At 41.8% G+C, this 72,089-nt stretch overlaps 3 protein-coding genes across 8 annotated transcripts in view; 2 read left to right on the top strand and 1 right to left on the bottom strand.

The window, feature by feature from the left end:
* Positions 1-13,262, top strand: part of LOC143301177 (uncharacterized) — a 25,090-nt gene extending 11,828 nt beyond the window's left edge. Inside the window, exons 2-3 of one of the 2 annotated variants that reach the window (XM_076615275.1) lie at positions 4,890-5,835; positions 7,786-13,262. In XM_076615275.1, coding sequence (XP_076471390.1) covers positions 5,085-5,835; positions 7,786-10,397 — 3,363 coding nt within the window. In that variant the 5' untranslated portion in view covers positions 4,890-5,084 and the 3' untranslated portion in view covers positions 10,398-13,262. Of the gene's footprint in view, positions 1-4,889; positions 5,845-7,785 lie in introns of both variants that reach the window. The other variant, XM_076615274.1, reaches the window with a different exon arrangement.
* Positions 13,263-24,769: 11,507 nt separating this feature from the next.
* LOC143301284 (uncharacterized) lies at positions 24,770-66,935 on the top strand. Of its 2 annotated transcripts, XM_076615467.1 has the most exons (14): positions 24,770-24,997; positions 44,887-44,972; positions 45,475-45,542; positions 46,425-46,553; positions 49,177-49,270; positions 49,850-49,964; positions 51,825-51,863; positions 58,687-58,764; positions 60,449-60,519; positions 61,598-61,641; positions 62,495-62,564; positions 64,593-64,688; positions 65,118-65,212; positions 66,572-66,935. In XM_076615467.1, exons 1-14 carry the CDS (start codon positions 24,900-24,902, stop codon positions 66,611-66,613), a joined length of 1,125 nt encoding a protein of 374 aa, XP_076471582.1. In that variant the 5' UTR covers positions 24,770-24,899; the 3' UTR covers positions 66,614-66,935. The 2 variants fall into 2 exon arrangements, with proteins under 2 accessions (XP_076471582.1, XP_076471584.1); XM_076615469.1 differs by lacking the exon at positions 51,825-51,863.
* Positions 27,186-42,410, bottom strand: LOC143301285 (uncharacterized protein F35H12.5-like). Of its 4 annotated transcripts, none has more exons than XM_076615473.1 (8): positions 42,296-42,410; positions 38,775-39,161; positions 37,394-37,502; positions 34,767-34,883; positions 33,256-33,362; positions 30,877-30,950; positions 29,076-29,271; positions 27,186-27,638 (listed from the first exon to the last, which is right to left on the bottom strand). In XM_076615473.1, exons 2-8 carry the CDS (start codon positions 39,133-39,135, stop codon positions 27,496-27,498), a joined length of 1,107 nt encoding a protein of 368 aa, XP_076471588.1. In that variant the 5' UTR covers positions 39,136-39,161; positions 42,296-42,410; the 3' UTR covers positions 27,186-27,495. The 4 variants fall into 4 exon arrangements, with proteins under 4 accessions (XP_076471588.1, XP_076471587.1, XP_076471585.1 ...); XM_076615472.1 differs by having other exon boundaries at positions 38,775-39,191; positions 42,296-42,362; XM_076615470.1 differs by having other exon boundaries at positions 38,775-39,191; positions 42,186-42,351.
* Positions 66,936-72,089: the final 5,154 nt, after the last annotated feature.

Genomic DNA, 72,089 nt, shown 5'->3' with positions numbered 1-72,089 from the left:
GTCCTGCCCCCTGTATGAGAAGATGCGGCAGCAGTCCTGGCCTGGGGGTGCTGACCTCAACACCAAGCTCTGGGGGACGGTAGCCGATCTTCACCGGACGTCCGAGTTTGTGGCATCCCTCAGACTTCGACCCTGACTGCGTAGCTGTCGAACGCAAAAGAAAGAAAGAAAGAGTAAATTTGAAATCAGTCTCAAGACATTTGTTTTTGTCGAGTGTTCCCTTAGCTTTGTCACACAGGCTGTGTGTGTGTGTGGACGACTGGAGTGATGAGTGTGCAGTGTTTGTGCATGGATTGTGGAGCGTGTACACTGTGGCAGTAAGTGTAATGGGGCGCAAGAAGAAAGACACTTTATGCTGACAGTTTAACGCTTCCACTTGCGTGATCCATGCAGACCAACGTGAAATGAACAGAACACTGGAAACCAGAAAACAGATCTGGAACAAAATAAACAAGTACATTTCAAATGGTCCCAGGAGCTTTGTTGTTTTTTGTTTGCTTTTTGTTTTTTTTGTTTTTTATTTTTTACTTATCACACATTACACACTAAGAGTGGGAAAAAAAAAGCTTTTGCCAATTGGAAACAATCCAGCAGACAACGAGTATTGTGATTATTATGAGTACTTTAGATGTTCTACATTACTGGCATCGAAGGAAAAGGAAGGACAAGTCTTAAAAAACTGTTGCATTAGGTTGGTGTCACCAAAAAGCTAGAGCATGAAAAAGGCACATACCCCCCGGCCCCACCCGCCCGGACCCCCCACCCACCATGCACCCCCCCCCCCCCCCGCTCCCCCTCCACTCCACACACCCCCCCGCACCCCCTCCACTCCACCCCCCTCCACACAGACACACAATTCCAATTCCCCCAGCCCACCCCCCATGCACATACACCCTCCTGGCCCCCTGTCGCACAACACACACACCCTCCCCCCTCCACCCCACCTCCCACCCCCCCTCACACACAAACACATAACACCTCCCCAAGACCCCCCCCCCTCCACCACCACCCCCCCCCTCCTCCCACCTGCTCCTCCCCACACCCGTCACATCATCTCAAGCGTCACAGGCTTTCCCACAGATAGAGAGACAGGCATACATGATTGACTGTGCAATCGACGGGCGCAATAGCCGAGTGGTTAAAGCGTTGGACTGTCAATCTGAGGGTCCCGGGTTTGAATCACGGTGACGGCGCCTGGTGGGTAAAGGGTGGAGATTTTTACGATCTCCCAGGTCAACATATGTGCAGACCTGCCAGTGCCTGAACCCCCTCCGTGTGTATGCGCAAGCATAAGATCAAATACGCACGTTAAAGATCCTGTAATCCATGTCAGCGTTCGGTGGGTTATGGAAACAAGAACATACCCAGCATGCACACCCCCGAAAACGGAGTATGGCTGCCTACATGGCGGGGTAAAAACGGTCATACACGTAAAAGCCCACTCGTGTGCATACGAGTGAACGCAGAAGAAGAAGAAGAAGACTGTGCAATCTGGATGCAGCAAGAACCATTGTTGGTGTAATGCTACCTTGCCGCTAATGGTTCCCTGGCTGATGGCACTAGAATGGCTAATGGCTCTGCCACAGTGGGTCGTCCTTTTGTACGGCGCCCTGTTTAGCTAAGAAGTGGAGAGGTGGGAGGAGCTGGTTCTGTCATCTCGTGCTGGTGGATCACTGTGGAGCTGTTGTGTGTACATGGTCTTGTGTGTGTGTGTGTGTGTGTGTGTGTGTGTGTGTGTGTGTGTCTGTCTGTGTCTGTCTGTCTGCGTGCCTGGTGGATCACTGTGGAGCTGTTGTGTGTACATGGTCTTGTGTGTGTGTGTGTGTGTGTGTGTGTGTGTGTGTGTGTGTGTGTGTGTGTGTGTGTGCTTGTGTGTCTGTCTGTCTGTGTGCCTGGTGGATCACTGTGGAGCTGTTGTGTGTACATGGTCTTTTTTTGTGTGTGTGTGTGTGTGTGTGTGTGTGTGTGTTTGTCTGTCTGTTTGTCTGTCTGTGTCTGAGAGAGATAATGATGTTTTATTCAAGAAAGGCCATGGCCCCCCATTTGAAGAGAGAGAGAGAGAGAGAGAGAGAGAGAGAGAGAGAGAGAGAGAGAGCAAATTATGCAAATACAAATTTTACGAATGGTTTAATCAGCATAGACCTTTGTCTCTTGTGGATTGTATACAGGCATCTTCAGTCCTATCATCATCAAAGTTTTAAAAAAGAAAAAAAAAAGAAAAAAAAAATCTGTCCTGAGCACATTTTCTCTTGTTTTTATATAGATACAAAGACAAGTTTCAGATAGTATTGGTATTTGTAGAGAACATCAGTAATCTAAAGGCACAATAATTCTTAGAAAGAGAGCGAGAGAGAGAGAGCAAGTGTATGGATATGGATGTCTGTGTATGCATGCTTACAGTTTGTTAGTGTGTCGCATTCTATCAGTATGTGCAAATGTGTATGTGTGTGTAAGCATGTGTGTTTCTTTTATTGATGTTGATCAGATGGATTTTAAACCCTCTGCATGACAGGCACAAGAGTCGAGTGGTTAAAGCATTGGACTTCCAACCTGAGGCTCGAGGGTTTGAATTCTAGTCACACGGTCTGGTTTGTTAAGGGTGGAGATTTTTCCAATCTCCCAGGTCAGCAGATCTGAAGACCTGTTTGTGCCTGAACCTCCTTTGAGTGTGTAATGCATGCAGAAGATAAAATCTGTTCATCAGTAATACAGTAATCCGTAACAGCATTTTAAGGAAACAAGAACATGCCAATCTTGTACACTGTCAAAAACGGACTATGGCTGCCTGCATGGTGGAGTAGAAACAGTCATACTCCATGTCAGGACCGACGTTAGGGAAACAAGAACATGTCAGTCTTGCACACCATCAAAAACAGACTATGGCTGCCTGCGTGATGGGGTAGAAACAGTCATACTCCGTGTCAGCGCCGACATTACGGAAACAAGAACATGTCAATCTTGCACACCGTCAAAAACGGACTATGGCTGCCTGCGTGATGGGGTAGAAACAGTCATACTCCATGTCAGCGCCATTGTTAGGGAAACAAGAACATGTCAGTCTTGCACACCATCAAAAACAGACTATGGCTGCCTGCGTGATGGGGTAGAAACAGTCATACTCCGTGTCAGCGCCAATGTTAGGGAAACAAGAACATGTCAAACTTGCACACTGTCAAAAACAGACTATGGCTGCCTGCGTGATGGGGTAGAAACAGTCATAATCCATGTCAGTGCCAATGTTAGGGAAACAAGCATATGTCAATCTTGCACACCGTCAGAAACGGACTATGGCTGCCTGCGTGATGGGGGTGGAAACATACATGTAAAAAGCCCTCTTGTACATGTAGGAGTGATGCGGGAGCTGCAGCCCACTAACATAGAAGGAGAAGAAGAAACCCTCTTTACCTGTTTCCCCACCCCTTCTTCTTCTTCTTCTGCGTTCACTCATATGCACACGAGTGGGCTTTTATGTGTATGGCTGTTTTTACCCCGCCATGTAGGCAGCCATACTCTGTTTTCGGGGGTGTGCATGCTGGGTATGTTCTTGTTTCCATAACCCACCGAACGCTGACATGGATTACAGGATCTTTAACGTGCGTATTTGATCTTCAGCTTGCATATCCACACGAAGGGGGTTCAGGCACTAGCAGGTCTGCACATATGTTGACCTGGGAGATCGTAAAAATCTCCACCCTTTACCCACCAGGCGCTGTCACCGTGATTCAAACCCGGGACCCCCAGATTGACAGTCCAACGCTTTAACCACTCGGCTATTGCGCCCGTCCCCCACCCCTTCATTCCGTACCAGTTCTGAAATACAGTTGACTGCTCACTTCATTTTCCACCAATGTAAGTCCCATAAGGGCTCATCGCTGAAGCCAGACCTGCGATAAAGTTGTTAAGATGTGGAGCAGTGGCCTCATGGGAATCAAGCGTCCATGGGTTTGATCCCCATATATATATAGAGAGGAGGATTTTTACTCCCCCCTCCACTAGACCTTGTTCTATTAGCAGGAAACTGGCTGCAGCTGTGAAGCTTTGTTACAGTGTGAAAAACGGTCCTTTTAACATGACCCCTGAAAGTCGACTGAAGTCACCTGTGGCGGTGAAAGAGTTAAAAAGGCAGAAGGAGGGAGAGGATTAGGCCCTGCCTTCATACGCCAGTTTCACTTTCTCAGGGAGGCGTCACTGCATTCAGACAAATCCATACACCCTACACCACATCTGCTAGGCCAGATGCCTGACAGCAGCGTGACCCAATGTGGTTGTCAGGCCTTGAGTGCGTGCTTTTGTGTTTGTGTACCTGTCAGAGTGGATTTTTTTTTTTTTTACATCCTTTTGCCAGGGGACAGCACTTTGGTTGCCATGGGTTCTTTTCCAGTGTGCCAAGTGCGTGCTGCACATAGGACCTCGGTTTATCGTCTCCTATGCCAGGCCCTGGAATTTGAAATCACTGCCCCCGATGGCCATAGAAGACTTTTTTTTTATTTTTGGCTGCCCCATCATCTGCGCCGTTTCAGTGGCATTACTCCCACGCCGCTCATTTAGATTCCCCCATACACAGCCACACCCGGGTTCGTCCGTCGCAGTTCCAGCGTTGGCAGTCCACAGGGAACCATCGATGTAAGGTCGCCTGGAGGCCACATACCAGAGGAGACCCTGCACTGCTGCTGAGTCACTTCAGTGGTGTTCAGTGGTGCCTGTTCTGTTTTAACGTACTTAGGACACCACCTACTAAGCCCCCTACTAATGACAATAATGGCTTAGTTGCGGAGCCAGACTGAGTGAGCGTCTCTCCCAAAGAAAGACTCTCTTTTTAGTGATACCTTTGCACACATTCTGCCTCCAAAGCACCTTTAAACAATGAGAAAATGTGGTTGTGTTTTCAGGTGGTGGTGAGCGAGAAGTGAAGTGTTCAGAGTCCTGCTGGCAGAAGGAGCCCTGATGACCGGATTTCTGACCTGAACGGAGAGACAACTCCACAGCACGAAAAAGCAACAACAACAACAACAACAACAAAAAAAAAAAAAAAAAAGGAAGGAAAACAGACTTGATTCCTGCGGAAACCTACCACAGCCAGTATCATGGCAGAGCTGAAGCTGACGGCAGTGCAGGGCTTGAGGACGCAGGAAGGGGACACCTGGGAAGGGTTTTACGGCGAAGAGGACGATCAAGAACAGAAAGAGGAAGCAGAAATCCAGCCAGGCGAGAACGAAAAAGAAAGCGAAGGTTACGGTGACGACGACTTCGAAGAGGAAGAGGAGGACGATAAAGGCAGGGATGATCGTCACACAGACCCAGGAGAAGACAACGCAGATGTTGTAGAAAACAACAACAACAACAACAACGACAACCCCACCGCTGAAGCAGCCGAAAAGGAAAGGGACAGCTCGCCAGAGGACAAACACTCCAAGAAGAGCAGAGCCAGGAAACCTAAATCCCACAAGCACCGCCCCTCCTCATCCAACCGTGCCAGATCTCACAAGCCCAGGAGGGAGGGAGGGGAGGAGGAGAGAAGCCCCACCACGGCTCAGAACTACAAACAGCGAGACAGCAACAGACAGCACTACCACGACGACGACGGCGACAACGGCGACAACAAACAGCGCGGACGAAGGCTTCAGCGGCGCAGACAGATGAAGAACGAGCACCTTCTGGAGCGAGTGGAGCAGGCGGGTCGGGAACGCCTGGAGCAGAAGTTTCTGGAACTTGAGGAGCTGATGGCTCGGCCCCTGGCCGACACCACCCGGGGTGGGCGCCTGTCCCGGCAGCGGGTGCAGAGAATGGTGGACCAAGGCCACCGGTACACGCAGAGCGCACACCAGGAGGGGCGTGGTGAGGGAGGTGGGGCCATGGGCTCCCTTTTTCTTTTAGGGGGGCGTGGGGGGGAGTCCTTGTTTTTTGTTTGTGTGTTATTGTTTGTTTAAAGTGTATCTTTAAAAAAACAACAACTTATTTTTATAGAAAGTGAGGGAGTCCTGTTTCGTTGTTTTTTTTTTGTGTGTGTGTCTTATTGTTTGTTTAGAGTGTATCTTAAAAAAAAAAAAGTCTATTTTCATAGAAAGGTGGGGAGTCTTGTTTCGGTTCTTTTTTGTGTGTGTGTTTCTTATTGTTCATTTAGAGTATCTTTTTAAAAAAAAATCTCTTTATTTATTTTCATAGAAAGGGGGGTGGGGGGTGGGGGGTCTTGTTTCGTTTTTTGTTTGTGTTTCTTTTTGTTCGTTTAGAGTGTATCTTTAAAAAAAAAAAAATCTCTTAATTTTACTCAGATAGGCAGTCTTTCATTTGCGTTTTTGTGTGGGTGTGCATGCGTTGAGGTATTTTTTCTGTTTTCATAAAAGAAAATTAATTAAATAACAAAATCCTTATTTCATGAAAATGGACTGTTGCAGTTGTCTGGTTTGATGATCTTGGATGTTGTTAGACGTGTACAGTCTAGTTTTTCTACACGCATATCTGATTTTGATTTTTTAATCTCTTTTGTTTTATATCATCAAAAGCGAGGAGTCATGTTCGTTTTTTTTGCATTTTTTCTGTGTTATGTTGGCTGAAATTTGGTGTTAATTGAGGTCAAACACACTTTATTTAGATTACACTTCATTATAAACAAAAAAAATCCTCATTAGTCCCACACAGAGAATGACAACTGTTAATCTTTTTGCATTTTTGTTCCTTATGCACGTTTAGTGTTCTAATGGTACACCCTTAAAGTTTTTCCCTTGAGTATTCTTATTGCTCATTAATGGTGCATCAAGACTTGGTCAGTTGGAAACAGGACCTAATGGTCTAGTCCTAACTTTACAATAATACAAATCCAGCTCTAACTGGTTAGACAGTTACAAGCCTTATGTTTGCAGTGTGATGCATCACAAGTGTTAGTATGTGCTGTGTGTTTGGGATAAGATTTATGTCACGTATTGGATGATGTGTGCTGCTCTTGATGGTTTCCATACCAATATAAATAGATGAAGATTTAGTAAATTTTATCAAAATGCCTGACTTTAATATCTTGTGAGCAGAGACTTAAATGCATTACAGTCACCTATTTTCCAAACACCAAATTGTCATTCAAACGCATGCATGACATCTGAATAAAATTGATAAGAAGGAAAATCTAGAAGACTAAGGTAAGATAAGGTAGTGAAGGAATGGCCTACTTGTGAAGATAGGTGGGTTTATTAAGGTCATTAGACAAGTCAAAGAGCTGAGTGCGAGACACTGACGAAGACTGAACAGGGAAAGGTAAGTTTGTTCCCATAATTGACTAAGGGTCTCAGAACAGACGAGAGTACATGAGACAGGAGTGCCGTTTTCTTCTCAACAGTGTGGAGTGTTTGAATCTGGGTTATGCCCGTAAAGACAAACGAGAGGGGGTCTGAAGCACGAATATCGTAAGAAAGATGCAAGATTAGGGGCAGTGTAGAGGTGAAGGCTGCCACAGAGATAGGAAGGGGCAGATTTGTGAATACATTTATAACATAGAGTGCTGATCTTATACTTTATTCTGTGTGGGACAGGGAGCCAATGGAATTGTTGCAAAATAGAAGTGATGTGCTCAGATCTTTTCTTTCTGAGGATGAGTCAGGCAGCAGAGTTTTGTATGCACTAAAGGGACTGAATGGATGAAGCAGGCAAACCAGACAATAGGGAGTTACAGTAGTCAAGGCGAGAGAGAATGAGAGAAATGACAAGTCTAGATGTTGCGTCAAAATGTTCCTGCCAGATTTCCTGATTAAACCCTTGACAGGGGTTGGCATCTCTGCACCCATGTGTTGTGTGTTGCAGGAGGGGGGGAGAACCAGGAAGCTTACTCCACCATCCGCGTGCTTCAGGCCACCAGACGCAGCGTCCACCTCAAGATCTCCTACTCCCCCAGGTCGTCCCACTCCCCTCACTCCCACCCTCCCCACAACAAACCCTCCACCCCCCAGCGCGGCAGTCAAGGCTCGGTGGACTCTCCCAACACCAGCAGCTCCGGGAGATCCCATTCCAGGAACAGCACGGGCCGCTCGCAGAGAGAGAACGGGTTTGGGGGGTACTCCAGCGAGGAGGGCGGGGAGTCAGGGAGGAGCGACGAAGACGATGGTCTTCGGAGGTCGGGCGTCCCCACAGACACGTTCCTCAAGCACACGGACAACCCCAAACTGCGAGAGTGGATCAGGCGCAAGGACGCCGAGCACAGGAGAGCCAGGAAGGCCGAGCGCCTCAAGAAGCGAGAGGAGCGCAACGACAAGATGGTGGAAGACGAGCTGAAGATCGCACGGCGGGAAAAGTCGTCGGAGCGCGTGAAGCAGTGGATGGAGGTGAAGCGCAAGGAGGCCCTGCTGCGGCAGAAAGCGGAGCGGCAGAGGAGGAGGAAACAGGAAGCGGAAGAGCAGCGGAGGAGAGCTGCAAGCCAGGAGAGCGGCGGCCTCCGAGGAACCCGCATCGACAGACCCCACACGGCGCCCACCAAGAAGAGCGGCTACGTTCTGATCAAGCGGCCAAACTCCGCCGCCAGACTGGATGACGGGGACGGTTCCAACTCCAAGCCGCCAGACACCAAGTTTGTCTACAAGCGCAGCGTGACCGGCCGCGTGCAGCTGATGAAGCTCCAGAACGATCGAAACGAACGGGCACGCAGCGCTGAGCGTCAGAGGTGTGATGAGCTGTCCACAGAGGAAAGGAAAGAGAAGGCGAAGACGTCGTATGATGCCTGGCTGCTGGCGAAGAAGAAGGAGGAAGTGGAGAACAGGAAGGCAGCCCGGAGACAGAAGGAAGCCAGGCAGGAGGAGGCAGACCCCGACATGGAACGCATCATCCCGGAGCTGGCCCGGCGCAGAATCGACCGGGTGAAGAACGGGAAGAAAACGTTGGACACGGGACTTGATCAGAGCTCAGTCAACAGCAGCGGAGGTGGTGGGGGAGGGCAGGATGGAGAAGAGGCTCAGGAGGGGGAGGAGGGCGGGGGTGAACCCAGGCGCTGTTCCTACCAGCTGGAGGTCAACGGTGTGGCAGCCACAGCCAGCCAGAGGCCCTCTTCTGCCCGCGTGGTGCAGACCCCCAAGCCCCGCAAAGCGGCCTCCCCACTGCCGCCTCGCCCCAAGTCGGCCAGCGCCACCTCCAGGCGGAAGGGGAGCGCCGCCAGAAAGACGCCGTCAGCCTCCTCCCCCTCCACCTTCACTCTCCCCTTCCCTGAGGACCTTGGCGTTCCCTACCACGTCAAGCGCATGCAGGAGAAGCTCTTCTCCGGGCAGCTCACCTCGCAGTCCGATGACGGAGAGCGCCCGGAGCCTCAGGGCTGTGCCGCCATCGAGTCTGCCGCCTGCCCGACCTTGAACTCCGGGTCAGAGGTCACCCCTCAGACCAGTCTGGTTCTGCTGCAGGAGATCGAGGCGGAGGCAGAACAGGAGGAGGCCACCCTGGTGGCAGTGCAGAGTGCACTGCAGAAGGCAGCAGGCGCTGGCCGTGGTAGCCCTCCTGAGGAAGGGGAAGAGCCAGAGGCAGGAGAAGCAGAGGCGGAAGAGGCGGCACAAGACTCGGATATGTCCACTGACGAACCCGGGGAAGAACCTGATGTTGGTGACGCTGCAGAACAAGCAGAAGAACAAGGAGAAGGAGAGCAGGGTGAAGATGGCACCGAAGACAAGGACGGAGTGGCCGACGGCTCTGAACAGCCGGCTGAAGAAGAAACTGAAACGGGCGATGGTGAGACAAACGAGGGAGAGTTGAACGAAGGAAATGCTGATGACGAGGGTGAGGGTGAAGATGATGGTCACAGTGAAGAGGAGGAAGAGGAGGACCAACCCCAAGGAGAGGAAGAAGGAGAGGAAGGACAAGCAGCTGAAGAAACACTGATGGGCAGCGAAGAAAACGCTGAAGACTTCATGGAAGAAGATGAACGTCAAGAGAGCACCACTGCAGAGCCCAGCTCCGTCACGGAAGAGGAGGGTGCCGTGGTAGCTCCTGCTGAGGAGACCGAAGACGAAGAGGCTTTAGAAACAGCCATGGATGACCAAGAAGAATCTGCAGAAGCAGCAGAAGAATCTGAAGAACCAGATGCAGGCCTGGAGGAAGCTGCAGAAGCAGATGAAGAACCTGCAGAACCAGATGCAGGCCTGGAGGAAGCTGCAGAAGCAGATGAAGAACCTGCAGAACCAGAGTCCACAGAAGCAGCTGAAGAATGTGCAGAAGCAGAGGCAGAGCAGGGTGAAGATGGGCCAGAGCCTGACCCCGCCACATCCACAGCAGAAGAGCCGGAGGTGCAGGATGTAGGGGAGGGGGCGTCGTGTGGACGGTCGGAGAAGCACGTGTCCTTTTCTGAAGAGCTGGCCGTGGTGTGCGAGTCTGACCCGGTGGACGCTCCTTCTCCCCTCTCCAGCGGTGAACAGGAAGAGGGGGCCATGGACGCAGAGTAGATGGCGGTGTTAGACATTGAATAGCGTTTGCTCACACACACACACACACACACACACAGAGTATTTATAGTAATTTCTTGTGCAAAATTGTACAATTAATTACAGTGCAGATTTATGTACTGTTGATTTTAATAGAAAATGTTACGTAATTTTCGCACACATACAAAATATATAGCAAGTCAGTGCGCAAAATTGTACAGTTAATTACAGCGCAGATTTATGAACTGTTGATGATGATAGAGAATGTTAAGTAATTTGTGCATACACATATAATGTATGTTAAATCAATGTGCAAAATTGTGTGAATAGATAAAATGCAGATTTTTTGTACTCTTCATCATGATCTGGATGGAAAAGGCTAGGGTAATAATTAGCTGTAGTGAATTTTTGTAAATCGTAATCAGTTGCATTTTGTTCTGTGATATTACTGAGAGGTGATGGGCTTTTCATCCTTTAAGAAACTGTGGGTTTACTTTCAAATGTTTCTTTCTTTTCTAACTGGTTATTGGAAATGTGGGTGAATTCGTGTCAGTTTTGATTGTTTTGAATGTTTCCTGTTTGCTGTTGATACGCTTGCAATGTGTATGTATGTTTCTGTGATAAATAGCAAATTTGTTACTGTGATAAATGGTCATTGTTAATGTGTTACCAGTTTCCCTGTCTCATTTGTGTGCATTCAGAGCAACTGCCCGGATTTCTGTTTGATTTCAGATCTGTCGATCAAATGTTGTGTATACATTTTTGGAGGTTGATTGTTCAAGAATTGAGAAAATAGTATTCATCGTGCTCAGTTCCTCTGGTCACTGTTTGGGGCTTAGTGCAGAGGATATGCTTGTATGATAGTATGTGCACGCATGAGCATACTTACATATATATATATATATATACACACAGATATATACACACATATATCGTACACATTGATATATTTTAATAGGACAAAATATCTTGAGGCATGTTCTTAATCCACTATGGTATATGTTTTCTGTCTTTTGTTTTTTTTTCCAGTAAGGAATGATTACCTCCTGTAACATGGTAAAACATCTTACTATTCCTTGTGAATAATAGTTCACTGTTAAGATATATTAGTGTGCATTCAGTTTCTTACAGGATATGATTTTAACAGTACAAAGATTAAGGCTGTCTATGTGTGTGTGTGTGTGTGTGTGTGTGTGTGTTGTGGGGGGTTGGAGGATGCAGTTGGTTGGATTCTTTGCATATGATCACATCAGTCTGTGGGTAGAAAAAAGGGGATAACGAGAACTGTTTTATTTCTTGGGGTTTTTGTTTGATGACGACTTTATTTTTCAATGGAAAGTGGTGATAACACATGCACACATGCCCTGAATGAGTAGACATGAAAATTTAAAAGCACAACAAAATGCTTTTTGTCTGCTTCCTTTTGATTTTGATTGATTGATGTTTAATGTCCATGTCCATATTTTTTCTTGTCCAGAATGACATATTCATGACTGGACATGAAATGGAATGGATTTTTTTCGTGGGGAAAGTCTGTATGTGTATATTGTATCCATGTGGTTTTGTTTGTTTGTTTTTGGTTGTGCTTTTTGGGGGGAGAGGGGGGAGGGGTTCATATGGTGTAGCATTTTCTGAAAAGGCATGAAATTGAATGCAAATTTTCATATTGATCATGAATTGAAATGGTTATAGATTGAATATGGTATGTAATGAGCGGTTTACAGTGTTTGTGTTTTTGTGTACAGTCACATGTTAGTGTGAATGGAAACTTTTTAGCGTGTGTGTAATTGCATAACGCAGTGACCGTCCCTTTCGTCAGTTTAAAATTTGGTATATGTCCACGTGTACTACATGAGTAGAACCAAACAGCATATTGTGATGGAGCATTTGTGAATCGCCTTGTTCACACTGACAGAAATTGTGATTTCTTTGTTTTTTTTCATCAAACCTTGCACATGCCTCCAGTTTATGCTATCAGGCATTTAAGAATTCATCCACAAGATGTCATGTTTTTTTTTTCACTGGCTGAAATGCAATATGAAATACAGTGTAAATAATTATATAAGTACAGTGTATATATAGTTACCTGAATACAGTGTGTACAGTTATGTTGCTATTATGATTTTTTTTCCCTGTTGCTTTTTCTTTCTTCTTAAAAAAAAAAAAACCCCACAAAAAACCCTTATTATTTCTTTTTTTTTTCTTCTTTTTTTTTTTACGAGGATTTATTTTTGTTGATTTGGTATGTCATATTCCATACTGGAATTCTTAACAGCCAGGTCTGATATATTGCTTACTTTTTATTATTCTTTCCCTTGAAAAAATAATTATTCTTGTGTTTTCCTTCTTCTTCTTCTGTGTTCGTGGGCTGCAACTCCCACGTTCACTCGCATGTACACGAGTGGGTTTTTACGTGTATGACCGTTTTTTTGTGTTTTCCTGTAAAAAACTCCATATTTTAAAAAATTCATTTGTATATTTTGTTATATATATTTTGATATGTCTTATTGCCACAACCAATATTACTGTGATAGTAGGTTTTGGCCCAGACCAACAACACCAACTTTTGTGTGTGTGTTTTTCTTCAGTATTTCATACAGGTTTCCTTGTGATACATTCCAGATAATTATTAGAAATTGTCAGTTTACCGTCCTGTCAGTTTTCGAGTTATGCATGCGTGTGAATGACTGGTGCGAAAGCGCTTTGATTTGTCTCTGCACAAGATTCAGCGCTATATAAATACCATTGTTGTTATTATTATTGTTGTTATTATTATTATAGTTCTTGCCTAAACCAATCTCTGGATACATTCTGTGATGTTTAATAAGAAGTATTTTGGTTTGATTCCTGAAATAAAGATTGTTGTACAACGTGGTTTTGAGCATTGTAAATATGATGATTACAACCATTGTGGATTATATATGCAGGACAGCTTTTATGTATATATAGGTTTTTTTGTTTTTTTTATAAATATTTGTTTGTCAGGTTCTATGTGTGTTTTTAAGGTTTTTATGTATGGTTAGCTTTTATGTATGGTCGTGTTGTCAGTGTTTATGAATGTAGGTCAGTTTTTATGTAGGTAGACCAGTTTTCGTCTTTTAAATCGCTTGATGTTATATTTTTGTTTGAAGCTGATGTGATAAACAACAAAAAGTATTTTGTTTTGACTAGGTGTATTTGGCAGGCCTGTAATTAAAATGTACATTTCGTTAAGCAGTCACACTGTTTGTTTGAGATATTGTCAGAACACAGTCGATGTACCTCTCCTGGATACATTGTTAAAAGACTGTCAGTCCCATTGAGATGATCTTTGCAGTTGCCACAGAGCTTTTCTTTTCTTTTTTTTTCTTTTTTTTTTTGTTGCCATGATCTTACCAGCACACTTACTAATCTGCCCATTACGCTGTCTGGCATCAAGGGCAGCAACTCTGATGCTGTTTCTGTAACAAAGATTTTTTTTCAGGACCAGATTTTTGGTCCTGTGCCCAACGCCCAGCCTTGAGGACATTCTTCTTCTCCTTCTTCATTCGTGAGCTGCAACTCCCACGTTCACTCATATGTACACGAGTGGGCTTTTACATGTTTGACCGTTTTTACCCTGCCACAAAGGCAGCCATACTCCGGTTTCGGGGGTGAACCCTGATGACCAGTGGATCACGCTTTGTCCAGCTTTCACCCTTTGACCTGTCGGGCTTTGGTGACCCTACCAGGGGGCTGTATTCAAGACAAAAATCATTTTGCGTGAAGGCAAGTTACCCTCGACAGGGTAGGGACCCGCGGTAGTTCACCTTGAAGGCCAGGGCCCGTATGCACGTCGATCCGGATAGAGGGCTATCCGCGAATAGCGCCTATTCGGGTGGATAGGCCGCAGATTTTGGTATGTACGTCAGAACGCATAAGCTATCCGACTGGGCTAAACGCGGATAAAGTTATCGGTGCCTCGGGGGTCAGATAGCGAGCCTAAACGCGGATAAATATGGCGGCATTGATGTTTTTCCAAGTGAGACAGCGACGGCAATTGCGAAGAAACCGCATCTTTCGTGACAGAAAGAACCCGTTTGACCTGTACGATGACCATGACCTGTTCCGAAAGTTCAGGTTTAGGCGGCAACATATTTGGGAGCTGACAAACGAGGTGCCTTCACCTTCTCGGCTATCTTTTTCCATGTATCTGTCTTCTGAGGGTTGGTTACACTCGGATTCAAACTGCTGAATAACAGCGCACGTTCCACCTGCATCTCTTCCAGAAATACTAGAATTTCATCAGCACTGAAATTTGGCTTCCTAGTGCGCTTTGAATTCTCCATGGCAAGTAATACAAACAATAAAAACTGGGACTGACGAAAACCGACGAAGCACGTACCAGCGGTAGTTCCACGAGGGAGGGTATGTCTAAACCGAAAGCAATGCCTGCTGCACCGCGGTTTTCCAAAGAATCTATAAATAGCGCGCCGTGTCCTGCCCCGTAAACGCGGAGAGCTATTCAATCGCGAATAGGGCGACGTACATACCAAAACCGGAGAGGGGCTAATCGCGTTTAAGCTCCGAATAGCTAACCGCGTTTAAGCCCTAAACGCGAATAAGCTAATCGGGTTTGACGTGCATACGGGCCCAGGTTATCTTCGTATTCAAGACAGACAAAGTCCACTCAGGCAGCGCGCCCGTGGTCTATAAATAAAAATCTCGGGGATTCCCTTCTGCGCATGCTCTTTTACTTTGCACCACGCCAGTGTGAAAAAAAAAAAAAAAAAGCTTCAGTGGCAAAACATCGATTGGAGTCAGCAACTTGTCAAATCTAGGGGCCACTTTCACATTCTGACACATTGTCCTCCCAGCTTTACAGCTAATTGCAAAAATGAACTAAAATAACAGAGTTCGGATTCAAATATTTATCTGGAATGAACAAATTTCAATGATCTGCAAACTTCGGGCATTCCAAATCTATCGTTTGCAAGCGCGCTCACTTCACAGCTAGCTACATATGTAATTCATGTGGAATATAAATGACGTCTGCCAGTCTCAGTACGTCAATTTTTACTGCCAAGTGAACAGAGGATAAAATCAAAATATCAGATTCCGTATTCAAGACACGGTTTCTCCGCAGAACGTCTGTTTTCCCTAACCACCGCAACAAAACGATTCGCCATATTTACCTCTGCTTCATGGGCAGTCACCCTTGACAGATAGTAAGGGTAGGCTTTCTTCGGGTTTGTAGAACGGCAGTTACGTATTTGTGTTCCTGAATACCGGATATTGCTAACTCTCGGGGCAGTTGGTCTTGCCTCAGGCAGATTACCCGCAGGCACACATTAAACCACAGGCACGATGGTTTCTTGAATACGGCCCCAGAATGATAAGCCCCCACCGTGAGGCCTGCAAGCCCCCACACCACGAGGAGTGGTGGCCTAGAGGTAACGCGTCCGCCTGGGAAGCGAGAGACTCTGAGCACGCTGGTTAGAATCCCGGCACAGTCGCCAGTATTTTCTCCCCCTCCACTAGACCTTGAGCGGTGGTCTGGACGCTAGTCTTTCGGATGAGACAATAAACTGAGGTTCTGTATTCAGCATGAATTTAGCACTTGCTAAAGAACCCACGGCAGCAAAGGGGGTTTCCCTGGTGAAATTCTGCAGAAAAATCCACTTTGATAGTAAAACAGACTAGCAGACAGGAAAAAAAAAGGGGGTGTGGGTGGCGATGGCATTACTGTGTAGGGGAGCACTTTCCCACTAGAGAGCAGCCGGAATTTCACACAGAAAAATCAAGACAAAACATTTCTGGTGATGAAATTCACTGAGTCCTGGACTGCTTTACTTTTCTCCTTGTGGTATTGAAAGTTTTTTTCGTTTAAAAAAAAAAAAAATAATAATAATAACAACAAAAATGCAACATGTAGATCCTGTATCAAGCTTCGTAGAAATACCCGTCCTGCTTGCTGACAGTATGATTATTTCCATTTCCCCCATTTTGTGGGTCAGGTTTTTTTTTTTTTTTTGTTTTTTTTCACTCAAGCCTTTGTCAGTGTCTGTGGCCATAGAATCTGTTACATTATGGGAGAATCCTGTTGAATTGCACTGGTCCTGTGTTGAACGCTGAAGAACAGCTTGATTTTTTTTTTTTATAAAGTTACTCTGGTGTTTGTAGTGCTGCATCCACAAATGGTAAATGTTCAGTGAACCAATCAAAATGTGGTCCTGTAGTGTAGTAGTAAATATGCTTACAGTTTTGTTGTTGTTTTGTTTTGCCTCTTCAATATTGCCTGCTGCTTTTTTTGCTTTTTTTTATCTGTGATTTATGTGTGAAAAGTTACTGACAGTAATACATTGATTATCTTTTCAGCATCATTCCAGGTCTACGAGGGATGAAAGCGTGGGTGTGTGGGTTCATTCAAATGCTTTATCTGTTAGTTGTTGGGAATGTAGCACTGTTTCAGGATGGGTGTGTATGTTACTTGTTGAAATGTCAACTGTTTTTTAATATTGGTTTGTTTGGGTTTTTTGTTCTTGTTTTTTTTTATGATTTTTTTTTTTCGGCCACATTTCTGTGCATGCGGATCTCTAAGCATTTGCCATTGTCTTGTTGAATTTTTGAGCAGTTGAACTTCTTTTCAAGTGCTAGACTCGCAAAATAATCCGTCCAAGATGCAAACAGTGTAAATATATATATGTGTGTGTGTGTGTGTGTTGGGGTTTTTTGTTGTTGTTGTTGGTTGTTTGTTTTTTGTGTGTTTTTTTAGTTGTTTTTTGCAGGTGTCCTTTTTTTCTTTTTTTCCCCCGCACCTCACAAGCTAAACTTAATTTTGGACCATACATCTACACAGCTGCTTCTTCTTCCCTTCAGTCCCCCCCCCCCCCCTGCCCCCACCCCCCACTCCCCCCCAACCTCCCACCCACCTCCCCTCCAAGGAACCCCCTCCTACTTGTTCAGCATGCCTTTTTACAATCCAGCTGAAGGTGAGCAATGGTGTTGGTGATAATTGTGTTACTTTATGTTTTGTGTTTATAGTGATATATACATGTTTCGTTTTTTTGTCCACAGTTTATCTGTAAGTGTCTAGTGTTTTACAGCACTGAACACTTTGGGTAGCAGGAGTCTCGTTGAACGGAATTGAACCAACTGTATGAAATGTTTATAACCTGTTTAATATAGAGTGCAGGTCTCAGCAGTTGCTTACGTTATTGCCTTTCTCCTAACACCAGTCAGACGCAAAGTTGTGTGTACAGACGCACAAGTGTCTGCACACACAGCACACACACACACACACACACACACACACACACACACACATGTGCATAGACACACACAAGATGTCAAGATCAAAGTAACCTGTGTCCTGTATTGGGGCATGGAGGATTTCAGAAAACAAAAACAAAAAAAAAGAAAAAAGAATGCGACCAGATTTATGAGTTGAGGTAAAGTTTGGGTGTTAACATTCGTTTATCTCCCTGAAACGCTTCTGTGGAAGCATTTACCAAGTCTTTGGACATAAACGCTTGTGTGGTAACACTATTTTACACAGATACAGGTTTTCACAAACTGTTCTTTGTTGTTTACGAAAGAATGTTACAAACTGTTCTTTGTTGTTTACGAAAGAATGTTCGTTAATCAGCTTTGCCCATATGTGGAATCTGGTTTTTGTGAATAATGACAGTATCGGTAATTGTTATTCAGGTTGACATGTGTGTGTGTGTGTGTGTGTGTGTGTGTGTGTGTGTGTGTGTGTGATTTATCTCTTCAGATATCGTAAGTGTTTTCACCAGACTTTGACAGTACCCATGTTTGTCTTCAAATTCCGTATGAAACACCCTGTGTGAACAGCTGTTTTGCATTGAAAGTTACCCTGCATACATCTATGTTTACATGTAAGCTGCTCTGCAAAGAATTATTTTCATATAAAAATGTCAGTTTCCCTGGCTGTACTTGCTTGAAGGTTACTCTCATGAACATTACCTTTATGAAAGTTTTTGTGCGCAACTGTTAATTGTAAAAAAAAAATGTTGAAAAATATGTTTGTGCCTCAATATATTTTTTGTTTCTTCTTCTTCTTAAACCCCCATGTTCACTCGTATGTACACAAGTCGGCTTTTACGTGTATGACAGTTTTTTACCCCGCCATGTGGGCAGCCATACTCCATTTTCAGGGGTGTGTATGCTGGGTATGTTGTTGTTTCCATAACCCACCGAACGCTGACATGGATTACATAATCTTTAGCGTGTGCATATTTAATCTTCTGCTTATTGCGTATACACACGAAGGGGGTTCAGGCACAAGCAGGTCTGCACATATGTTGACCTGGGAGACCGGAAAAATCTCCACCCTTTACCCACCAGGCGCCGTTACGTAGATTCAGACCTGGGACTCTCAGATTGAAGGTCCATCGCTTTAATCACAAGGCTATTGCGTTCGTCATTTTTATGTTTATAAGAATTGTGCACAGCAGACAGCTATTGTCACGTCATTCTGCAGGCGCAGGTATTTACCATTAACATGATCCCCAAACTTTGCTTCAAGGTTTTTCATTGTCTGTGGGCCACAGCTTCCATGCCGGTCTATGATCATTGTGCAGGTTTCATCAGGTGCTGTTCATCGTGGATGCCTTAATAGTGACCACCGTGTCTTTGTTGTGATGTTGAACTGTAAGAATATGGTACGGAAATTGCTGCACTGAAGTTGTACGTGTCCTTGCTGTGCATTTCACAGAAAAAAAAGAAAAAAAAACCTAAACAAAAACAAACAAAAAAACACCCAACAATGTCACTGAAGATTACTGTAAAGTTATGTTACAGCTCACACGACACCAGGATGATCTGTCAGATTTCTTCTGGGTTTGGAGAATGCATCTACCACTTGCACTCAGTATTATTTTTGGCCTCTTAAAAAAAAAAAAAAAAAAAAAAAAAAAAAAAAAATATATATATATATAAATAATTATATATATATACATAGGTAGTTGCTTAGGCTTTTTTGTTGTTGTTGTCTCTCTCCCTCTCTCTCTCTCTGTTGAAGCATGGTGTTGTGCATACATGGATCTGTACACACACTCTGACACCTTGAAACTGAAACTTGTTTCCATGGGTATTGCCAGCTTGGTATTTTCTTGTTTCTGTAGTCTGCCTAGCTGTGGAATGAATCAGTATTGGGGGATCTTTATTTTTAGTTGTTGTTTTTTTTGTTGTTTTTTTTATTATGGGGCCGTTAACATGTATGTTTGATCTTCTATATGTGTATGCACAAAGGGAGTTAAAGCTCTCGCAGGTCTGCACAAATGTTAACCTAGGCATCTGCTTGGCAGATGTGGTGTAGCGTATATGGATTTTTTTGTCCGAACGCAGTGACGCCTCCTTGAGCTACTGAAACTGAAACTGACCTGGGAGCTTTGTGGAAAATCACCATCTTTAACCCACCAGACGTTGATTTCAGAATTAAACCCAGGACCTTTGGACTGAAAGCCTGGTGCTGTGACCACTTGGCAGTTGAGCCTGTTTTCAGAGGGTTGAATATGTGTGACGGTAACTCGGCAAAACCATGCACACTTCTCATGTCTCCCTTCCCTTGTAAGACTGTGGTTTGTTTTCCTGCGTTGGAATCATTGGTAATAGTCATGATTAGGTCATGAGTGAACTGTCGCGCTTGGTATTGTTTGGAAGGGACAGCGCATTTCTTCTGTGTTGTCGTCGGCATCGTCGTCGGCCTCCTTCCGTCTCGAGAGACGATGGCTGCACCAGAAATGTAGTCACTGCCGGGCATTGCACTTCCTGCTGTGGCTGTGTAGACCGATGCTGGAGTGGCAATCTCTACAGCGTGTGGGACAGGCACAGGTAGATGCTGCTTGGTTTGCAGAATTTGACTTGCGCGTGGCTCTTTTTCTCCTCAGGGAGTCAATGCGGCTTCTCTCTGCTTGTTTCACTCCTCTCTGAATGGCAGATTTCTAGGGTCCACTTGAGTCCGAAAGGCTTTCCCAGGACAGCACATCAGTACCTGTACTTTTCAGGTCTCGTTTGCAAGCGTCTTTGAATCTTAGTCGGGGGCGGCCTTGGGGCCTAGATCCCTCTGATAGTTCGCCGAACAGCAGATCTTTTGGGATGCAGCCTTCATCCATTCGGCGAACATGACCGAGCCAGCGAAGATGGCGTTGACTCAGAAGGGCAAAGACACACACAGTGAAGCTTATACATGGATATCTGTTTGCACATGCATGCGCTCATGTTCAGTGGATGACAGAGCTTTAAGATTAATTACTTCATTAAATTTTTGTCACAATGAAAAAGCAGAATGTGATTTTTTCCCCAAGGAAAAAGTTATGATTTTAAAGAAGCAGACTATGAAATGTTTAAAGAAAAGTAGTAAAGACTTCATTTTTTAAAGGTGACCTCCCACATACATGTCAGATGTTATCATCCTGATAAGATAACATTACGTGTTACCAATTCAGCTACGATACTGTGCTGTAGACCATATGATATTTTAGTAAACACCTGTGTAAAAAATATTTTAGTTTCGTCAAGATACCATTCCTTTGATAATGTATTGATACAATTGTCATATGTTTCAGTCATTCCCATCCTTTCAGAATTACTTCTGCTCCAGTCACTCCCATATTTCATATTTTCTTTATTGTTCATATTCTGCAAATATGGTCAGTTGAGTCATTTTGGTTTATATGATCAAACTAAAACATCAACTTGTAATAATTCATTTTTCTAAAAAAAAACATATCATGGAATGGACCCCCCGAATGTGATACTGAACCTTGATCTCAATCTTTGTGACTTTTTTTTTTCCTGTTCTTGTTGAAGACTGCTATGGTCATTGTACTTGACATGCTTCAGACATGTTCAGTGTTGTAAAACTGTCATCATTATTTATTCCATTTAAAGATAATAACCAGACATGAACTGTTGAAAGAAATAAAGTTTTAGGAGTTTGTAAACATGTCTTCAGAATATTTTTTTCTTGTTTTTGTGACAAGCTGCTAATCGTTCTTCATTTACATTTACAATGAATCATAATCTAGTTGAGAACTGATCAAAAATATGCGCAGCATAATGGATTGTGCTTGTGTAGCTATGATTTTTACAGACACAGCTGTATATACTGAATGATTGTATTGTTTGATTGGATATTGCTGACACAGTACATGAGTAAGAACGTTTTGATGCGCAAGGTTGAAAAGTGAAGATCTGATCTCAAACAAAATGCTTTTTATGTTCTTGTGATAAATTATTACAGATATAGTAGTCAACCATATGACAGATGACAACGGCTAGACTGACATGTGTCTCTGTGCACGAGTGGAAAGAAATATTGTGTAATCTGGAAATGTTTGTTCAGTTTTGTTTTGTTTAGACGACTGCACTTCAGAAAAGGTAAATATTTCAAATCACTCAAAGATTTCCAGGCTGCACTTTTTAATGTGTGTATGTGTGTGTGTGTGTGTGCGTGCGTGCGTGTTCTTGTGTGTGTGTGTCTGTGTGAGTGTGAACACTAAAACTGCTTCTAGTTATCAGGAAAGTGAACATATACATCTTGTTCACCTTGTTTCTATTAATTTAATCATTAACAGACACATATGGTTATACCATGTTGTTATAGTTGTCATGAAGATTCCATTTTGTTTCACGTAGTTCTGTTTGCTCGTTCTATGTTCTTAGAATAAAAAAAAGAAAATAATCTGAAAACATTGTGTGTCTTGATATTTCATTCTCTGTTGTAAGCAAATACAGAAATCCTGCTTGTGAGATGGAGAGTTTGAGTCACTGAGAGAGAGATTGATATATGTGTATGTATATATATATATATATATATATATATATATATATATATATATATAGCGCCTATCCTCGGTCGGAGATCAAGCTCTAGGCGTTTTACAAACACGTGGTCACTGGCACAACAGGCTGCCTACCTGGGTGGAGCCGACTGATGGCTGCCACTGGCCGCTCATCATTCGTTTCCCAGCTGTGTTATTCAATCAGATTTCAGGCATGCACACATACACACTCAGATAGACATATAACATTTACGTGCATGACCCTATTGTTTGTTTACCCCACCATGTATATATAGGCAGCCATGTATATATATAGGTATATATAGGGAGGTGTGGGGGGGGGGGGGGTGCATGCTGGGTATGTCAGTTCTTGTTTCCATAACCCACCGAACGCTGACATGGATTACAGGATCTTTAACGTGCATATTTGATCTTCTGCGTGCGTATGATACACACGAAGGGGGTTCAAGCACTGAGCACTATCAGGTCTGGACACGTTGACCGCTCGTCTAAAAATATACGGATAGCTCATTGCCCAGGAAAGCTGAAGCCAACTGGACGACATATTGTTACTCCTATCCAGCCGTCAGTCCGTTGAGAAGTCGTCTGCTAACTGGTGGTAGTTTCTGGACTGTAACCGTGTATCTTTGATGAAATCGTGTTACGCTTGCCCCCACGACATGCGAAATGTTGTGTCCTGATTGAAATCTGCCAATGGTTCATTTACCAAAGTTGTCACAGGAAAACAGTGCAGTGACACGTAGCGCAAACTTGCTGTGGAGGCACACACAGGAATGTCACCGTAACTAACGCCGCGAGCAAGTGAAAGCTTGCCGTGAAGCCAGCTGAGCGCTTGGCTACACATATGAAGTAACCGCTTCGCGATGTACTGACACGAGAAGCAAAACTGATGGCCGATTGAACACTTCCCCTGGCTTCAGTTAGCAAAGGGGCGCAAAGAAGGCATGCGCTATCCATCTTTTTTTTTTAAGATCAGTGATGTTGACCTGGGAGATCGGGAAAATCTCCACCTTCACCCACCAGACGCCTTCACCGAGATTCGAAGTCCAATGATTTAACTATTCGGCTATTGCGCCAGAGAGAGAGAGAGAGAGAGATCTTTAATCTATTTTTGATTAAGTTCCTTTGAAAAAAAAATCAATTCTAAAACAGTACACATTTCCAGCACCACACATACTGTTTCTTTACAGTTCAATCTCAAACATTGAAGTTTCATGTGTGGAATACACAGAAGATTTAAACAAAGGGAAACTAGTACGATGAGGATGAACATCAGACTTGCATTAATTTTTTTCAGTTTATTTTATTTTATTTTTTTTTTAGATTACTTTATCGAAAAATTAAAATAGCAAAATCTTCGTATAATATACATTCGTCCTGAGGTGATATATATCCAATAGACCAATACCCACGCACGCACACACACATGTACCACACATTTACACACACACACACACACACACACACATCTTGTATACTTTGGTCATGGGCTGATTTGCACCCAACAAAAAGTCACCTTCGCCCTCCCCGTCACACACACACTGCACTCACGCATCTTAAACATTTTGGACATGGGCCAACCTACATGCATACACACACTCTCTCTGATGCACAAATAATGCACACGTACTCACTCACATACACACACATACATACACGCACACATCATTTGTTTGATTCTATGTCTATGGCACACACACACACACACACCCCCCACCCCCACCTTTCTGTCACAGTTTATATTTTATCTGTGTGTGTAATGTACACGCATTCTCTCTCTCTCTCTCTCTCTCTGTCACATAAATGCACACACACACACACACATAATTATATGTGTGTGTCAGTGTGCGTAATGTGTACACTGGTACGCGTTCTATCTCTCTTTGTCACACACACACACACACACACACATCAAAAGGCACGTACGCACACATCGGAGTGACAACAGCTGGCACAGCAACACGAAAAGAGCTCATAACACTGCACGTGCATGAGGTGCCGTGAAAGTTTGACAAACCCTTGCTGTCTGATGGCAGACGTGGAGCCCGGCACATTGTGACCCCCAACTAGACTACTGTTGGCTGTGTATTCTTCGTCAGCTTTACTCAGAGACAACAGGCGGGTTTATGTTCTCCAGTCTGTTTGTGGAAGAGATGTGGTGGAAATTTGCATGCAATACATCCAACCCCCTTCAGCCTTCTTGGGCGAGAAATATGGTGCGAGTTCTGTATTAGGGCCATATCCATTGCTTCAAACTTCTTGAACTAAGTTGAAGGAGATATCCACATTATCCACATTCAGTGATATTTCCATTCAGTTTCGTTCCTTCGACGGAAAATGGTAAATTTGTTTAAATAACATTGTAATGTCCACGTTTCTTCCCCTGTCAAAAGACGTAAAGAAGGCCAGTCAAAGAGTGGGGGGAGAAGAAATGTAGAGTATGTATTACAATGTTATAAACCGATTTACAAGTTTTTTTTCCATCTTATGAACGGAAAAGCTCAGCCGAGGGGAAGAAACGTGGATATTGCCGGGGTGTTTTCATTCGTTGTACACTGTTTCAAACTGCTTCTTTGAGACTGGATATGGTGGCGTGTTTTCAAGCTATTCCCATTTCTTCGGACGTATTGAAGACGATAATTGGAAGAACGTTGCTGACAGTATACTCTTCTTCAGCCAGGGATGTGGTGGAAAGCTGCGGTCAACGTCCATCCATTAGTTTTCTCACGGAACAATGAAAAGGCAAGCAAGTGACTCCTACAGTGACACAACCATCGGAGTCCGGACATTCTTCAAGTTCTTCGTGGACAGTCGTTGTGGCAGCATTAGCACGTGAGTATTGTACGATTAGTGGGGAGGTTCTCTGGAAACATTTGCATTCATCCCCATGACTCATTTTTGACTCACTTGTGTAAACAAAGTGAGTCTATGTTTTAACCCGGTGTTCGGTTGTCTCTGTGTGTGTGTGTGTGTGTGTGTGTGGTAAACTTTAACATTGACATTTTCTCCACAACTACTCCAGTCATCTTGTTTAAAACAATGTTGCACCTCTGGGATGGGCACAAAAAAATTAAAAAAAGAAGCCTAATTATATGCAAACTGCATTTACTGTTATATTTATATTTTTTGTATTCTCTAAACTTGGCACTTTGACCTCTTATTCTGACACAACAACAAGAGGAGTCATTATTATCATTTTTTGTTGAAACAGGAACTTCTTTTGCTCAGCATGGAATTTTTATTTATTTTGCAAACGTTTTGGTGCAGATAGTAAAAAAGGGAAATTACTTAATTTGCTTTCAACTGATCTTTCTCATCTTAAACATTACATTTTGAAATTATACTCAATACATAAAAAGCTTGGATTTAAAAAAAAAAGTGTATCACAAGTGAGCCTTGAAGGCCTTGCCTCTTGTTGTGTATAGTTTGAATGTGTAACCTAAACTTGCGCAGACACTAGTACGGAATTGGTACACCCACCCATATGGATACATTCTTATTCTGACTTCACTACAGGAGAATGCACGGGTAAAAAATGTGGATATTGCCCGATAGTTTTTACTCCCCCACGCTCTACACTTCACTTTAGTAGTCTGGATGCTAGGCTTTCGGAAGTGACGACAAACTGAGATCCCATACTTAAGTAGTGTGCATGCACTTAGCGTATGTAAATGAACCCACGGCAACAAATGGGTTGTCTCTGGCAACATTCTGAAGAAAACTCCTCTTTCGTGGTAAAGCAAAAACACTTGCAGGCAGGAAAAAGAAAAGAAAAAAAATTATGGGTGGCATTGTACTTTGGCAACATGCCTTCCCCGGGGAGAACAGCCCAAGTTTCACTCTCCATCCCCCCAAAATGATACAACACAGTACAGGCGCAATAGCCGAGTGGTTTAAGCATTGGACTTTCAATCTGAGTGTCCCAGGTTCGAATCACGTTAACGGCGCCTGGTGGGTAAAGGGTGGAGATTTTTCCGATCTCCCTGGTCAACATATGTGCAGACCTGCTAATTCCTGAACCCCCTTCATGTGTATACGCACGCAGAAGATCGAATATGCACGTTAAAGATCCTGTAACCCATGTCAGTGTTTGGTGGGTTATGGAGACACAAAAATACCCAGCATGCATGAACCACGACAGTCATTGGCAAGTCGATGCTGGTCGTGTAACGGAAAGAAGAAGAAGAAGAATTCAATATATAATTATGTCGTACTGAGGCTGTCTGGCTGATCCTTTTATATATATATATATATATAATTTGGTGATCCATATATATATATATATATATATATATATATATATATATATACATACATACACATATACATTGCATACTGACAGAATGTGCTTATGTAGAAGTGGTTCTTGGAGATACAGCTGAATATACTGAATGATCGTAAGCAAGTACAGAAATGTTTGTTGTAAGAGGGAGAGTTTTAGAGAGATTGAGAGAGAGAGAGAGAGAGGGGGGGGGGGAGAGGAGACCTTAGTCTATTTCTAAGTTGAGAGAGAGATCGGTAGACCTTGGTCAACTTTTACTTTTAATTTCTTTTGAAATCAGTCCAATAAAAATCATTCTAAAATGTACATATCCAGTGTATTCCCTGAAAACAATAAATCAGGTAAGATTTTTTTTACAGGATTCTAAATAAAAACTGTCTCAGTGTTAGTCTTGATTGTATCACAAACACTGTGAGGTTGATCATCTGATTTTTATTATGTGTACAGATTACTATCCCAACATACAAAAAAAAAAGAAAAAAAAAAAAGAAGGAAAATCTTAATTATACTTGGTCATGGCAGGCTTACACCCAACAGACTGTCATCTGCACACACACACACACACAAACACACATGCAGACACACATACGCAAAAATACATACACACACAAACACACATATACACAAACATACACTCAAACACAAGAAAGAACACACACACACACTCTTGACCAGATGGAAACACTTCTCCCAACAAAAATCAGAATAAATTAATGACCATTAAATACACTGTAAAATCTAGTCACATATGTTGCAGAAGTGTTTTGGTTTAGGTACACAAAGTGTCCATAACAGTTTACAAATGTTGCACAATGTAGTTACAAACGTTGCAGAAGCATTTTGGTTTAGGTAAACAAAGTGTCCATAACACTAACAGTTTACAAATGTTGCACAATGTAGTAACATACGTTGCAGAAGTGTTTTGGTTTAAGTTCACAAAGTGTCCATAATAGTTTACAAATATTAGCACAATGCAGATACATATGTTGCAGAAGTGTTTGGGTTTGGTTACAATAAAGTTTGCAAGCGTTAGCACAGGTGTATGACTTTAACGGCACATAGTGTTGCCCTTCTCCACACGACCCAGCAGTCGAGCCACGTGATCCATGATGATGTTGCAGTAGGCCTTGTGCACAATGTGACCCCCCCTTTCAAACTGCAGTCCTTGTGCAAACCACGCCTGTTCAGGCTCTGGAACACACACACACACACACGCAAACTGAGTTTCATAAGAACATACAGAAAATGTATGGTTTCATGGGAAAACATTACCATAGTGATTTTCACAAGAGGCAAATCATTTCTCTAATCTGCAGATGGAAAATGGATTGTTTTAGGACAAAATATGTCAGCGATGTTTCTTGCATCTGTGGTGCTCACATAACAGCCGATCATATAACCACCTTGCGATATGTTAAAGTCTCAAATCCCTGAGCTGAAATCATCTTCAGTGTTGACGGTCTTCAGCAGTCCACTGCTAATGTATGACTTTTTCAACTCCTTGTTAAATAGTCCAGTTGGTTCGCTGTTATAGTTGTTAGTTTTTCATTAGAAATATGTCATATTGTTATGTTTTTTTGTTTTTTTAACAAAACTTAAATCAGTGATTTTCTATATGTAACACATACACACACACATACTTTCACTTACTCGCATGCGTACACAGTAATTCCCCCCCCCCCACCTCCCCCTCCTCTCACTTGATTTTTTCCAATATCACTTACAGTGAAAAGACGTTAAACTAAAGAACGAACACACACCCGCACATGCACACACACAGACATTCAGACACACCCATACACACAGACACACACTCAGACACACACACACATGCACACACACACAGACAAACACATGCACACACACACACACACACACACACACACATGCGCACATACACACACAGACTCACACAAACACACACAGACTCACACAGACACACACCCGCACACGCACACACATAGACACACGCACACACACAGATGCACACAGACACACACGCATACACACACGCACACGCACATACCCACACGCTCACACACATACATACACACACACACACACACATGCGCGCGCAAGTGCACACACACACATGTACACAGTTTGTGTTTGCTGATTTGCGTTTGCACATTTCTTCTGTCATTGCTGCTGTGTGCACATGTCAAATGATTGTTATAAGGACAAGCCCGGCGCTTCCTTTTTTTGAGGAAGTGTCTGGGTTTGTTCCAATGTGCCTTTTATTTACCTGTGTGCTAGCTGAATCGGTAGCATGAGCAACAATGACTTGAAGTTGTGTGTACCTTGTGAATGGAGAGAGTTACCACTCTTTACTATTTGTTAATCAATACAGCAGATAGTTTTTTGTTTTAATAAAGGGTGAGACTGACAAAACACACACACACACACACACACACAGTCTCATCATCAAATTACTGTGGTATCAAATTCAGTAGAAAAAAAAAATCCAAACCTGCAATAAAATGTCACGATTATATTTCATTTTCCCACGCACACAGAGCGACACAGGCCTGTTGATCATCGTCATGTGTATGCACATGCCCAGATTTGTGCCGGGGCTAAACACACATGAAAACATCCCATTCCTTTCACACACAGCCACCGACATACCCTGATCTACAGATGATCCACAAAGGGGTATCTGGTTTCTGCCTGCATCCACCCTGGTCACCTGAGCTCTGGGTACGTTCAGGTGCTTAAACAACATCTCCTCATAGACATCCCGCTCAATGATCTTGTCGTTCAGCGTATAGGCAAACAACAGGGGCAGCTGTTTCTCCTGGATCTGGGCTGCATGTTGTATCGTCTGCAACACAGTAAAAAGAATACCAAAAAAAACCAACAACAACAAAACAACAACAGTTAATTATCATCGATCGTCGACTACGATGTTGATACCGTAAGTATATACTGGAAGTGGTGAACTAAGGAAGAGAACCATGGAGAATCCTGAGGGTAGTATTCAGTGTGCATATACATATTACTGTACTTAGGTGTAGAGCTTGTGGAGAGGGAGAGGATTGAGTGAGTAAAGGACACACACACACACAGAGTGAGAGGGTGTGTGTGTGTGTGTGTGTGTGTGTATGTATTCCATGCTTCTCTTTCAGGGAATATGATTTTGTGTGAAGCCATCATGTACGTGTAATATATGTTGCATGGTCTTGTAAGTGTTTGAACATGCCATTGGGAAGAAGACAGATTGAAAACATGAGGAAAAAAGAAAAGAAAAGAAAAGACAACAGAAAGGAGAAAAATGATGATGGAAAAAAAAGAAAAAAAAGAAGAAAAAAAGACCAAAAGATAAAAAAGACAACAACAACAAAAAAAAGATACAAAAGACAAAAAAAAAACCCCCAAAAACAAAAACAAAAACAAAAAAACTTCCAGGGATGCTGAAACTATCCTGCTCATTTGCAGAACTTTTAGGCATCCACTGATTTCTCCTAAAAAAAAAAAAAAAAAAAAAAAAAAAAAAAAAAAAGAAGAGAACCATGGAGACATAGCAACGGATGATGGCGGTTGTAAACGATGTGTTCGAGCAACATAGTGTTGTAGTCTAGTGTCAGTAGTTGACCAAGCCAAAGTGGCTATTTGTTTCATAGTGAACAGTTCATAGGACATAGTAGTCCACCAGATTTTCAACAACAACAACAACAAAACAAAAACAAGGAAATGATACATGGACATTACGAAAATAAAACGACATGGTTTGATAAAATTCACTTACAACTCCACTGACATGATCACTGTCTAATACATGTTTTGGGTTTGTTTTGGTTTGTGTGTGTGTGTGTGTGTGTGTGTGTGTGTGTGTGTTTGCACCTCAGTTGCGTGCAACTGAATGCTTGCAGTAGATTATAATGAAATAATTTCTTACAAGTTTTGGAGAAAAAAAAAGGAAGGTATATACTATTGTAAAACCAGTGAGTTTGTTTAAGAAAATAAAGAAAAAAACAACAACCCAAACTGCTGCATACAAAAGAATTCGATTATAAACAAACAGAAAATGAGTATAAAACAACAGAAAATAATCAAAAATGTATTTTGCTTAAACTTACTTCATCAATGATGTAAATATTCTGTTGATTTTGTTTTTAAATTCTCCATTCTTCTTCTTCGTTTGTGGGCAGCAACTCCCCATGTTCACTCCTATGTACACGAGTGGGCTTCTATGTATATGACTGTTTTTATCCCCGCCATGTAGGCAGCCATACACCGTTTCCGGGAGTGTAAAATCTCCATTCGAAATCATGGGCTGCAACTGCCACATTCATTCTCCTCCACAGAGTTTGCTTCAGTGTGTAAGACCAGTGTCACCCCTGCCACTTGGGCAGCCATAGTCTGTCTTCAGGGGCTTCTATTTAAATTTTCACCCCGCAGTACTGATGCTGAACCAAGGGGAGCTTACATGGTCGAAGTCCTGACTGGAGAGCAACTGCTGAGCTACCATCAGATGGTCGCCTCCCTTGACACCCCTGAACCCTGAAGACAATATGAACATAAAATGAATAATTTACCGAAACCGGTTGTTGGAATATTGCAAGTCACATTCTTTACTTATATATAATGGGAGGGTTGGCCGTGATAAAGATATTGGTGCTGCAACTAGTAATGCATGCTCTCTTACTGATGACTTTATTGGTTTGTATCATAGAACAGTATAAAATGTCTTTATTACCAAGTGTACCGGGGTCACAAGGAATATTGAGGGGGGGTGGGGAGGGGGCAGGGGGGGGATAGTACATAACAAGGTACAAACATAAATCAAAAATTATACACACAGATACAATAGAAATTAGGATACATACAAGAGCATATCAATACAAAAACTTGCACACATGCACACACAGCATACACACACACACACACGTTTGAACACAAGCTGCATGTTACATGTGGATGGGGCTGATGACTAGATCTTCAGGTAGATGGTTGTTGATTGCACAATTCTATTTATCACACTGGATTTGTTCGAGAGACATGGCACTGATTGCTCTGGGGGAAAAAGCTATCGGCGAAGCGATTGGTTTTCGTCCTTATACTTCTGTACTGTCGACCAGAGGGGAGCATCTCGAAAATCCCAAAAGCTGGATGTGATTCGTCCTGGCTGATTGATTTTGCTTTTTTTGAGTAGCCACTTATAATATATCTCGTCTAGAGAAGGTAGATCAGCCCCAGTAATCTTGGTGGCAGTTTTTACGATTCTGAACTTTTTGAGGTGCTGAAGAAAGTATAGGCACTGTTGTGCTTTCTTAACAATTTTTTCCGTATTTTTCTCCCATTTCAAATCGTTGGAAATGATCAGTCCAAGAAATTTAAATTTGCTGATGATCTCTACTTGCTTGTCTTTAGTGACAAGTGGTAAGGGGTCAGATCTTGGACTTACATATATATATCGATTTTAGTCCATGGTTCACATGTTTTGCTAAGCAGTGTACGAGATCTGCATGTAGAACCATTTGATGCACTGTTTTCTGATGTACATAATCCTGTGACATTGGTTGTATCAGATAACACACAAGTAGTACCAGTGAGTGTTGTCAAGGAAACTCGCATGCCAAATAATTACTCTGAGAAAACTAAGAAATGGGATAATGCTAAATATAATGTGTTCAAAGAAGTATTGCTTTGTTCTGACATGTAGTCTTTGAAACGAGTCCATTGACTATTCTATTGTTCAGGAGACCAATAAAAAGAATACAAAAATGCTTTGTGAAGCAGCTACAAAATCGATGGGGACTATTTCAATTAGGTCTTCTCTTTCAAACCCCCCCCCCCAAAAAAGATGAAACGTATTTGCGAAATTTTTGTTCAAACACAAATGCAGTCTTTGTTTCTCATTTGAACAATCCTGTCATCTTTGACTGCCAGCTCTATCTTGGCATGACGTCTGACTGCCAGCTCTCTCTTGGCATGACGTCTGACTGCCAGCTCTCTCTTGGCATGACGTCTGTCATCTCTCTTGGCATGACGTCTGTCAGCTCTCTCTTGGCATGACGTCTGTCAGCTCTCTCTTGGCATGACGTCTGACTGCCAGCTCTCTCTTGGCATGACGTCTGACTGCCAGCTCTCTCTTGGCATGACGTCTGACTGCCAGCTCTCTCTTGGCATGACGCCTGACTGCCAGCTCTCTCTTGGCATGACGTCACTCCTCCACTCACCATTCTGGACTTTGTTTTGAGTACAGAAAGAAAATATGACTTTTCCCATGCTTTTTTTCATATCAGAACTTTATAGTTTACTTAATTAAATTCTGAATCTTTTGACACCAATACATGTTCAAGATAATTCTTGTTTTGAAGTCACAAGCAAGCAAATGTGTGTTTTTTTTTTCATGAGCTGATTTCTCCATTTGGAACACATTCAGACACACATACTTTGAAAAAACATCATTAAAAAAAAACCCCAAACCTATGATAGATCAGTTCTGTTGTTTTTTTTTTTTGTGTGTGTGTGTGTATGTTAATCTGAGATTTTTAAACTTTCTGAAATCACGTTAATGTCAAAAATAATAAATTCTGACTTTAGCCAGGTTCTTCTTCTTCCTCCTCCTCGTTAGCAACCACAAAAAAAAAAAAAAAAAAAAAAAACAAACCCACCTAACCCCCCTCCCCTGCCCCCCCCCCCCCCCCCCCCCCCCCCAAAAAAAAAAACAAACAAAAACAACAACCCACGACTGTTAAGCAATCCCGGGCTCAGCAAGAGAAGCCAGGGACCCCAGCAGGAGGTGAAAAAAAAGAAAGAAAAAAAAAGGTTTGGGAGTGCTGCGTGACGAACGTGAACTCACCGATCAGCCTGTAGACCAACTCCATCAGAGGCATGAGGAGGAAGTGCAGACTCTTGATCCTCATCACCCAGGCCATGAAGTGGATCACAAACGGTGGTCTCAAGGTCCTGAACAATCAGCACGCTGATAGCTGACACTGTTTTCCTAACATCAGCGATATTCGTGACTCAACCTTTTTTTTTTTTTTGATTATTGATTATTTTTTTATTATTATTATTTTTTTGTACTTGTTTTTATTCAGTTCACATGTGCAAGGTGGTAAGTAAATCACATTCATTTGTCTAAAAAAAAAAAAAAAAAAAAAAAAAAAATGACAATACTTAATAGAAGGAGAAAAAGGGGTAGTGTAAGTACATTTATATATAGAGAAAAGACAAACAAACAAACAAAAAAACAAAAAAAACCAGGCAACAAAACAACAACAAAACCCCCAGGGTTTTAAACAAATGGAGAATTTGTATTTTGTATTTGTATTTCTTTTTATCATAACATTCTCTGTGTGAAATTCGGGCTGCTGTCCCCAGGGAGAGCACATCGCTACACTACAGCGCCACCATTTTTTTTTTTTTTTTTTTTTCCTGCGTGCAGTTTTATTTGTTTTTCCTATCAAAGTGGATTTTTCGACAGAATTTTGCCAGGAACAACCCCTTTGTTGCTGTGGGTTCTTTTACGTGCGCTAAGTACATGCTGCACAAGGGACGTCGGTTTATCGTCTAATCTGAATGACTAGTGTCCTGACCACCACTCGAGGTCTAGTGGAGGGGGAGAAAATAGTTGCGGCTGAGCCATGATTCGAACCAGCGTGCTCAGATTCTCTCGCTTCCTAGGCGGACGTGTTACCTCCAGGCCATCACTCCACCACTTCATGTATGAGTGGAATTCAATTACACAAAATAGGCTAACATACTAAATGCAGTTATAACACTTCACTTTCAGTGGGAGATGGGGTCTCGAGGGTATGATATTACATGGTAAAAAAAAAAAAAGGAGGTTTTTTTTTTAGATATTATTTCAGCACATAAACACTGTAAGGATTGTGTCATAAAGGTATGTATCAAGAATCGCTAACATACACATACATAATACATTTGTGACTCAACCTGACACTTACATAACATCAGTCACATAACATTAGCAACATTCAAGACTCAACCTGACACTGTTACATAACACCAGTGACATTCATGATTCAACCCATTGTGTGTGTGTGTGTGTGTTGTGGTTTGTGTCTGACTGATGCATTATCATAAAGCGCTTTTACATGTTTGAAAGCTCTTTTTAAACATACCATTATATAATCATTATTATTATTATTCATTATTATCATTATTATTATCATTTCTATTAACCACTGCAAAAAAAAAAAAAAAAAAAAAAAAAAAAATCTTGAAATACCTCAATGTAGACATACTGTACTACTATTATTACTGTTGTTACTATTCATTCATTCATTCATTCACCATCGCACACAAGCCACTCAATCGTCAGTACACTGCCGAAAGTAGACGCACCTGTGAGGTCTCCCCCCTCCGGGGTTCAGTAAGCAAAGGGACTTCACTCTGTGTGACTGAGCGGCCAAGTTGTACCCCGTCCACCCTCCAGCACTGTGGGTCATCACCATGCTGACCCTGAAACAGGGGGAGACAATGCCACATGGTCCAGGAGGAGGAATTTTGCTCAATGTCCCTGTCGCATAAACTGGTGATTGTAGAGTTTTTTTTTTATCAAAGTATTAAAAAAAGAGAATTTTTTGTTCAATGTGCCTGTCGCATAAACTGGAGATTGGAGAATTTTCATTTAAGTATTAAGAAGAGAATTTTTTGTTCAATGTCGCACGAACTTTTTTTTGAAAATTTTTTTAAAATATTTTTTTTATAGAAATTTTATTATAGTATTAATTTTGTAATTTTCTGTTCAATGTCCCCATTGCACAAACTGGTATTTTTTAGAAATTTTATTATAGCATTAATTTTATAATATTTTGTTCAAGGTCCCTGTCGCATAAACTGGTGATTGTAGAATTTTTATTAAAGTATTAAAAAGAGAATTTTTTGTTCAATGTTGCACAAACTGGGTTTTTTTTTGTTTTTGGTTTTTTTTGGAAATTTTATTAAAGTATAAATTTTGTAATTTTTTGTTCAATATCCCTGTTGCATAAACTGGTGATTGTAGATATTTTATCTAAGTATTAATTTTGTAATTTTTTGTTCAATGTCCCTGTTGCACAAACTGGTGATTGTAGAAATTTTATTCTTCTTCTTTGTTCGTGGGCTGCAACTCCCACGTTCACTCAAATGTACACGGGTGAGCTTTTACTTGTTTGACTGTTTTTCAACCACCATGTAAGCAGCCATACTCCGTTTTCGAGGGTGTGCATGCTGGGTATGTTCTTGTTTCCATAACCCACCAAACACTGACATGGATTACAGGATCTTTAACATGCATATTTGTTCTTCTGTTTGCGGAAACACACAAAGGGGGTTCAGGCACAAGCAGGTCTGCACATGTGTTGACCTGGGAGATCGGAAAAATCTCCACCCTTTACCCACCAGGATTTAAACCTGGGATCCTCAGATTGAAAGTCCAGCGCTTTACCCACTCGGCTATTGTACCTGTCAGAAATTCTATAAATGAAAGTATTCATTTCATATTATTTATTTATTTGATATTTTATTTTGAATGTTGTTGTTCAATAGGCAGGAGAGGAGGGGAGAGCTGAATGGAGAAACAGGGTAGATAGAAGGCGGAATCACAGGTGAATATTTGAAATAAATAACCTCCGAAAATGGAGTATGGCTGCCTACATGGTGGGATAAAAATGGTCCTACACGTACAAGCCCCCTCCTGTACATACAAGTGAGCATGGGAGTTGCTGCCCACGAATGAAGAAGAAGAAGAAGAAAAAAAAGAAATAAATAAAAATACAATTAAAGAAAGCTACTTTTCAGACTTTGTAAAAAAGGAAGTCGGTTAATTCAACAAGAGAAACGACTGATAATGAACGAAAAAAAAGTCAAAATCATCAACGTTCCCAGTGACTGGCGATGGCACACTTCAGTGGAGGTCCGGTTTTGTATGTCTTCTCCTGTGATTGTGGGCTGGGTTCTTTTTTTTTTTTTTTCACCGTTTCTAGGCTGCAGCTGACTCATAATTATCTACAAGTGGGCTTTTACGTGTAGGTGTTTTTACCCCGCCATTTAAGTGGCCATATATTTCATTGCATTCTGGCTATGATTATGTCTTCCACAACCCAACAAACATCGGAATGGATTACAGGATCTTTAACATCTGTGTTTCTTACGTTCTGCATGTGCACACGCACACTGGGGGTTCCGGCAGAAGCAGGTCCGTGCATTTGTTGACGTGGGAGATTAAAAAAAAAAAAAAAAAATCTCCACCCTTACCCATCTGATACCTTGACCGGGATTTGAATCCAGGACCCTCAGATTGAAAGTCCAGTCCTGTTACCACTGGTTTCTAAGACTAAGTTGAAGGTTCGTGTACATGGCCCATTTGTTGTATTCCAATTAGATTTCAATTATTTGGCTTCTGTTATGTTTTCTTTTTATTTTATTGTGACTTATTTACTTACTTCTTCATAAGTTTTAGTTTCATGTTGACGGGCGCCATAGCCGAATGGTTAAAGCGTTGGACTTTCAATCTGAGGGTCCCAGGTTCGAATCACAGTGACGGCGCCTGGTGGGTAAAGGGTGGAGAGTTTTACGATCTCCCAGGTCAACATATGTGCAGACCTGCCAGTGCCTGAACCCCCTTCATGTGTATACGCAAGCATAAGATCAAATACGCACGTTAAAGATCCTGTAATCCATGTCAGCGTGGGGGGGTGCATGCTGGATATGTTTTTCGTTCCATAACCCACCAAACACTGACATGGATTACAGGATCTTTAACGAGCGTATTTGACCTTCTGCTTGCGTATACACACAAAAGGGGGTTCAGGCACAAGCAGGTCTGCACATATGTTGACGTGGGAGATCGGAAAAATCTCCACCCTTTACCCACCAGGCGCTGTTACCGAGATTTGAATTTGGGACCCTCAGATTGAAAGTCCAACGCTTTTACCATTCGGCTGTTGCACCCATCATTCAGCCACTTCAAATGACAAAGGTGGTCTTGCCTGTCTATCCCTAGATGGTCCAGAACCTGAAGCACAAGTGACGCACACGCAGTGCTGGAATAGTTCAGGTGGTACAGCTTCCATGGCTCGATTTCACTGGTTTCAAAGCCTGGAACAGTCCACAGGATTTGATTACAGCTTTATAACTTCTTGGCATGTAGATATATATCTGTTTAAATATACATACATACATACACACACACACATATATAAATATATGTGTGTGTGCGTGCATCTCTGTGTGTATCTGTTCTTTTTGTTATGTAGAAGCATGCCAGAGTAAAAACAAAACAAAAAAACAACAGTGACCATACACATACTCTCTCTTTGACTCTCTCATGCAACGACAACACAGTGATTACAACCACAACAAACACACACACACACACGCACACATACACACGCACACACACACACACGCACACACCGCGGTCTTTCAATTATGATATGCACCAAAACAAAATAATACTTAGACATAAATGCACACGTGATTCTAACCAAATCCTTGTTTGTACCTAAAAAATATATATATAAAACCAACCATTCTTCCCACCAACCATCTAAAACAAAACTGAAAACAGGAGGACACTATTGGTATTATGACGATGACATGTATACTTACATAGCACCTATCCTCAGTTTGAAATCAATATCTCAGCGCTTTACATATACCGAGTCATTTGCACAACAGGCTGCCTACCTGGGTAGAGCCGACTGACAGCTGCCACTTGGCGCTCATCATTCGTTTCCTGTGTCATTCAATCAGGTTTCAGTCTTGCGCACATGCACACTTATACAGACATGTAACATATTGTTTAGTCATGCACATTGCACACTCATACAGACGTAACATTTCACATATATGACCGTTTTGCTTATCTACCCTGCAATATAGGCAGCCATACTCTGTTTTCAGGGGTGTGCATGCTGGGTATGTTCTTGTTTCCATAAGCCACTGAACGCCGACATAGATTACAGGATCTTTAACATGCGTATATGATCTTCTGCATGCATATACACACAAAGGGTGTTCAGGCACAAGCAGGTCTGCATATACGTTGACGTGGGAGATTAAAAAAAAATCTCCACCCTTTACCCATCAGGTACTGTGACTGGGTTTGAAGGAGGTTCAGGCACAAGCAGATCTGCACATATGTTGACCTGAGAGATCAGAAAAAATCACCACCCTTTACCCATCAGGTACTGTGACTGGGTTTGAAGGGGGTTCAGGCACAAGCAGATCTGCACATACGTTGACCTGGGAGATTGGAAAAAATCTCCACCCTTTACCCACCAGGCGCCGTTACCAAAATTTGAACCACGGGGACCCTCAGATTGAAAGTCCAACGCTTTAACCACTGTGCTGTTGCACCTGTATTACCTGGAAAGGTGGGTCCAATGAAGCGCACGCTGCTCTCAGCCAGCCTCTGGATGCAGGGCTCAAAGTCCGTGCCAGACCCCGGAATGCCGTGCACCCCCACCACCGTTGCTTTCTCCTTGTCGCCTGGGTGCGTGTCAATCACCGAGATGTCAAAGTCGATGATCTGCCCTTTGGTCAGCATGCTCTCCTGGCGCACGGTCACTTTGTGCACGTGGTATGGAAAACCAGGCTCGCAGCTGCTCATTGCCGCACTGATTTGAAGCTGACGAACGCTTGTCAAAAACTTCTGAGAAAGCTGGTGGTGTCTGTTTTGAAAGCTGGCAGCAGTGATTTTTGATGTGACAATCCTCAAGCGATTCATGGTAAAATGGTGTACGTCAGACAGGTCTGCAGTAACAGATTGAAGCAGGTGACAGGCTGGAAAAATTCAAGTAGTACTGGTAACTATTTAAAAATATATCAAAAGCCTAATGAAACATATGATTTCTCAACTATTTGGTAAGGTCAAAGCGTAGAGCATTCTAAAAAGTATATTGAGACATTACTGAAAGGTTATGACCATGGGGGTTCCTGGCCTTGCAGAAAATAATAGTTTAATTAATTTTTCCCCTCATCTTTCCAATGGGGTCAATGCACTTCAGCTGAAAAAAAAAGAAGAAAACAAAATAAAATAAATAAAATGTCTATGGTAAACAACGAAAGAGTAGATTTCCAGTACATCAATTTAGCTTCTTTTTTTTTTTTTTTTTTTTTAATGGAAAGAACAGCTTTTTGTGCTGATTGTGATGTCTGGAATTGTTTCACACATGGAGGTTCCTAAACTCAGAAGACTGTCACTGCCAACTTGATCCAATTCTTTCTTTTTTTAAGTACAGTGTCATCAAGTGACATTCACCGTACCATTATTAATATTTTTAATCAACAATGCACCAACACTAATCTGGGGGAGAAAAAGAAAAAAAGATTTCTGTCTTCCCTCTCCTCTTTCCCCCTTCAGAGCAACTGCAGCTTCAGCTAATAGCCAGGCATCAACATCACTGTGGTTATACAGCCAAGAGGAGTAAGCCCCATGTTCCCCCAGGCCTACGTTCCCTTAAATTTACATTTTCCAGGTTTTTGTTCCCCCAGGTCGACATTCCCCAGGTCAATGTTCACCCATTTTGGGACAACTGTGTTACACCACTGACCGCAATGACCCAAAAGTGCTCAGACTGTGTTATAATATAAGACAAAATAACGCAATCTGAGCACTTTTGGACCATTGTGGACAGTGGTCAAACACCTGTCAAAACATAATAATGCTCATATAAGTTATATGAGCATTATTTACATATTATGTCTTGACAGGTATTTGACCACTGTCTGACCACTGTCAGTGTTCAACTTGCATCACTTTGTGATGGTTATCTATTATTGGGATGTGTTGGCATGACTTAACTGAAGCTGACCACTATTGACTACTGTTGGCCAATACGGACTATTACTTGCCACTGCTGACCACTACTGAAAAACAATCAGACTGCATTATTTGTCCCATTTGTGCATTATTATGATATCCTGGTATGTTTTTTTTTTTTTGTTTTTTTTACCACAGTCTGACTACTGCTGACCAATACTAGCCACTGACTGTTCAGATTGTATTTTGTGAATGTTATGCAGTGCTGGGACTTCTTGATCGGATCTGCCAATACCTGACCATCACTGGCTACTGCTGACTATTGCTGACCACTGTCGGAAAGTTTTTAGATTGCAGCATTTTATTGTTTAAGCATCATCAAAGACTCCTTGAGCTAGTTTGATGATTCGCACTGACCAGTGACCATAACCCCAAAATGTGTATTTTGCGTTTTGATAACAACTTTCCGCATTACGATTATCAGTACTATCTCATGCAATATTAGTACTTTTTCATGGTTTTGTCCACTAACCACTGCTCCTGACCACTGACAATCACTGACCACTGCTGCTGACCACTCTCCACTACTGACCACTGGCCATTGACCACTGCTGGTCACTGATCACTATCCACTGACCAATGCTGACCACTGATCACTGCTGGCCACAGACCACTATCCACTGTTGGCCACTGGACAATGCTGACCACTGCTGGCCACTGACCATTATCCACTGCTGGCCACTAGTAGTAGTAGTAGTAGTAGTGTAGGGACTGGCATTTGACTGCCTAGGCCTCACGGCCTTTTTTATGTCCCCTTCAGTATCTGTCTCCTTTTATTTGTGGGCTACATACATGTTTTCTTTTACATGTTCTGTAAATCACTCATCGAAGTCAGTAAATTTTTCTTTTAAATTGATGTTCATGTCAAGGAGATTTTTGAACACATTAGTATTATGTGCAATTCTATTTGCTGATGAATTTTTCCTTAGGTTAGTATTAAAGTGCTCTTTACAAATTTTCATCATTCTCATAAACTGACATTCTGAAGACATTATTCACATTGACTTCATTATAGCAATTTAACATTTTGTATGTTTCTATTAAATCCCCTCTTAGCCTTCTTCCCTTTAAGGCCAGCTTGTTAGGTGATTTTTAACATTTTTTCTTCATTTTTGTTTTTAGGTTTCAAATATCTCCTTTTCCCATTATTTTCATGATTTCATCCATGCCATCTTCTTTCCTTTCTTCTGCAGTTGTCTTGTCACTTTCTTTCAGATTGACAATCACAATATTGTTTGTTTTTTCTCTTCTCTTTTTCGTCTCTTTCTGTGAGTGCTTCTGTCAGTTTTCTATCCACAATTTCTTCTATTTTCTTCTCCTGCTTTTCTCCCCCAATTTCTGTTGTCCTCTGGCAAAATTCTGCAGAAGAAATCCACTCTGATAAGTTCACAGATATATGTATATGTATGCACTCAAGGCCTGACAAAGCACGTTGGGTTATGCTGCTGGTCAGGCATCTGCCTAACAGATGTGGTGGATTTTTGTCCGAACGCAGTGACGCCTCTTTTAAAATCACATTGACAAAAAGTTTAAGGACCATGTATTTTCCATAGAGTTAAATCTTTATTGAGCTGTAGATAAATGTAGTATACACTATGCCAGATTTAAACAAGGGTCTGTTCACAACAAGTGATCCAAAAGCACATAAATGGACACTGATTATGAGGGCAAAAGGCTTTTAGCCTATACTGGCTATAGCCAAACATTTCTGTGATTCTGAAACCGAAACTAACTGAAACTGACCACTACTGACATCTGCTGACCATTGACCAGCACAAAAAAGTGTATACATGTGTGATTAAGCAAAATATGCATGGGGGAACATACACCTGGGAATTATAGACCTGGGGGAACATTATACGTTCCCAAGTTTATTTTTGAGGGAACATAGACATGCTCCCGTGCCGAAGAGTGTTGTACAACACAGATACCTTCATCACGAGGTGTCTACCTACCTTCAACAACAAAAACTGCTGTTTTCTGCGTTCTTCGCCCCTAGCGCATATCTATGGTAGACAAAATTGACTGTGGTTACGAATGGATGAAGAAGAAGACAGAAAATGACCTTTGATCTGCTTGCACGCTTTTCACAGGAAGCTGACATTTTTATTAAAGCAGACGACATATGCAGCATACGACTCTTAATAAAATGTTTACTTTCACTCGTTGTTCCGGTTGTTTTAATTAGGTGAGGGGCAGTTTTGAATAACTTGATATTTATTTTAGATCAATTTACGACGATTAAGGATTCTTTAAAAACAAGATATCGATGGATAATTCAAATATTTTCTCTCTGCAGCCGGGGGGGAAAAAAAGAAAGAACAAAACAAAAGACCCGGCAGCCAACAGTGCACTCTGACCTTTCACCGGAAGGTTGGCTAAAGTTTTTCAGTGACTTGAAGCCGGTTCTTCGCGCATTTCGTTTCCTTTGTGGGTGTCCTCAGGCTAGGTGAGTTCTGGATAAGACTTAACTTTGTGGTTTGCAAGTGGTAAAAAAACATTGATATAAGCACATTTTAGAGCTACTTTCATTCATCTTTCCGTCAGACAAATGTGTCATTGAGCGTTAGGCCAACTCACTTGTCATGAGCAGTCCACTTTCATTTTTCAGACAACCAACGTCTGCCCCGGCTTTGTGAAATGGTATTGAAAGGAATATTTTCCAGCATACGTAAATTATGCAATGTTAACTGAACCAAAATTATGGTAATGATTCCGGTAAATTCGGTTTCATACAATTTCGCTTGGGTTTGGCTTTGGTAAAGTTCCCATTTTTATGAGAGTTTGAGGTTTTTGTTGGACAACAAGGTGTCTTTGACTTTGAGTCAGAGCAGACGTGCTTTGTTCATTGTTGCCACCCCCTTTTCCCACCCTGGCAATATTAACATTTTTGAAACATCATCTGCTATCTATGCCAAGAATTTGTCACATTTTGTGGTTCTGTCTTCAGACTTCTGTTTCTGTTTTCTGTTTCGTTTGTATTTATTTATTTGTTTTTACACTTGCGCCTCTTCCGTTGGAAAGCTACTTTTCAATCCACTTCCTCAGTCTGAGTCATCCTACTAACTGAGCTAGTTATCCAGAAGTTTCTCCAGAACATCAGCCTGGTAATTTGTATTGACAGTTTTCTCATTACCGACATGTTTACATCTGCCCAGCTTTTTGTTTTGTGCTTTTTTTTTTCCCTTGGACAAACCCATATATAGTTTAATTTGCCCATCTTTGATAAAATGAAACATGGTGGCAGTTGTGTACTGAATCTCCATCCACATATGTATGGGTTGTTGCATTGCCAGGAGAAAGGACCATTATTGCTGCAAATGATGACATTTTAGTTTGGCCATAGTAACCAAGGTTTCACTACGTTGTCTCTGACAAGATGTCTGTGGCGTGTTACAAGCTTTCTGATAGTTATAAGTGATTAAGAGAATGATTCAAAACTAGGAACTCTCTGTGTGTGTGTGTGTGTGTGTGTGTGTGTGTGTGTGTGTGTAATATTAATATAAATTGACATTATTTTTATTATCAAATATAAGCTTACTTACATACATTTCTTGGATTGTTGCTGGGTTTCAGTTTCACGGAGGTGTCAGAGCATGCAGACTGATCTATATTATGAATATGAGCCACATCTTTTTCTTTTTTTTTCTTTTAATTTTATCAGAAAAAGTTTTAGTCTTAGTCAGTTAGTGACTTTTCAATAATGAAAACTATTAATTGTGCTGTGTGTTAACTAAAAATCTGCCCATTTGTAACATGACAGGAATACACTAAAAATTATCTCTGATGTTAATGGGACATGTATCCCAGTCCACAACACTCACTGGTAATAGTTCCTTTTCAGATATCCAGTAGTCACTTTTGAGGGCATTCAAATTTGCAGAACTTTGCTTTACCAGTGTATGCATAAAGTTGATAAACCATCCTGTTCAGCTTGCTTTTGTCCTGGACTTCAGGGCTTTAAGTACTACAACACACAGCTAAAATGAGGGATATGTCCTGTGCTTACCTCTCAGCAGAATATATGAATGATGTCACTGCTCTTTTTGGTGTTTTACCCCAGAAGAAATAAACAAAACATGTTATTTGTGTCTTTGCATTTTCCTTTTGGCAAGTACAGCATATCCTGGTGGTGGCAGTTGATATAACTTATAAGTATTTTGCTGAGTTACATTTGGACTAGTATTATAATTATATAATGTACTTGTGGCAGCTTACATGACTGTTACTGAGTTAGTTGAACAAGTATTACGATACTGTGCCAGAGCTGTACCAGAAGTAATAAGCAACATTCTTCCCCAGGCAGCATGCAGTTTTGTTTTGTGTCATTTATGTGAAGTGAAGTATGTACAGGAAAGAAAAATTAGTAAGATCAGTCTGGGTCCTGAGGGAGTGAAATCAGTCCATCAACAAAAAGGGTTTAGAATATAATGAATTTTGTTATGCTTCTGTATGCGTTTGTGTCTTGGGATCATGAAAATGGAAAAAAAAAAAGAAACAAAATCTAAAATCTGTCCATGATACAGTGATTTGTATCTGTTGCATGTTTAGGGTATGTGTGTGTTTATGTGATTAAAAAAGAAATGTATACATAACTCATTAACTGTGTGTATAGGTGTGAAACTGAGAGTGAGAATCGGATGTTTCTTGTTTCAGGTGGTTTTATGGGCGTGACACCATGGCCACATATGTGTGTGATTGTCTGAATGTGAACATCTGTGGTGATGCCATCAGTACTGGCGGTTTGTATGATTATATATGTATATCGCTTGCTCTCTCTCTCTCTCTATTACACACACACACATATATATATATATATATATATATATATATATATATATATATATATATTATATATTTAGACTGTTCAGTCAATACAAACATGAAAATGAGTCACTGGCATACTACTAGTAATGACAGCTCACAAATTTATAGGTTTGTGCTTTTAACAATTTAAGTGCATGATAGCAGGAAGGTTTTGATGGGAAGAGAAGGAATATATTTCACAAACAAACTGACAAGAAGAAGAGGCACCTCCAGGCTGTCACAAGGCTTTTCCCCTCTGTTAACAGAACCTTTTGATTTGCACTGGATTAGGTTAGGTATTCAGTGTTAGGATTAATTACTGCATGAACCGGGGGATAGATGTAAATGTACAAATGTCTTCCATTCTTTCATTTGTGGCATGGCTTGTGCTTGTTGAGCATGAAGTTGACTGAGGACAATGGCTGGTCACTGTTCCAGAAGTACCTTCCAGTCCTCTCGGGCAGAATGCTGTTCCCATAGAGCTGAGAGACGGAGGGGTACACTATGTCAGTAAGGGTTTTTGATGTTTTTTTGTCATGTTTATGGCTTTTTGAAATTATTTAATTGCAGACCCAAACATTGCCATGGCATGACAACAAGTTTCTGTTGTTGATAGACTGGAAGAAAAGAGAGAGAGGTGTGTGTTTTATTCCATGCACATAAGTGTAATTGTATGTTGCATGTATGTTTTCTTGGGGGGGGGGGGGGGGGTGGGGGGGGGGGAAGAAGTGTATATGCCATAATCAGGGTTTGAATTCACTTTGTTTTGAATCAGATGTGTGGGGGACATCCATAAAGAAGTAGTCCAGCTATTAACATTTCAAAATACACTTCATCGTAAAACTTATTTTCATGCAGATATTTTGGAGCACCACTTTCAGTCTTTCATGATCCGTCCCAAAATGGATGGGATAAAATGTGGGTGTCACTATGCAGAATATTTATGAGTGGCCATTTCAGAAGTTCAGTGCCATATATCTCCTCATGAAGAAAATACTCTGGCATACCAAGGTAAATGATGATACAAACAGCCAAAAATGGCATGATGTTATTTCAGAAACTAATATAGTAATAAATAGTTTAGTTTGGGAATTTGGGCAAATGAAAATGATTGAAATTTAACGTTAGAAATGAGATTAAATCTTCATTGATGTATGGATTTTTTCATGAATTGTGAATGTGGTGTTCAACTTAGGTGTTTAAGACAAGAATATGGCCCACAGTCTTCTTTACAGTGTTTTATTAACTTTTAACACACACACACACACACACACACACACACACACACACACACACACACACACACACACACACACATATATGTGTGTGTGTGTGTGTCACATTGCCTGCCTGCTAAGACCGTATGCTGCTGCTATGTTGTTTTACAGAGACAGGGAATCTTCCTAAAGGAAGAGGAAGAGAAGCAATGGAAAACATTCACTTGCTTGAACTGCCACAAGAAGACACACTGCATTCGAAGGGCCTGTTCAGTTTTACTCATGAGCTCCGAGTTGAAGGTGAATAATGTCCATTCTGTGTACATGTGTGTTTGAGAGAGTGAGTGTATGTGTGGTATAGTTTTGAGTGTGTGTGTGTGTGTGTGTGTGGTGTAGTTTGGCATTTTTACAACAGTGACTGGTCAGAAAGCAGTGTAAGCACACAAGTTTAAAGTTGTAAATACTTACTGCTTGCTCTGGGCTTGTACTCAAGGATTTCAGAGGATTCAGCACAAACAGCTCTGTTGGTTTTGTTGGCCTGGAGGTGTGTATACTGTAATCTTTATACATCTTTCAGGGCAGTGTGTAAAATTTAAAATGTTTGCTTGACTCTGATTCTATGGCATCACATGCCTTTATGCCTGTGCTTCCACTTGTTCCAGGTTTGTCTTAGCTCTTGTTTACCAGAGAGTTTAGTCCTCCTGAGCCCACTTTGTGTCTGATAATGATCTGGCCTGCATGATAGAGATTGTGACTGTCACTGGTATTATGACATTTATTGCATGCTTGACGGATGACCCTTGGTCTGAAATGATTGCATTAGAGGGTTTTGTGTATCAGTCTGATATTGTGTTGTGCAGTTTTTAAAGTAGTGATCTGTGTGAACTAAGAATGTTAAGAAACAGCCCATATTTGTTGATCTGACTTAAAAGTGATAAGTGATTGTTCAGGGTCGGGGAGTATTGACTGTCCAGCAATCAGTAAAGTTTTATCTGGTCACAAGAGGCGAGGATAACTGGTTCATGTGACTTCAGTCATGTCAGAGGTTGACTGAAGTCATTTCAAAGGTTGCCACACAAATACGGGTGGTTGTTGAACAAATGAGATTGGTAGGTTTATGTTTATGGGTGTTGTGACCTGATAGGCACTGTTACTTGGTCAACATTAAGACTCCGTTGAAATGGTGAGGCTGGGATTATCTAACCTCAGAAGGGATCATGTGTGATACCGGTATCCAAGATTTCAGTGCTCAGTTATCTTCTGTTCCTTTGTGGTTGCATTGTCAGTGTTTGAAGCCTCACTGATGGTATCAGTCAATGGTATAAACAGTGTTTCAGTTTATCACCAAACATTTGCCCGTCTGTTGAGCTGATTCATGTATGATTTTACCTGAAAGTGTTTAGCATATAAGATTTTGTGCATTCAGTTAATTTCATTTGGGAAAGAAAAAAACCCCACCACCAAATTATGTTTTGTTTTTTAAGTTATTTTTCTTAGATGGACCCTTCTTTTATCTTCTGAACTAAAATTTCTTCTGTAGTGCTTTCTTTCTCTGTTGGAGCCATCAGTGAGAAGTGTGATCAGTGTGTGTAATCAGTGTGTGTCGCCAGTGAGATGTCATCACATGATCAGTGGCATGGCTGATGTCATTAGTGAAATCTGTCTTCTTCTTCTGCGTTTGTGGGCTTCAACTCCCACGTTCACTCGTATATACGCGAGTGGGCTTTTTATGTGTATGACCGTTTTTACCCCGCCATGTAGGCAGCCATACTCCGCTTTCGGGGGTGTGCATGCCGGGTGTGTTCTTGTTTCCATAACCCACCGAACGCTGACATGGATTACAGGATCTTTAACGTGCGTATTTGATCTTATGCCTGCGTATACACATGAAGGGGGTTCAGGCACTGGCAGGTCTGCACATATGTTGACCTGGGAGATCGTAAAAATCTCCACCCTTTACCCACCAGGCGCCGTCACCGTGATTCGAACCCGGGACCCTCAGATCGAAAGTCCAACGCTTTGACCATTCGGCTATGGCGCCCGTCAAAAAAATCTGTCAATAACTGTATTTTGATAACAGGTGAAATACCGTTGAAAGGAGGATTGTCACAAAATGCTGCTCCTTGAACAATTCATGATTTATGCAGTTTATTTTGTGAACATTGGAATAGACCCGGGACTCGTGTTTATAGTCCATAATGGGTAAGTGCGGTGTTGTCATAACATTGTCACTGTGCGGTGTTGTCATAACATTGTCACTGATCTTCCTGTTTCTGGGTGTAATTTTCATGAAGCTACCCTGGAGTCATTTCTGTCGCTTTTTAGTTCTTTCCTCCAGCCTGCTTCACATCATTTTTAAATGCATGTGTGTGTATATGTGTGAGTGCATGTGTGTGTGAGCCTGTGTACATTGTGTAAAGTGGAGTGTTGGTCTAGTGGTAACTCTTCCGCCTAGGAAGCGAGAGAATTTGAGAACTTGGTTCAAATCCCACAGTCGCTAGTATTTTCTCCCCCTCCGGTGGACCTTGAGTGGTGGTCTGGATGTTAGTCATCTGGATTAGATGATAAACCTAGGTCCTGTGTGCAGCATGCGCTCAGGGCTCGTTAAAGAACCCACAGCAACAAAAGGGCTGTCCCTGGCAAAGTTTTGTAGGAAAATCCACTTTGAGAGGAAAACAAATAAAATTTTTGCAGGCAGAAAAAAAAAGAAAAGAAAGAAAAAAAGTGTGGCGCTCACAGTGTAGTGACATGCTCTCCCTTGGGAGAGCAGCCCCAATGTCACACAGAGAAATTTGTTTTGACAAAATGAAAAGATTTATACAATACAATACAGTACAATACACTACAACACAACACAGTACACTACACTACACTACACTACAATACAATACAATACAATACAATGTAGTTTTTTCCTTTGCAGTGTGCCAATGATGTTGAGTGTCTGACATCTTCACCGTTCTACTCTCCGTTTTTCCACATTCTGTTGAAGCCCAGTCACAACATTCAGGCTCTTGGTAAGCATTGGATTTTCTTTCAGTGTGCAGTCTGCCTTCATGTACTTCATGCACACGTTAGCGGGTAGAATTGTATTTGCGATTCTGTATACACCATGTGTATGTCCATTATATATGCATGTGGATGCTTCTGTCTTATGTTTTGTGCCAGTGGCACACTGCACACTGATAATCACTGGGTTGTTTTGTTTGACGAATATTTGTTGTACTTGTGCATTGTATTGTGACATTGTAACGTTAGTTTGTGAACACCGGGAAGAGGTCATGGCTGGGAAAATGTTTTGTGCCTGCAGTCAGATTATGGGTGACTCTTTTGACAACACAGTTCTGTAGGTGCATGCTTACGCAAACACAAACACATATATTCTTTGTCACAGTCATATGCACACTTACAAATTACTCATGTGGTTATCTATCTTTTCTCAGTTTTTTTTTTTAATGCGCATATAGAAAGGAACTGTTACATTGGTACTCCACAGCATTCTGTGAGCAAGCAGCTTGGTGTCAGTTTGTCTCCCATTTCTCACAGCTTGAAAACAACATTGCTTGAAATTTTAATTGTGCCCCCTTCATGCACAGATTTGAGCCATGGGATTGAGAAATACAGTGATCTAGAGAAACGGATGTGTTCACTTGCACTTCAGTCAGTGCAGTGCATGAAGGAAGAAGAAAATACTGTTGAATGCCGTGTCAGGTAAGAGAGAGAAAGAGTGTGTGTGTGTGTGTGTGTGTGTGTGCATGCACATATATGTGTGTGTGTACTTGAAAAGAAATCAAGTCTCTGAGTCTGTTGTTTCAGGGTTTGCTTCAGTGTCTGTATTTTTTTGTGTAGATCGCTTGTGTTTGTGTTTTGTGCATAGAAATAGGTGTTTAACTTCCAGAGATGCCAACTGTTACGATTTCGCCATTTTGGCTCAGAGTCCAAGTGTTCCTACCAAATTCAAAATGTTCGTACCAAATTTTTTGATTGTCCCTACAAACACTTGACAGGGGTTGGCATCTCTGAACTATACACACTACCGTGACCCACTAGTGCAGACTCTGGCAGTGGTCTGGTTCTTTTGATGAGTGTAGCTACTTTCACTTTCTCCACATAAGCAAGGTAGTAGTTTGCACAGGACAGGAATCAGACCCCAGCTGGAGTCTGCACTTCTGGGTCATGGTAAGTATATTATTATTAGATAAAAGAAATCTTTGGAAGAAAATTTCCTTTTATGCAAAAACCCTGTTGTGACAAGTGTGTGTGAACATGTTTGTATCTGCTCATGAGAGTACAGCCCTTTTTAACAATGTAAATGTTAAAACTTATTGTAATTTTCTTGGTAGCTGTGCATGTATGACAGTAATCACCATGACATTTATAAGATGTTTTGAATTATCCAAACTTCTGTGTGGTGTATGAAGATGGTAGTGAATTGTTTATAAAGAAGATAAATAACGCAGCATTATTAACAAAGATTTGGTCCTTATTGAGGCCATTTGGTGAAATTTATCCCAGACATGTAGAAGTGCAGGAATACTACAATTCACTACCATCGTAAGATAATCCTGTGATTTGTCCCACTCACTGTGCCTTGAAGATAGAATCCGTTCATTCACACTCACAGTATTAACTCAGTGTAATTCATGTCATTGTACAGCGTGTTTAATACTTGTATAATTTTAGTGTCCTCCAACAGTTTAGAGATTAAAAGAAGAAGAAAAAAGAAGAAAAAAGAAAATAGTTGGATTTAAAACTTATAAGATCAAGAACCTTGTTCACCTTTTTCAAAGTGGTATCTTGCAACTTTCAAGAGTTAGATTTGAAACTTAAAAGAACCTTATTCAGGTTCGATCAGCTGATATGGACTGAAATATTGTGGCTGAGGTTGCTGTGTACAAGTCAGAGGTTTTGGTTTACCTGACTTCATCGTGAGCTTACCTTTGTCAGGGTTGGGTGGCTTTAGCTTTGAAAAACTGAGCATACACTGCTTTTCTTTGGCAGCTTGGTAATAGAAAACTAAGTTCCCTTTGAACAAGAAATTGTCGCAGTGCCAAAGTAAACTGTCAGTGTCAGAACAGGTGATAAGCTGCTAACATATTGGCTTGAAATAATTTGAACAGTGCATGTAAATTCATTAGTGCAGATAACTGGATGCATCTTGGTTATAAATGTTGATGGCCATGTCCTAGTGAGCAAAAAATAATTTGGATGAGGTGCTAGTCATTTTAAAGAGATAATGGTGTGGTGTCCGATGTCCACTTTGATGAATCCCTGCAGTTGTATTACCAGTACTTTCTGACAGTTAAGGAAAGAGTGATGGAAATTAGACAAGTATGTACATTTGTACCATTTATGAACTATTCTTCTGTTGAAAAAACCCCCATACTGCTGCAATAGCTGCTGCAATGAATTGGTGATTAAAAGATTGTAATTGCATCCAGTTGCAAAGCCATGTTTCTGTCAGCTTTAGGATTCTTTTGATTTGACAGGATCTTAACTAGAGTTGAATGTGCCATGGTTTCAGATAGAAAATTTTTGTGTTTATTCACTAAATACATTAATTGTGCACAGGTCAGGAATAACCAACCGCCTTACCAACAGTTTTTACAGGTGAGGAAACAGATGAACATCTGTGACAGAGGCCCAGAATTGTGGACCCAAAGCCTGTTACAGATGGGATGTCCTCACAGATACCACAGTTTATGGTAAATGGATTCCAGTGTCAAGACTGACTTTAAGGTGGGTAGGATGAGGGTGGACCTGGCTCCATCCCAGTCCGCCTGAAGAAAGTCTTGACACTGAACAGCTTGTAAGTTCTTGAATCAGCATGGTTGGTTCTGCAGGTAAAAGCGCTTCATCATGATTGGTCCGGAAACATATGTTCATGCATTGATGGCCCTCTGGAGACTTATGGCTGTAGAGCCTGGACAGTGTTTCCACTGGCTGTCATTTCCTCTTAGTTTGGCTATCATTCCCACTAGACGGTTTGGCTATCATTTACATTAGACAGTTTGGCTATCATTCCCACTAGACGGTTTGGCTATCATTTACATTTGACAGTTTGGCTATCATTCCCACTAGACGGTTTGGCTATCATTTACATTAGACAGTTTGGCTATCATTCCCACTGGAAGGTTTGGCTATCATTTACATTAGACAGTTTGGCTATCATTCCCACTAGAAGGTTTGGCTATCATTTACATTAGACAGTTTGGCTATCATTCCCACCAGAAGGTTTGGCTATCATTTGCATTTGACAGTTTGGCTGTCATTCCCACTGGAAGGTTTGGCTATCATTTACATTAGACAGTTTGGCTATCATTCCCACTAGAAGGTTTGGCTATCATTTACATTAGACAGTTTGGCTATCATTCCCACCAGAAGGTTTGGCTATCATTTGCATTTGACAGTTTGGCTGTCATTCCCACTGGAAGGTTTGGCTATCATTTACATTTGACAGTTTGGCTATCATTCCTGCCAGACAGTTTGGCTATCATTCCTACCAGACAGTTTGGCTATCATTCCGACTTGACAGTTTGGGTATCATTCCCTCTAGACAACTTGCCTATCATTTACATAAGACAGTTTGACTATCTTTTCCACTGGACAACTTGGCTACCATTTCCTTCAGACAGTTTGGCTATCATTTACACAAGACAGTTTTGCTATCATTCCCTCTTGACAACTTGGCTCTCATTTCTGCTAGACAGCTTAGCTATCATTTCCACTAGATAGATTGACTATCATATCCACTAGACAACTTGGCTATCATTTCCTCTAGACAGTTTGGCTATCATTCCCACTGCCCCTTCCCTGGGCATGTTCCAGTCTTCCAGTAGAGCATTCTGAACATTTTTTGGAAATTTTTATTTTTATTTATTTTTTTAAGGCTTGGGGGTTCCTGCTGAACGGGTCTTGACTGGCTGGGTCAAGCGTAGTTTTGATTTTTTAAAATTTTATTTTATTTCTAACCATCCGACCATCTGACCTGGACCATAATAGTATTGCGAGATCAACATGATGATTGTGTGCACTCAAATGGAAGACGACGACGAAAACTTGGCTATCATTTGCACTAGACAGTCTGGCTCTCATTCCCACTGACAACTTGGCTATCATTTTATCTAGACAGTTTGGCTATCTTCTGCTCTGGACAACTTGACTATCTTTTCCACTGGACAGTTTGGCAATATTTTCACTAGACAATTTGGCCGCCATTCCCACTACTGGACAACTTGGCTATCATTCCCATTACAGTTTGGCTATCATTCCCATTACAGTTTGGCGGGTGCGGGTCACTACCGCGAGCGTCACTACCGCGTGTAACACTGCCGCATGTAACACTAACGCGAGTGTAACCCTACCGCGAGTGACACTTCCGCGAGTAACATTTCCGCGTGTGCAACATTTCCGCGTGTGCAACAGTAACGCGAGTGTAACCCTACCGCGAGTAACTCTTCCGCGAGTAACACTTCCGCGAGTAACACTTCCGCGCGTGCAGCATTGTCGCACGTTTTGTCTCCCTCTCTTTCCCTCTCTCCTTATCAAGTGTTTAGTATATTTGTACCAAAAGCAATACTGAATAAAAAGCAATGACATTGAGCACATAGTATATCTGGTAGTAAAAGCAATACTGAATGACATAAACACACACGGACACACAGAGAATGCATAGACTGTTTGATGATTTTTTATTTATTGAGCACATAGTATCTCTGGTAGTAAAAGCAATACTGAATTACATAAACACACACACACACACACACGCAGAATGCATAGATTGTTTGAAATTTATACACACACACACACACACACACACACACACAACAAACAGGTGCACACAATATTTTTCCTTTGATCGTCTTATTCCTAAAACAATATGGCTGTTGTCAAATGTCACGATTGGTTCAACACACATTGAATTCAATGTTTCTGGCCACTGACCGTAAGAAAGGAACCTGACCTTCTTCATCACCATCCCCGTCCTCGTTGTCTTCAGCCTGTTCGTACGACTGGATGAGCGTCTGGAGTCGTTTATTGATGGCCGAGAAATGTTTCTTTGACGTTGGGCCAGGGTGACCTCCTTCCATTTGAATTTTAACACCGTGCTGCAGACTTTGTTCTTTTTGGATTCCGGCGATGAATTTCCAGATGGATGGATTCGGGCCGTCAAACATGGATTGCAAGCCCCTGTGCCAGCCTTCCAGTTTATTATTTGTACGCGGGAGATCGACTTGGTTCCTGTCTCGAACTGACCAAAACTGGAGAGAAAAACGTGGAGGGGCCCGCGTGGGATTTGGGTCCCGTCTTCTCCCACGGCGGAATCTTCCAACATAATTGTCCTCAAAGTAGTCATAGAGTTCACCCAAGCGTGGGTCCATGTCTCTTTCACTCATGTCTTCCTGCAGTTTCTCGAAATGCCCTGTGATCTTCTCTGGTGATAAAAATGCCAATGATGCGAGCATGCGGCAGTACAGCCGGGTGTCTTCGTCGTCGGTATAGGTGAGTCGTAACCCAAGATCCTGTATCTTTCTCCAGATTGACTGGCATAAGTGGAAGAAGCATCCTCTCACCTCGATGTCTGGAAACGCCGCGATGATTGCGGCTTTGGCTGTCAGTTCAAAATCAAGGATGCAAAACTGTGGGTTCAGATTTGGTGCGTACATTTTGATAAGGCGCCACATTTCATCATATGTCCGTCTGTTCTTTCCTGCCAGAAGAGCATACAAGCATGGGAAGACATGGTTGCCTTTAATGACATGAACGGTGTACAGCTGAAAGAACAGTTGTGGTGCTACTTTGAACGTGCCGTCGGCCATCCAGTTCGAGTTTGCAGTCATAAACCGCAACATTTCGTCGGTTCCGAAGAGGATAATGCGTTTCAACCGGTTTTCTTCTTCTTCAACATCATTATCAGCGTCACCTGTATCATGCAATAGAAACCTAACTTGAGTGCCTCCAACTAGAACGTCTCTGAATTGTTCCGGAATTTCGAAGTCTTCCAAATTTCGTGGCAGAGGGGGAAAGGCATCATCTCTTTTCCGTTTTCTCTGAATTGTTCGCCTGAGTGATGATCTCTGTGGCAAATTGGTCAGCGTCTCATCAGTCAAATTTGCCATCATTTCACCAATTAACCTTCGAGGTGGTGCATCGGTAGCAGCGGCTCTTTCTTTCATCTCAGCAACACTTTTCTGCTTCTGGACGTCAGCTGGGTTGGCAGGGTGGTTGTGGTCATATTTTACATTGGGGACCGCACCATTGCGGTAGTCAAGCGGTGTGCTGATTCTCCCTTTACATGTGTCCTGTACGCAGCGCCAGTTGACCGTTGTTTTATTTATACGGTCTCGACGGTAAATATACCAGTTGTAGAGGATCTTGTCATTGGAGTAACGAGACTTTATTACCTCCATGGCCAACGTTTGAAGCAAAGTGCGTGTTCGACAGAAGAACACTGTCCTTGAACACTAACTCAACGCTTGTTGTGCTAACCAAAAGAACTTACACTCTCTCTTGTGGCCGCTCAAACTCACTTGAGTGAACTTCCACTCTCTCTTTGCGGTAGTGACCAGCACCTGTTTGAAACAAAGTGCACGACAATGCTGCACGCGCGGAAGTGTTACACGCAGTAGTCTTACACGCGGTAGTGTTAAACGTGCGACAACGGTGCACGCGCGGAAGTGTTACTCGCGGAAGTGATACTCGCGGTAGGGTTACACTCGCGTTAGTGTTGCACGCGGTAGTGTTACTCGCGGTAATGTCGCTCGCGGTAGTGTCGCACAACCCAGTTTGGCTATCATTCCTGCTAGACAGTTCGGCTATCTTTTCCACTAGACAGTTTGATCTGTCATTCCCACTGGACAGCTTGACTGTCATTAACATAAGACAGTTTTGCCATCTTTTCCACTGGGCTACTTGGCTACCATTTCCACTAGATAGTCTGGTTATATTTCCAATGGACAACTTAGCTATCATTTCTACTAGACAGATTTGGCTAGCATTTCCTCTAGACATATTGGCTAGCATTTAGTGATATACACTAGACAATTTGGCTGTCGTTCCCACTAGACAGTTTGGCTATCGTTCCCACTAGACAGTTTGGCTATCATTTACATGAGACAGTATTGACTATCATTCCACTGGAAAGCTTGGCTATCATTTCCACTAGATGGTTTGGCTCCCCCCCCCCCCCCCCCACCTCCTAGATAGCTTGGCTATCTTTCCTCTAGACAACATGGCTATCATTCCACTAGACAGCTTAGTTATCATTCCCACTAGAAAGTTTGGCCATCTTTCTGGTTATCATTCCCGCTAGAAAGTTTGGATATCTTTCCACTATGACAACTTGACCATCATTTACACTGGACAGTTTGGCTGTCATTCCAGGTAGACAGCTGGGCTATCATTTACACTAGACAGTTTGGCTATTATTTCTACGAGACAACTTGGCTGTCTTTTACATAAGACAGTTTGGCTATCATTCCCACTAGACAACTTGGCTTGGCTATCATTCCCACTAGACAGCTTGGCTATCATTTGCACTAGATAGTTTGGCTATCTTTTCCATTGGATAACTTGGTTATCATTTCCAGTCAACAATTTGGCTATCATTTCCACTAGACAGTTTGCCTGTCATTGGTTATCATTCGCCATCTTGCTATCAATTCCTCACAAATTAACTTGGCTATCATTTCCATTGGACAACTTAGCTATCATTTCTACATGACAGTTGGCTATCATTACACTCGGCTATCATTTTCACAACACGACTTGGCTATTATTTCCACAAAAGAACTTGGCAAACATTTCCTCTCTCGTCATATTCTATTCACATGTGAGTGACGGGTCACTCAACTTTGGTTAGGAAAATTGTTTTTTTGACTGAAAATGTCATTCATTCCAACCCCTTGCCATGAAATGAGGTGGCAGTGACTAGCATCTCCAGACTCTGTTCCTTCAGTCTGTCATACCCAGGCACACTGTGGACTGTCAGTGACAACACTGGGATCCAGTCGGCCGCAGTCCAGGTGACGTGTTCCTTTGTCCAGGTCATCCTTGGTCACCTGGTGTGGCGGTTCAAGGGAATGGGAATGACTGTGGCTCTGGAGTGAACGCCAACCTCATGAAGTGTCCTCACTTCTTGTCCGTTATAGTCTGTGGAGTGAGAGCAGCAGTGAAGAACTGCCACTTTTGTTTGTTGTGGGCCAGTCTCTGAATGGTACCCCTGGTGTGAGAGAACTCAGAAGTGGCTTGAGCTCCTAGCCAAACTTTGTGTGTTCAATAAGAATCGTGTTTGAATGGGTTGTTAAGGGTAAGGGGTGGAAATGTTTCTGATCTCCCAGGTCGACAGATGTGAAGACCTGCTTGTGCCTGAACACTCTTCGTGTGTATGCACAAGCAGAAGATAAAATACGCATACTAAAGACCCTCTAATCCATGTCGGCGTTCGGTGGGTTATAGAAATAAGAACATACCCAGCATGCACACCCCCTGAAAACGGAGTATTGCTGCTGGTGGGGTAAAAACGGACATACATGTAAAAGCCCACTCCTACATCTAAGAGCGAACAAGGGAGTTGCAGCCCACGAATGAAGAAGAAATGAGTTGATGTGAGTGTGCAGTGAGCACCATGTTGAAGTTACTTGACAGCTTGTTGCTGTGTACAGTGTAGTGTGTAGATACGAATTCACCGTCTCAGTGGCCGAAAGAGCTATGGGACCTTTAACCTTTATAACCTTAACTCTCTCTGGACGAAGGAATGCTCACGCATTCCTACACAAAACGTATTCAGATTCGGACGAAGGAATGGAATAGCATTCTCCAAAAGTAAAATTCCATCATGCACTGTACACATGATTTTGTGATTAGCCAAGCAGAGTGCGCTATTCTGGGTCACTCCACAATCGAACAGTATGATTGGCCAGCCTGGGATGTGTGGCCCGTCTTGCACACACGCTGACAAAGTCACTGACTGGTCGTCTGCTCGCGTGCCAGCCTGTTAGCAAAGCGGGCTCTTCTCAGAATGTTGTGAAGCGAACAAGGCGGTGACGGCAACGTTTTAGGGTTGCCGAAGTACTTGAAATGCTACAAACTGAAGGGTCGGACATTGAAGAGGTGGATGATGATGAAGAAGAAAGTGAATTTAATGCAGAAAGCGAGCGTGGGTATGGTGATTCGGGGTGAAAAATTGGCAGTATTTTCTACATCTGGCAAAACTAAAAATAAGATGAGAAATTTTAATTTTTTTATATGTAATAGCTCAACACGTAATAAATCAGTTCTGAAAGTTTCATTTTCTTACACAGTATTTTGTATTTTTTGTAAATTTTTTTCCAAACCCTTACAAATGGGCCGTCTGTAGGGAAAAGCAAGGGCGAAAACTTGTCGTCCCGAGTGATTTAACAGTGTAGTAATGATCAAGGTGTGTGTGTTGCAGGCAGTTTGAACTTGAGCAGCATGAAGAGTTGGATCGGCTGAAGGCAAGGATCAACGAGGACAAGAAGAAAATGATGAGGTGAGTGGGGTGACTCTGGCAAGTTGGTCTGAATCACTGAAGCTTGCTAAAAAATCTTGGGAAGACCTTGACATGTTATTTTGATTTGTGGAAGCACGCTAAAAATCTTGGGAAGACCTCGACATGCTATTTTGAATTATTGAAATACGCTAAAAATCTTGGGAAGACCATGACATGAAATTTTGAATTATTGAAATATATTAATAATCTTGGGAAGACCTCAACATGTTAATTTGAATTATTGAAACATGCTAAAAAATCTTGGGAAGACCATGACATGTTATTTTGAATTATTGAAACATGCTTATAATCTGCTACTATCTTTCCAAATAAAACAGACCCCACAGCAACAAAATAACTGCCAGTCACCTACACCTTGAACATTCATTTGAAAAGGGTTGTGGGGGAGGATGACTAGGGGTGTGGGGGAGATACAGATAGAATATGAAAGAGATGTGTATACTTACCTTAGTTGTATGGTAGATATGTGTGTGAGTGGAGAGATGTGTATACTTACCGTAAAGTTTGGTCTGTTGAGCGCACTGGTCTATAAGCCGCACCCACTAAATTAAAAAAAAAAAAAAAAAGAGAGAGAGAGAACTTCATACACACATAAGCCGCACTGGCTCATAAGACATGCTTATTACCAGTACTGGTACCGGAACACATGCGATACTACGGAAACGAAAAGCAAGTGAAAATACTGCTAGTGCCACAAAAAAATAGACAACGAAATTTTTATACTACGGAAAAGCTGTCAATACTGTAGGTTATGAAATAAATACAAGCGAAAATAACACAAAGAAAAGCAAGCGAAAATACTGCTTGTGCCACAACCCCGCCCCCCCTCCCCCCCTGAAAAAAAACAACGAAAATAAGATTCACAATTTAGGGATAGTCACTATGATCAAACCTCTACATGCATAATAGGGAGATTGTGCACACGCTTTCGTCGAGAACATTTCGTCGCTTGCAGAGTGACAAAAAAGGTGAGCATGACGTCATGGGCAGCCCACCACCATGACTAGCTCTTCTGGGTGTGCACTTCCTTTCCTCAGACAACTTTACAGCAGACTTCGATCACATTTTTTTTGCACAGACTGAACCAACCAACAAAAACTATGTCATCAAAAAGGCCTTTAGAACCTTGTGACGGGACTTTAAACAAAATTCCTCCTCACTGAAACAGTTCAAAATCCTTTTGTTGGAACAGGCGATTTTCACTACGAAATTTTAGCATTTCGGTGACAAAAAAACAACCGCCGGCAGTGGAGACGCACATGTGCATGTAGTTCTTGCTAAAACTAATCATGGAGTCCCAAAGAAAATCCAACAAAAGTGGGCATGCACAACCTCCCTAATGTTAATGTAAATAGGCATTATGCAACCGTTGAAACTGAGAAAAAAAAAATCAGAATTAAATGAATTGTGGACGTGCATTTACTGCAAAATTGATCTTCTCAGCAGATGTGACTTGCTGAGAAATGCAGTGTTTGACAATTGTTGAATATGATTTTCTGTAATATCTATATGGAATATCTAAACTCATCAATGGCTTTACAATTACATTCATTTCTTGTGTTGAAGTGAATTCCAAATTTGTTATTTGGAGAATGATGGAATAATCAAAACACTGGAACTGAGCTCATTTTGCTTTTTTTTTTTTTCTCCTTTTCTTTTGCAGTGTGTTATGGAGCAACTATAAACAAGATCAACAGTTTGTTGGAGAAGTTGATAAAACCTGTGATCAAAAAAGTAAGGGATTTTGTTTGTCATTTTTGGTGTGTGTATGTCTGTGCATAGGTGTGTGTGTGTGTGTGTGTGTGTGTGTTCATATTCACTGGAGGAATAGAACCTCTGCTGAAAGTCTTAAGCCCTAGTGTGAGTGAATATAATGAAGTTCTTGTGCACACATTTATTTTTAAGTAGCCAAGTCTTACAACAACAAAAACAAAAAAGGTATACAAACATGGCACGCTATACACATGTTTGTTAGATAAAATTCATTCCACTTTTGGCCTTTTCCTTATGTGCTGTTCTTGAACTGCCATTGGTGACAATGTTTTTTTTCTCACACAAATCATGAAGTTCACATACCTTACATCAAAAAGTACCAATGTGCACAGGAAGAATTTTGGTTAAATCATGCGGCCTTGCTTTGAGGGAAATTGCTTTGAGAGCATTTTTATTCAATACTTTCTTTTTTAATTAACAAAAATAATTAAATTGTAAGCGAAAGAGAATAAGCATAAAGAAAAGGATAAAACAGGGTGTGTTTTTTCAAAAGAAAATAATGGAATAAATACAAATGACAAAATGCTGAATTAACAGTTTTGCCTGGCTTGTGATTTCTGTTGTTAAGCCGTTTTTGACTCACTAAACAAAGTGAGTCTCTGTGATACCAGATTTGAAGAAAAACCTGTTGCGATGTGCAGGAAGCAATGGGAATGCCTCTTTTTACCACAAGCTTTAAAAAAAAAAAAATTCTTAGATAATGGAGATTCATCAAAATTAACATGACGTAAATAGTGTTATCAGCTCAAATTGAGTAATGACTTTATTGCGCTGATAAAAACATAATTCTAGATATATATATTCATTTTGGATAGCAGTGGTCAGATACACTTTGGTTTTGTGGTAAATCATCTTGTTTCTGAGCGCAACTTTGATGATTCCTTTATAAGATAAAGTGCTTATCACAAGTTAGTCTTGTAGGCCTTTCCTCTCTTGATAATCCATTTCTGACATCTTTAATTATGGTCATATTGTGTGAAAAATGCATTGGGTACTTTCCATCTTTCATAAGTTGTATGATTTTTTTATTTTTTTTTAGATCACCGGTACCCTATTGCAGATGGTGTGTGTCTCAATCCCTTTGTGAGTATTTCTGAGTTCCTATTTATGTGTTTTTGTTTGCCTTTCCAACGAACGCACACACATGCAGCACACACATTTCAAAGATTCAGCAACTTTTCTAATGGGGATTTTGGTATTTTGAGGTTTCACCAAACAGCTTGTTAATGGTATAGTGAATAAGTCATCTTGACGAAATCTTGGAGCAATATTAACAAATAACTATGGGACAAGTAGCCTGTTTTTATGTCTTTTATGTGAAGAAACGTGCAGATGTGGAGTGATTGGTTGGTGATACCGTCCTGTATGGAAATTCTACAGCTACATCCCGTCATATTCATCAACTTCAGGCACAAAGAAATAATGAAGCTGTGATGTTTTTTGCAGTTGTCGATAAAACAATCTCTTCCCCATAAGGTAATCCATCTCTAATCTTAAGTGCCTTCACTGACTCGCACGCATGAATACACATGGACATGCACGTGCATGAACTTAACAGATGCATACTTTGACAGGTACATTTCCTTTCACTCATAAAACTAGTGTGAAAGAGAATCCCTAATGTTGTTGGTCACAATTTGAAATAAATGTTTGTTCGTTATTTTTTGTATGTTTGTTTATTTCAAATGATTCTCATCTTTTTGCTCTTTTTTTCCCCACAGTGGATGTAATGTAACTTAAATGGATCAATATGCATGCTTTGACACCAAGAAAATGAAATCGAAACTGCATGTTTTAGATTATATTTACTGTGATTCTGGCACATTTGGTAACAGACATTTTATTTGGTATGATTTTAGATTATTGATTGTTTCAAATGATTTTCGTTTCGTGTTTTTATTTATCTGCTTTTAACTTGGATTTTGTATACTTTCAGTATGACTCGTATGAATCAGTTCTGGAGAACAAGAAGTGTTGTTCTGAAAACTCGGATTCTGTTGGAAGCGGTATGCTACATTTTTTGTGAACATGTTTTCTCCTCTGTAAATGTAGAATTTGCCTTCACGTGTGTGTATCTGTGTTTGTCACTCATAGTGGATGTGGTCAGTAAGCATACATTCTCACACACACACTCACTCACACCAAACAGATGTGAAGACTGTCCGTGAATGTTTATTGTGCACAGCATGCAAGATGTGATTTAATTTCCTTTCACTCCTCTTGTGGTATGGAGGATTACAAACAGAAAAAAAACATAATACACATGATACAATATGGTTACCAATATAGAGCCTATCCTTAGTCAGAGACCAAGCTTTAACTCTTTCCATACGAACGGCGAAAGAGACGACATTAACAGCGTTTCACCCCAATCACCATCATCAAAATTTTTGCAAGCGGAAGGCTGTTGACAAAGAATACCACAATTCTGATGACGGAAGCTAAAGGTTGGGTCATTCAGACACCCACTGGACATCCGAGGGGTCTGTGTAGAGGAGAAGAGAGGACTGGCTGTACTGAGTGAGTTAACTCACTCTGGACGGAAGACCCTGATAGGGGTCCTACTGTTTACAACCGTTTCAGACAAATGGCCCTGATTGGGGCCTTAGTTTTGAATTTTTGGAGTGGCACCTAACTTCAACAATAAGATAATTTAAACTGACCTTTCCACTCTTCACTGCAGCCAATAAATACAGTGTGTGTTGCTGTGCTTGTGAGCAGGAGAGTTATTTTCGCAGTGACTGGTTCACGTGAACAGTGCGTGTCAACAGTGGCTTCTGACCCAGTTTCATCTCTATCACAAGGCAGACAACAGAATTAGATGAACGGGCCCTATTATGGCCGTAGTGTTCTGAATTTGATCAGTTTCAAACTCGTGCTTTCCTGGATTCATTTACAAGTCATCAGTGTGCAAATTTTGAACAAAAAAATATGGACACTTTCATCATCTCACTGTGTGATTGCACAAGAATGGAGGTAGCTTAAGATTTTGTCCTCAGCTAACTTATGTTACTGATGAGTGATCAGTTTGGATGTTTTCAGTTAATACATTTTAACATTTCTTTTTTGGCGATTTTATTTCTTACCCATACAAATGGGTCGTCTATGGGTAAAGTCAGGGAGCTAACCGGCAGCACAGAGTGAGTTAAGCGCTTTGCAAAAATGGAGACATTTGCACAAGTCTGCCTCCCATGGGTAGAGTTGACTGAGAGCTGCCTCTTGGTGCTTGTTGTTTCCTCGAGTCATTTATTCAGGTTTCAGTCATGCACACACTCACTCAGACGTGACCTTTTACGTGTTGACCCCATACCCCCCCCACCTTTTTTTTTCTTTTTTTTACCCCACCATATTGACAACCATACTCCGTTTTTGGGGTGTGCATGCGGAATTTGTTGTTGTTCCATGATTTATCAAACGCCAACATGGATTACAGGATCCTCATTGTGTGTATTTGATCTTCTGCATGTAGATACAAATGAAGGGGGTTCAGGCACTAACCGGTCTGCACATTTGTTGACCTGAGGGATCAGAAAATTTTCCACCCATAACCCACCAGGTGCGCTGAAACCGAACTCAGAATCGAACTCAGAAACTGAGGCGAGAATCCAGCGCTCTGGCCACTGCACCCACACACTGCACACATGAAAAACAGATTAATGAACTGTGTCAGTGTCGACTCCTTACAACAAATGCATGCTCAAATATTTATTTGTATCTCAAAATGCATAAACTCATTAAAAAAAAAAGTATCAGTATAACATTGCCTCCAAATGTTACAAAGAAACAAGTAATACCAACTTTAGTGCTGGACAAAATATTATTGTTGAAACAGCAAACATTATTAGAGCATTATCATGAATAAAGATAGTTTCATTTTGGGGCGATGTTAGGGGCGAAAATGGTGAAAAGAATTCAGAACATAGTGAAATTTTACTGTCTGGAATATGGTGAAAAGAGGGTCAAAGCATTTTAACCTGCTGTTATTGGTGATAATGTTGAAAATAATGCTAATACATTGCTGTATTTCTCCACAGAGATCTTCACAATGGATGACATTGATGGATGGGGCCCACCACGTTCCAGAGAGGACAGAGTTGATGATGATAGTGATGATGATGACGTTTTCAAAGGTGAGTTGCTTACTCATGAGGCTGACAGGGGGCGTGTTATCATCATTTTCTACTTTTGTAGAGTTAAGCCTTTCACTGGATATATTCGCGGATGATGGATAACTGCGTTATCAACTGTCCAACCACTCATTGCAAACGCTAACTTCATTGCAAATGGTGACGGCCTTGATGAGTGTTCGAAGCAATATCTCAGCAAGTTTTAGCTCTGTTTTGATGCAGTGAATACTGCCCCATTCTGACCCAAACTATAACCCAGGTTGAAGTGAATACAGCCCCAATCTGACCCAAACTCTATCCCTTAGCTGAAGTGAATACTGACCCAAACAGTAACCCATGGCTGAAGACGATACTGCCCCAATCTGACCCAAACAGTAACCCATGGCTGAAGACAATACTGCCCCATTCTGACCCAAACTGTATTGTGTGCAGATAGTGAAGAGCCCAACTACAAGAGGCGAGAGAGGATGAACACATTGACACCATCATCATTACATTACCTCAACCGTCCAGATGATGATGATGATGATGATGTGAGTATTGTGCTTCCTTTATTTTGGGAATGATAATATTATTTGTAGAGCATTATGAATTTTTTTTTTTTTTTTTTTTAATTCACTGAAGAAGTTTGTGCTACACAATCTGTGAGAAGAGAATTACAGTACTCGATTCATGACTTTGTATACAGATGGACAGAAGACTGTGGAGACAGCAGACAGATAGACAGAAGACTGTATACAGATGGACAGAAAACTCTGGAGACAGCAAACAGATGGACAGAAAACTCTGGAGACAGCAGACAGATGGATAGAAGACTGTGGAGACAGTAGACAGAAGACTGTGTACAGATGGACAGAAGACTGGAGACAGCAAACAGGTGGACAGAAGACTCTGGAGACAGCAAACAGATGGACAGAGTACACTGTGTACAGATGGACAGAAGACTGTGTGTACAGATGGACAGAAGACTGTGTGTACAGATGGACAGAAGACTGTGTACAGATGGACAGAAGACTCTGGAGACAGCAAACAGATGGACAGAGTACACTGTGTACAGATGGACAGAAGACTCTGGAGACAGCAGACAGATGGATAGAAGACTGTGGAGACAGCAGACAGATGAACAGAAGACTGTGTACAGATGGACAGAAGACTGTGGAGACAGCAGACTGTGTGTACAGATGGACAGAAGACTGTGTACAGATGGACAGAAGACTGTGTACAGATGGACAGAAGACTGTACAGATGGACAGAAGACTGTGGAGACAGCAGACAGATGAACAGAAGACTGTGTACAGATGGACATAAGACTCTGGAGACAGCAGACAGATGAACAGAAGACTGTATACAGATGGACAGAAGACTTGGGAGAAAGTATACAGATGGACCGAAGAAAAGCCCACATGCAGACCAAAGAAAAGGGCGGCCATGCCCTGTAGCAAAGCATCCTGTGGGGAGAGCAGCCCAAATTTCTCAGATAAAAATGGTGACAAAAGAATTAGACATTTTTGCACCAGACTGTGGGTTGGTTTGTGTGGAAAGGGGATGAGCACTGGGAATGTTGCAAAAGTAACACCAGAAATGGGGCATAAAAAGTGAGGCAGCCAAGAAAAAAGAATGGCGTGGCTGTTATCCCCAAAATGGAGTATGGTTGCCTACATAGGGTTAAAGTAAGGAAATGGGCATGGAACATTGCATACACTGCATTCAGTGTTTGCTGATGTCCTCCTACAACATCCAGAATCTGTCTCTCTCACACACACTGTTTGCTGGCTTTGTTGTTGCTTTTTTTAAATATTTTTTTTCTCCCTGAATAATTAAGAAATGTATTTCCCTGACATTTGGAGATTGAACCTCATACCAGTTTTCTCTGTGGGCATGTACAGCTGTGGATGAACATGGCAAAACTCCACTTGGGCGACGAGTAGTCCTCACGACTGATGAGCATCTCGTCGGACTTGGATCTCAAATGAGACAAGGATGGATTTTTGGAGAAAAAAAAAATCTTTTCCAGCAGCCAGTACTGAGGGAAGAAGTTTGCTAATTAGTTAAGACTGTTTCTAAGTGTATGGAATTTACTGTGGAGTTGGGAACATTTTTAATGACAAGCAAACTGCCATGCAACCTAGCCGAGCTTGATTTTTATATCGGCCTGATGTCTGGCCATGGGCTGGGCATTTTGCTTGTTTCCTGGAGTTTGTGCTTGTTGAGTTTTGTGTTATCAGTATTTTTTTTCTTTTTTTTCTTGTGTGTGTGTGTGTGTGTGTGTGTGTGTGTGTGTGTGTGTGTGTGTGTGTGGGGTATAGTCATCTTAAGTCCAGTGAGGACAGCAGTTATTCAGGTTTATATGTTAAAAACCTAGAATTTCTGAATAGGCTGATTGCTTATTTGTTTTGCTTTTCCCAAACCATTGTGATGACAGTATGGGATAATTAGTGTGGCACTGAGCTTTGTCCTGTGTAAAATTCTTGCATGTATTGCTGCTTAACCCCTAGGCTGCCTATATTTGTATTGTTTATCAGTGTGAAATTCAGGCTACACTTCCCAGGAAGAGTGCGCCACCCATTTTTTTTTTTTTTTTCTCCTATCGAAGCGGATTTTCCTACAGAATTTTGCCAGAAACAACCCTTTTGTTGCCGTGGGTTCTTTTACGTGTGTTAATTGCACACGGGACCTTGGATTATCGTCTCATCCGAATGACTAGCGTCAAGACCACCAGTTATGGTCTAGTGGAGGGGGAGAAAATATGGGTGGCTGAGCCGTTACTCAAACCAGTGAAAAGTTTGAATATTTCGAGTTCATTGATAGCTAAAAACAGTATGTCATGGTTGGTCTCACTTCTGGTTTCACAAATTGTCGGACAATGCTCAAGCTATGTGAATCGTGGTGCAGTGAAAGAACCAAGATAGCTTTTAGCTGATGCTTGGAAAGAATTGGAGTGCAAATTCAAAGAAGACTGTTGTTTGAGAACTGGATAAAGTCATTTAGAGTTGAAAATGCATGTCATTGAAAATATACAAAATTGGAAAATATGTATTCATTTTTGTCTCTTGAAAATATACGAATAAAGTGATGTGTAATTAAAATTGTTCATGAATGGAAAGTGGTGGTAATGAGGTTGTGTGGGTGGCGTGAGAGAGGGCCGAAAAAATTTTTTTTTGGGAGGCGGAATAGCCTATCTCCAAAAGTGGAGATTTCTTCGTTCCGCCCCCCAAGAAAAAGTCTGGCCAACCTTCTGCGACACATGTCCTCTGCAGTGTCCTTCCCCATATTATATCAAACTGGTCCATACAACATTTGGTTGGCCCCATTACTCAGTTCGTATGCCCCTGAACTAACAGTCAGAAAACGCCATGATAAAGACCTCCAGAAAATGACAAGGCTGTACCCACCCCCATGGTCAACACAGCTCTCTTGTAAATCATGGGATTGCAAGAAAGTGTGGTCGTTCCCCTCCCAGTTTTCTCAATTGCGAGAAATCATGGGGAGCGCCATTTTTTACAATGCGTGAGAAAATGTGGGAGGTCACCCTTATTTCAATCAAAAATATCTCCTTTGTCATTGGAGTTGGTTTCTTGTCTTTTGCCAGTGCCAATCTAAAAGAAAAATGAGAAACAGAAAACTTGGGAGGGGAATGACCATGATTTCTCGCAATCCCATGATTTCTTTCAAAATGAAAGATCGTGGTCTGACATCCCTGTTCAGCTTTAGTGCTGTATTCATCCAATCCTCTTTCTCTAAACACTTGCAGCGTTCACCCACTACCCCCACATGTATTCCTGCACTCCCCTTCACCAGTCACTGTACCTATATTCTGGGCTTCCCCTAGGTAAACTGCTTAGCAGACGTGGTGTAGCGTGTATGGATTCGTCCGAACGCAGTGACGCCTCCTTGAGCTACTGATACTGATCAGTTTAATTAAGCCCACTAGTCCCCTGCACTTTGCGACACTGCTGTCAGATCACATGGTCACCACATTCTGAAACAGCCAAAGTAACATGCACTTCACAATTCATTCCCCACTCCCTTGTCAACACTTTGAACAAGATAAGCCACAGATAATGTAAGTGTGAACAATTCATTCCCCACTCCCTTGTCAATACTTAAATCAAGATAAGCCACAGATAATATAAGTGTGAACAATTCATTCCCCACTCCCTTGTCAATACTTAAGATAAGCCACAGATAATATAAGTGTGAACAATTCATTCCCCACTCCCTTGTCAATACTTTGAACAAGATAAGCCACAGATAATATAAGTGTGAACAATTCATTCCCCACTCCCTTGTCAATACTTTGAACAAGATAAGCCACAGATAATGTAAGTGTGAACAATTCATTCCCCACTCCCTTGTCAATACTTTGAACAAGATAAGCCACAGATAATATAAGTGTGAACAATTCATTCCCCACTCCCTTGTCAATACTTAAATCAAGATAAGCCACAGATAATATAAGTGTGAACAATTCATTCCCCACTCCCTTGTCAATACTTTGAACAAGATAAGCCACAGATAATATAAGTGTGAACAATTCATTCCCCACTCCCTTGTCAATACTTTGAACAAGATAAGCCACAGATAATATAAGTGTGAACAATTCATTCCCCACTCCCTTGTCAATACTTTGAACAAGATAAGCCACAGATAATGTAAGTGTGAATAATTCATTTCACACTCTACAAAAATACCATTCTTCAGGATAATGTAAGTGTGAATAATTCATTTCACACTCTACAAAAATACCATTCTTCAATACTGTATCCTTTTCCTTTTTCCACTGTCATCCATGTTTTTTTTTTTTGGTCCGCAGTGAAGAACAAGTCAAAGACATAAAACAACATAATTATAGGGAACACCAAATCTAAATACAAGCTGGTGCTTTGTTGCACAGCAGTTTACGTGGTTGCGTCGTCTGCTGCTAATAAGACATATCAAGCTTGTTGTGATTTTGTTCATCGTTGTAAAACATTCTCGTATTGCCTTACGAAAACACTTACTGACTGTGGCACTTTGACTTGATCCGGTGAAGGCTTTCGCATTTCCTGGTAGGAGGAGGAGGTGGTGGTGGTGGTGGTGGTGGAGGTGGTGATGGAGGAGGAGGTGGAGGAGGAGGTGGTGGAGGTGGTGGTGGTGGAGGTGGTGATGGAGGAGGAGGTGGTGGAGGTGGTGATGGAGGAGGAGGTGGTGGTGGTGGTGGTGGTGATGGAGGAGGTGATGGAGGTGGTGGTGGTGATGGAGGAGGTGGTGGGTGTGATGGAGGAGGTGATGGTGAGGGAGGTGGTGGATGAGGATTAGTGGTGGTGATGGAGGAGGTGGGTGGTGGTGGTGGTGGTGATGGAGGAGGAGTGGTGGTGATGGAGTGGTGATGGAGGTGTGATGGAGGTGGTGATGGAGGAGGTGGGTGGTGATTGGAGGGAGGAGGTGGTGGTGATGGAGGAGGTGGTGATGAGGTGGTGGTTGGTGGTGGGTGATGGTGGAGGAGGTGGTGGTGATGGAGGAGGTGGTGGGTGTGATGGAGGAGGTGATGGTGATGGTAGGTGGTGGTGATGGAGGTGGTGGTGATGGAGGTGGTGGTGATGGAGGAGGAGGTGGTGAGGGAGGAGGTGGTGATGGAGGAGTGGTGGTGATGGAGGAGGTGATGGAGGTGGTGATGGAGGACGTGGTGGTGATGGAGGACGTGGTGGTGATGGAGGACGTGGTGGTGATGGAGGACGTGGTGGTGGTGGTGTTGGTGGTGATGGAGGAGGAGGTGGTGGTGATGGTGGAGGAGGTGGTGGTGATGGAGGTGGTGATGGAGGAGGTGGTGGTGATGGAGGAGGTGGTGGTGGTGATGGAGGAGGTGGTGGTGATGGAGGAGGTGGTGGTGATGGAGGAGGTGGTGGTGGTGGTGGTGGTGATGGAGGAGGTGGTGGTGATGGAGGTGGTGGTGGGTGGTGATGATGGAGACATGTGGCTGGAGCTGCTGTCACTGGTCTAACATGCCTGGAAATCTGTGTAGGCCTCACACTGGTTTGGGGCAAATGTTCTGTCTTCTTCTTCCTGAACTCTCAACGACGAAGTCACTGGTGAACCGTACAGAAGAACTGTTCACAATCCTCCAGGTCTGTCAGCTGTGTGTCAATAGCCTGGGTCTCTGCAGTGCTGTCCGTCAATATTTTCTGTCTTCCTTTCTGTCTGTCTCCCTCCCTCCCTCAACACTCAACAGTTCCTCTGAGGATTGTTTTAGCTTGGGCACTGGATTTTGTCACCATACCAGTGATACTTTTTCTTGGGATGAACATCGCATGTCTGTCTGCAAAACAGAAAAAAAAGAAAGAAAAAATTAATTCATACATACACAAAGAGAAAATGCCTGCTGATTGATTTAAATTAAAAAAAAAATTTAAATGCTGCTTATTTATCACAAGTAGTTGTAAACCTATTTAATGTCTTTGCATGAACAAATTATGTGGTATCAGATGAAAACTGGTACCCACACACAAATGGATACCGTTATCATGATACAACTGTGTGATACCATTCTCTTGAATATCGAACATTTGTTCTTCCAAACTCTCCTTTCCCTTTCCCATCTGGAAAGAGTCGATACTGGTCCTTTTTCATGAACGGCCCATCGAAGGGAAAGAACCGCTGCATGAACGAGAAAGCTGTCGCGCTCCCTTTTTGAAGTGTTACTTCCCCTAGAATGGCATCGCTGGTGTAACAAGCTGGATTTTTTTCATCCACATATTTCACGGGTACGCTGACATGCGACCAAAAATACCATCTTAGATATTTTGTTATGTTTGGCCGTGCCCAGGTTGTTTCAAAAACATGCAATATGTTTTGCATATCATAACTCAGTCTGCTGTGCGTATTTTAAAAATATATATAATCTGTAGAGTTGATATACAAATATATATATAATTTGTAGAGTTAATATTTTTCATCTATCATTTCAGATGTTTGGTATCTGGTGCTTTAAAACGGTGAGAAGTCATCAGCTGTTGAAAAACAAAGCATGTATAATGTATCAACAAACAAAATATTTTCACCTCAAAATTTGGCAGGAAGAACTAATTCAATTGCAATTACAACAGAAGCTGCAAGCTGGGAATGACAATGTAATTCACAAGGAATATATAAGCTCAGTCTGTAGCTGATACATAACTTATGAATAAGTATGATAAGCTGCAAAAGAAAGAGCTCAACAACTACTTTATAATGAGTATAAAATGAAGTGTTGATTATTTCAGATGAATTTATAATCTTAATTTAAGTCACCTGAACAGGGTCAGTTTTAACGAGCTCGTCGCTGAAAATTACAAGCTGCGTTAAATCATTTTAACGTAAGCAAACATAAATAGAATAGATTTAAAGATGGAATTGCAATGATTCTGCCAGTATATAATACTTGTAGTT

The sequence above is a fragment of the Babylonia areolata genome, chromosome 27 (assembly GCF_041734735.1).
Source record: "Babylonia areolata isolate BAREFJ2019XMU chromosome 27, ASM4173473v1, whole genome shotgun sequence".
Taxonomy (NCBI): domain Eukaryota; kingdom Metazoa; phylum Mollusca; class Gastropoda; order Neogastropoda; family Buccinidae; genus Babylonia; species Babylonia areolata.
The sequence above is the reverse complement of the archived record's forward strand: the minus strand, read 5'-3'. Positions and strand labels throughout refer to the sequence as shown.

Bases quoted from the DNA above. Each gene is read 5' to 3' on its own strand.
- LOC143301285 (XM_076615473.1), bottom strand. From the start codon at position 39,135: ATGAATCGCTTGAGGATTGTCACATCAAAAATCACTGCTGCCAGCTTT. The intron at 33,363-34,766 runs GTGCGTCTACTT...CTGATTGTTCAG, and splicing joins GGAGGGGGGAGACCTCACAG to GACCTTGAGACCACCGTTTG. The intron at 29,272-30,876 runs GTAAGCTCCCCT...ACTGTGTTGCAG, and splicing joins CCAGTCAGGACTTCGACCAT to ACGATACAACATGCAGCCCA.
- LOC143301284 (XM_076615467.1), top strand. From the start codon at position 24,900: ATGAAAAGGCAAGCAAGTGACTCCTACAGTGACACAACCATCGGAGTC. The intron at 49,271-49,849 runs GTAAGCATTGGA...CTTCATGCACAG, and splicing joins TCACAACATTCAGGCTCTTG to ATTTGAGCCATGGGATTGAG. The intron at 64,689-65,117 runs GTGAGTTGCTTA...TATTGTGTGCAG, and splicing joins TGATGATGACGTTTTCAAAG to ATAGTGAAGAGCCCAACTAC.